Source organism: Cimex lectularius, unplaced genomic scaffold, assembly GCF_000648675.2.
Source record: "Cimex lectularius strain Harlan isolate CLEC.00 unplaced genomic scaffold, Clec_2.1 scaffold129, whole genome shotgun sequence".
NCBI lineage: Eukaryota > Metazoa > Arthropoda > Insecta > Hemiptera > Cimicidae > Cimex > Cimex lectularius.
This window is the reverse complement of record NW_019392715.1, coordinates 1260482-1321429: the sequence shown is the minus strand read 5'-3', so window position 1 is coordinate 1321429 and position 60948 is coordinate 1260482. Positions and strand designations below refer to the sequence as shown.

The 60948-nt window shown below is 36.4% G+C and overlaps 1 protein-coding gene across 13 annotated transcripts; it reads right to left on the bottom strand.

The window, feature by feature from the left end:
- Nucleotides 1–460: 460 nt before the first annotated feature.
- On the bottom strand, nucleotides 461–49916 carry LOC106665636. Of its 13 annotated transcripts, none has more exons than XM_014392204.2 (9): nucleotides 18838–19455; nucleotides 16331–16421; nucleotides 16091–16239; nucleotides 13748–13833; nucleotides 13552–13687; nucleotides 13326–13495; nucleotides 13103–13248; nucleotides 11826–11985; nucleotides 461–672 (listed from the first exon to the last, which is right to left on the bottom strand). In XM_014392204.2, the coding sequence occupies exons 6-9, from the start codon at nucleotides 13437–13439 to the stop codon at nucleotides 547–549; spliced, it is 546 nt and encodes a 181-aa protein (XP_014247690.1). In that variant the 5' UTR covers nucleotides 13440–13495; nucleotides 13552–13687; nucleotides 13748–13833; nucleotides 16091–16239; nucleotides 16331–16421; nucleotides 18838–19455; the 3' UTR covers nucleotides 461–546. The 13 variants fall into 13 exon arrangements, with proteins under 13 accessions (XP_014247690.1, XP_014247680.1, XP_014247678.1 ...); XM_014392194.2 differs by lacking the exons at nucleotides 461–672; nucleotides 18838–19455 and adding exons at nucleotides 5271–7559; nucleotides 49734–49916; XM_014392192.2 differs by lacking the exons at nucleotides 461–672; nucleotides 18838–19455 and adding exons at nucleotides 5271–7559; nucleotides 27810–28063.
- Nucleotides 49917–60948: the final 11032 nt, after the last annotated feature.

Below are 60948 nucleotides of genomic sequence, written 5' to 3'. Positions count from 1 at the left end.
ATTCGAGACATAGTAGGGAGCATTGACTATGATTCCGAGGATTAGGATTGTAAGAACTGAATTCGTTGGATATTGGTTGGTTTAGCAGTGCCCCACAATTCTAGCCCATATGTACATATTGGTTTTAATAGGGTCTTATAAAGTGTTTGTTTACTTGATAGATTTTGTGGAGTTGTAGGGTAGTGTTGGAAACGTAGTTGACAATGGTTCTGAGGACTTGGTGGAAAGACTGCATCTTTAGTTGGGTGGGTTAGTGGAATCACGTATTTCCTATCCATGTCCAAATTGGTTTTAATAATGTTTTGTAGACATGTTAAATTTCCGTCCAGGATTTGAACCCTAAAAGAGTGACGGTAGCACAACATTTCTGTCACTTATCCAGGATTTCTCACTAACCCAGGTTCAACTGTGTGTGTAATAGGCATAATAAATTATAGTAGTCTTAATAGCAATGGTGGATTTTTAAACATTTTATTATTTGTGAGATGCCCTCTTGAGGTCTGCAAGGTGATAAACCCATTGTTTAATAGTTACCTATCATCCTGATCACCTATCGTTGCTGGTTTCTGTTGGGTCCGATGGTTTCCCCATTGATGATGGCATCTGAACCAAAGAAATCAATGAGGGTAGGCGGAGCAGTATGAAGGTGACTAGCAGATTATGTTCACTTATCTGGATAGATTCAAAATAGATTAATTTAAATAGGTTGAAAATAGAAAACAATGCATTTCAATGTATTGTATGTTATCACAATGTACATACTCAATGTTGTACGTACTACATATTTATAGGTGAGTACATATGTCAAAAGGTCAAACAGGTATTAAAGCAATTAGCGATCGTGCTAGCTGTCATAGTACCAAGCCGGATGGATGGTGGATTTCACTTAAGGAGGTCAGGATTTGTCACTTATCCAGGATTTGGCCCCAAAAGAGTGATGGGACCACAACATTTCTGTCATTTATCCAGGATTTGAGCCCCAAAAGAGTGTTGGGACCACAACATTTCTGTCACTTATCCAGGATTTGAGCCCCAAAAGAGTGATGGGACCACAACATTTCTGACACTTATCCAGGATTTGAGCCCCAAAAGAGTGATGGGAACACAACATTTCTGACACTTATCCAAGATTTGAGCCCCAAAAGTGATGGGACCACAACATTTCTGTCATTTTATCCAGGATTTGAGCCCCAAAAGAGTGATGGGAACACAACATTTCTGTCATTTATCCAGGATTTGAGCCCCAAAAGTGATGGGACCACAACATTTCTGTCATTTATCCAGGATTTGAGCCCCAAAAGAGTGTTGGGACCACAACATATTTCTGTCACTTATCCAGGATTTGAGCCCCAAAAGAGTGATGGGACCACAACATTTCTGACACTTATCCAGGATTTGGCCCCAAAAGAGTGATGGGACCACAACATTTCTGACACTTATCCAGGATTTGGCCCCAAAAGAGTGTTGGGACCACAACATTTCTGTCATTTTATCCAGTATTTGAGCCCCAAAAGAGGGATGGGACCACAACATTTCTGACACTTATCCAGGATTTGGCCCCAAAAGAGTGATGGGACCACAACATTTCTGACACTTATCCAAGATTTGAGCCCCAAAAGTGATGGGACCACAACATTTCTGTCATTTTATCCAGTATTTGAGCCCCAAAAGAGTGATGGGACCACAATGTTTCTGTCACTTTACCAGGATTTCTCACTACCCCAGATTCCACTTATCCAGGTTCAACTGTACCTTCCTGATTTCTGTTGGTTCAAATGCGTTTTGCCATTGATGATGGCATCTGAACCAATGAAATCGATTGTAGGCGGACCAGGATGATCAAACAAGGGATTTTATTATTTATTATTTTTCTAAAAAATATCGGCTACATGTCATGCCGCTCAATTACATTTCTTTTTGGATAATAATTTTGATCATTGTGATTTGACAGTCATTCTGCTTCACGTTGCCCCTCACCTCAACATTTTATTTCTCAATTAATCCATTCTGCAAGGAAAAGACAAGAGAAGGGTTGAAATATTTCCAGACAGCACGTAGGGTTTTTGATGAATGGGTCGTCTGCAGATCGTAGCCTAGTTGGAGGGGTCTGGTTTCAGGTCTGGCCGTGAACGTTGTCTGTCCTTAAAAAACTCCCCAGCAATGAGTCAGTTCACCGTACTACACGGCAACGTCGATGAACAAGTCGAACGATGGACGAATTCCTCTTCTCACATGGACGCACAACATAACTCGGCCACGGGGCAGAAAACAAACCGCTTCCCGCACTTTTTTCACGGGAAATTTTGCTTATACATATATTTAAAAACCGTGTAAAGCAGTATATTTCATTTAAATTTAGTCAAAAGTAGACAACGAAAAATTATATTTTTCATAATGCTCATGCTAAAGAACCTGGGAATCACTTAACAATTTATATACGTATATATACAAAGAAAAATTGAATGCAAGGGCATGTACGCAATAATTTAAAACTACGAATTATAAAAAATTAAACACACATTGCATAGTTATGCATACATACAATTCATAGTGACGGAATCAATAGTTAGTGAGACAAAAAAAAACGTTCTGGAGCATTTGATGCTACGAGCTGGTTCTCCATTAATAATAATCCATTTATGTTTAGTAGTCATAATTGACCAATTAATTATTCTTTTTATTTAAGATCTTGGTTGAGAAGTGTCACGAGCGGGATTCGAACCCACGAAGTCAAATTGCTCAAGAGGTTAGAGCAGCGGCGTATTGCACCGAAGGTCGTGGGTTCGAATCCTGCTCGTGACACTTTTTCATCTCAACCAAGATCTTAAATAAAAAGAATAATTAATTGAAATAATTTATAATAATAATGGAGCTTTATTTAAAGGAGCCAAAATTAGTAAAGAAATACGGATCTCTTTGTGAGTCATACCATAAAACGTAAATGGAGTATGTCGGTGGCCTGGATTTAAAATGAATTTGATTCCAGTCATACACACGAACAGTCGAACTTACAAGGCTTTACAAAATAACCCGAAAGTTTTGGTTTTATTTAACTATTTTATTACAATCTGTAATTTTATGGTACAGCGAGATATTTACAACTATTTAACTATTTACATAGAGGAGAGCAAATAGGCAATATTATTCTCCAACTCACTAATTAAACTTCACTACTCACTCTTCAGAAAGGCGGTCGCTGGGCCACTTCCTCTTGAGACGCCTTATGGGATTGTAGGGATGGGTTCTGTCGGACAAGGCTTGTGGGGACATCATTATGGGTGATGGGAGAGATTATTGTGGAACGGAAAATTTTGGGCTAAATGGAATTTTAAGGTAGTGGTTGAGGGTAGTAGTATTGGAGACATAATACACATTATTTGATCTGAGGAGTTTAGATTGAAAGGTTTGGAGGCGTTGGATATTGGAAGGTTTATCGGTTCCCGAAAGTTCTTTCCGTACAAATTGGTTACAGTAACGTTTTGTAAATTGTAAGTTTATTTTTCATCGATAGCTTGAATTGTCGATTGTAGCATCTGTTTCCACGTTAAACGTCTAGGTGGAACTCAGGGTTTTGAGGATAGGAACGTTGTAGTATATTGTGAGAGGAAATTTGCTTCTCAGTGTGTGACATGGACGCACTCGCTTTCATTTATATTCATTTTCCATTGTTTACACCAATCTGCTATATACGATTGCAGATTTCCCAAGTCACGGATCGGTGTCAGCTGTGTAATAAACAATGGTAAAGGTATGTGAGAAATATAATTGCTTTTTTAGGGAGTTGTTAGAGCATTTGAGAAGTGTGGAGAACAGCCGAAAGTAGTAAGTCAGTAGACTGTCAACGACAATGTCAGAATGGTCAACTGTCAAAAATTGGTGGCTGTGTACGGGATTTACAGCAGTAAGCAGAAGTACTTAGTACCAAAGGGATATTGTCTGTCCGATTTTTTTTTCTGTCTGGTGCTAAATCCGTCCAGATACATCTTTAACTGTTCATGCGCTGTCTTGCACCTCACGTCAGCGAAGAAAAGGCTTACACCCGGGTGGCGTCAGGAGAGGAGTTGAAATACTGCCTCTTGGAGTAAAAAACAAATAACTAGGGATACAGCAATTCTTCAAGATTTTGAAAAGATTAGGTACGTAAAATGTTTGATGATACTCATTTATCAGGGAAACTGAAAGTATAAGCCGTAAGTACATGGGCATTCCCTACGCTTTGAATACTTGAAATGATCCACTTTCCATCATGATGTCGATAGTTCGATCCGAACAAAACTTACCAATGCTTCAATGCAAATCTCAGTGACCCTTGTTCGCTTCTTCGTCGGCTTCACTGAGTATTTGGTTGGTAGTCTTGCATTTGTAAGTGCTAAGTAAGAACGTTAAGTCGTGAAAGTGCTCTGTATCGTGTTATAACCTCTTGACGTTTCAATCGAGTGTGGGGATTCGACGTGAAATATTTGTCTATGTACAGTCCTAGGTACCGCATTGTGTCCGCAGTTGGGAGAGGGATTAAACTGGACAAGGGAATTTTTTTGCAGGTTATGTCGGTGGATTTTTCTGGATTGACTTATCGTTGAAGGTTGCGAGTGGAATTGACATATCAGAGTTTCTTGAGAGGATCGTTGTATCGTCTGAAAAGTTAGGGTGGTGGATTAAGGATGTGAGGTCAGCTGTGTACACCTGGAACACTAACACGAGGAACATCACCAAGGATTAGGTATTTTGAGAATACGCTAATCCTTCCAAACTCAGAAATGCCGGGAGTGATATAACTGCGAAGGTTACATCAAACCAGGGTGTCAAACTTTGATCGCGCGCTCTGTGCCTTAACATTAAATTCGGGTGTCTTGAAATTCACACCGATGAAAAAAATCGGTTCAGTTAGTGGTATTACTTGATGATGTAAGATATAGCCCCATAATTCCAGTCCGTACTCGATATTCCTGTGGCAGAGTTAAACATTTCCTTCACGCTAATAAATTACATTCATTTTAATAATTAACATAAACTCCTGATACAAACATAGAAGTCTAGTCATATTTATTCCTCCAGAGTACTTTATATTACTTGGTGTGGATTGAACTTACTTCTCGCTAATAACTTATTTTTACTCTCTAGACTTCACCCTCCCCAGAGTACTCGCTATTCCGGGGTTAAACAACTCCATCCTTCCACGCTAATAAATTAGATTCGCTACAATGAATTAACATAAACACACCACCCGGTACAAACATGGAAGTCTGGATATATATGGAATACTACTTATAAAAATAACACTGTAACTGTACGGTTTATTTACATATTACAAGATAGTACATATGTCCCTGTTATTTCTTAATAAGAAGAACATATTTCAACACATTGCGTCGACATATTTCTAGAGATGAGAGGAAAATACTAATTTCACATTTAGGACGCTGCCAGAGATGTTGAATTCGGAATATCTGTGTTGTAAAGCAGGTAAATAATTGGTCCAAGCACGCTGCCCTTTGGTACTCCAGCTCCCAAAGGACAATAGTCCTATTCCAATCAAAGAATCCTTAGATTAGGGGGTATTTGTAAGTTTATGGTTACAATTCCGATATACAATGGAGGGTGGTATATCTCGTCAAACGTAAAGTCAACTCATAATTTTTTTAAACGTCAGTTGCAGTATCGTAAGTATTTAGACGTTCATATTTGTCAACCTTGTAAATTATTTATAAACATATGACAAACATTGTAAGTTTTCACGGTTATTTCTTAAACGAAAGCATTGCATGTGCACATTGAATCGACAGATTCCTGGAGATGAGAGGAAAATACTAATTTGTGATATTTATGATATAATTAAAAATTTCTTTATAAAATAAAAAGGGAATTATTCGGGACTTCACAACACGTCCTCCATAGAGTACTGCTTTATTACGATTTGGATATTAAAATTTTTAATAATTACTGTATTTCGTAATAATTAATACAGAAAAATAGCAATTTTTAATTAATACGAGCCTTTTTTTGAAAATATTTAGTTATCTTCTTAATATATTGGATTAGCCCATTAATTAAATATTACTTCCTTTTATAATTCTTTTTGCTGGTCACGAATTACGAGCTTTTCCTATATAATTTCACACGCAAAGTGTATTTTCTGAAAAATTAATTAAATTTACAATCATTAATTTTTAATTATTTACATTATGTAATGAGATACAAGAAATTCCTCCCAACTTTAGACAAGGATTAATCCCCGATTGTATCATCACTGTTTCAGTCGACTGATGGGGTTTCAGGGGTTGTTTTTATTGGATAAGGATTGGGGTAACTTTACTGCCTTGCAAGAAGGTTCTTGAATTATTTATGTCCAATAATTCAACTAATTCCTCATTTTCAGTTTGTATTTTTGTCTAATAATCCCTATGCCATAGAAGGTCTCAGGACCTGTCAGAGGTATAGCAGCTTCTTTCCTTGCAAGGACGTCATCAGTAAAATGTTCACCCAAACTTATAGGATATCCCGTTGTTTAACTTTTTAACTAAATTGTTCATATTCGTCTTGCTCTAAGGCAACATTGGGTCATAAAAGGTTAAAGTTAGGAGTATCGTTAAGAAATATTTGATGAGGGGTTTTTCTTGGATCAAGGTACTTTTGCTTTCATATTATCCTCCAAATCCAATCGGTTATTAGCAGGACATTCCTGGAGCTTCTCTGTTGCAGGATCTGGACCAAAGGAAAGCAAAGCAATGTCTTCGGCAAAGGAGAATAGTGAATTAACCATATCCTGTAGAGCAGGTAAATGATTGGTCTAAACGCGCTGCCCTGTGGTACTCGCTCTCAGAGGGCAATAGTCGGAGTAGACATTATAGACTCGGAAGAATCCTTCGATTAGGTAGGAGCGAAGGATTAAACAGATATTCAGAAATTACAATTCTGACATGGATGTCTCGTCCAATGTAAACTCATGGCCAAAGGTAGTCTCCATCTACTTTCGGACATTTTTTCAAATCCACTTAATCTTTACCTTCATACGGATGTAAACTCAATTCATAAATTCATTAAGTAGATGTTTATGTTTATTAACCTTGGAAATTATTAGATAATAAAAGTTTAAGAAATAGCTTGATGACAGGATTTGTTAGGTTTAGGTTAGTTATTATGTTATTATAGGAAATTTGGAAGAATAAGCTTTAGCTTGTATCGGAATTGTAACCCTAAATTAAAGTTGTAACACAAATAAACAGAAGAACCGTATTAAAAAGCTACAGAGTGAACTATTAATGTAAAAAACATTAATATCAACTTAGAATCGTGCTTGCTGTGTGAAATACGTTTTGTTTGAATATTTGCAACTGCGATGTGGACATTTCTTTCAAGTCGGGTAGAAAACTAAGGAGAAACAGTCGTTTGGCCGTTGTTATATCAGTCTTTTCATATTGACTTTTAGGAAAATTCTCATCAAAAGAATTCTCTTTCTCTTTTCTTCCTCGCGGTGCCTCGTACTCGTTTATTGAAGCGGAATCATACGTCGACTGTTTTCGAAGCAACATATCCGACTTTTTTTTAGGAGAGTTTCCATGCTAAAACAAAATAAATACACATAAATTTTTGCATATAACCATGTTATGTGGGTAACTACAAAAATTTAATAAAAAAAACCGTTATTGGTGGAAAGTGCAATATTTGTGTTGTGAAAGGTAGAAACAAATGTTCTTTAAGGCCGTATTTTCCCCCGAAATTGTTATTTTCTAACTGTTCCAAGGTGAAACTTTTGGAAAACCTCTGTAACTTTTATCCACCGGAAATATTTTATTATGCGAAATGGCATAAAATACGAAGTTTACGACCGAGTCCGTTGGCCGGCGGATGAGAGAGGCGTTTGACGCCCCCCTACTTCCGTCCGTCGGGTCTCGCTGAGTCATTCAATTGCACGACCTCGGGTAAGGAGGGGCTCTACGTGGAATTTAAGCATGTCGATAAATGACAACACAGCAGGGTCGGCGGCAACAATCGCCAGGGGCTTAACCCTCGGGCGGAAAGTAAGAAAAAAGGTGTACCCAGGGCCAGATGCCATTTTCGGCACCCTAGGGACGTCGGCCAAATGCAGAATAATTGGGGCTGGTCGCTCGTCTAGAATGTTTCAATTTAAATAAACTATCGAGTCTGTAAATAAAATCAATAGATTGAACAAAGCGAATCCAGGCGGACATCTGGGACATATCAGTTCCACAAGGAAGGTGAAAACATCGAAAGCATAGTTTCAATACCGTAATATTCATTGGGCCCCGATCTCACAACATATAACGTGCATAGTAGCAGATCTCCTTTACAACACAGTTTATCTTATAATTACTGCGCTCCACATTTATGCTAGCCTAACTGCTTACTCATTGTACGTCCCGTTTATATTTTAACAAAATACTGCTAGGTCCCATGGACTGGCCTGGACCAAAAGAGATAGAGATACAAGAATAACCAGGCTTAAGTCGGGCCATAGAATGTGGGTGTACCTACTTAACATAAAACAGCGCAGTATAATCAGTGTAGGACATGCAACACCATTGAGGATTTAGATTTGTAACGGCTTGCTCTAGATATGTGGAGAAAAAATCATATAATTATGTTTCCACATTTATGCTAGCTTAATTGCTTACTCCTTGTATGTCTAGTTTTTAACAAAATACTGTTTGGTCCCATGGACTGGGTATGGACCAAAAGAGATAGTAGAGATGCAAGAATAAGGCTGCTCGTTCATTGGAACAGAACTACGACGGCCGTTCAACAGCCGAACTATTTGACTAAACGGACGACCGGCAATATAGCCGAACGCCGTCGTACACTGTAGCGATTTTCGTCAGTTCACGACACAGCCCAAATGGATGTAGATGATTTGTTGCTGCTCAAAAATTCTTAGTTTACATACAATACAATATACAAATGGAATGAAAGAAATAAACAAAAATATTGGAAGGTCCATTTCTAAAGCTATCCTTGACCACAGCTTACGCTGGACATATCTCCGATGATAGAGTGGATCACGCATGTCCCAAGAGCCTGCTCCTCAACCGCACTTACCAATTTTTCGCAATCCATCGAAATGAAAACGAAACGAAAAGGTAAGCAAAAAGCAAAGAACGGCGTTAAACAATGGTGAGCGTTTGATGTCACGTGGTTGACAGTTGAAGTCGAAGTAACCATTCGGCCGAATAGGACTGGAAAATCCAACTTTGTTTGGATCGGAAAGTGCTTCGGCCGTACACGACCGAACGAATTGGTTCTAATGGACGCGTGCTCATTCGTTTCTTCGCTTTTGCATCACCCGGCCCTATTCGCCTACCTAACCCGACTTAAATCGGGCCATAGAATGTGGATGTACCTCCATAACGTCCATAGCATAAAACAGCGCAGTATAATCAGTGTAGGACATGCAACACTACTGAGGATTTAGATTTGTAACGGCTTGCTCTAGATATGTGGAGAAAAAAAATCATATAATTATGTTTCCACATTTATGCTAGCTTAATTGCTAACTCCTTGTATGTCCCGTTTATATTTTAACAAAATACTGTTAGGTCCCATGGACAGGGTATGGACTAAAAGAGATAGTAGAGATGCAAGAAATAACCCGGCTTAAATCGGGCCATGGAATGTGGATGTACCTCCATAACGTCCATAGCATAAAATAGCTCAGTATAATCAGTGTAGGACATGCAGCACCATTGAGGATTTAGATTTGAAACGGCTTGTTCTAGATATGTGGCGAAAAATTCATATAATTACTGTTTCCACATTTATGCTAGCCTAACTGCTTACTCCTTGTATGTCCCGTTTATATTTTAGTAAAATACTGTTAGGTTCCATGGACTGGGCATGGACCAAAAGATATGTAGGGACACAATAAAAACCAGGATTAAATCGGGCCATGGAATGTGGGTGTACCTCCATAATATAAAACAGCTCAGTATAATCAATGTAGGTATCAATCTCATTTATGCTAGCTTAATTGCTTACTCCTTGTATGTCCAGTTTTTATTTTAACAAAATACTGTTAGGTTTAGACTTCTAGACTTTAGGGATAATGGTATAATAGAAGGAGATATCAGAGGGAGGATGGTATTGGGTGGTTGTTCTTGGATTGGTCGTCCCGGTTGCTGCTATCTTGTGGATGTGGTAGGTCGGGCTTCCTGTGCACGTTTAGTTCCGGATGTTGAAGAAATTTGAATTATGACGGATGATACAACTCATTAAACTAATCTGAATATTAAAACACTGGCGGAGCGCGCGAGTGCTTTTCCGATGATCCATAACGACAAACACAACTTTCAACTTGCACAAATGTACCATTACGAATCGCGGCCGTTGAACCTCAGTGGGGTTAACACATCACGCCACTAACAAGAAAAAACTTAAATTAATTCAACTTGTTTTGATTTTCTTAAGGGTAACAACCTCAGACAAGGAATCGAGGAGCATAAAATATTACATGATCCGTGCATGAATGAAGTTTCTCCTCTTGAAGCTCAAGTGCACAAAACAAGGGGTAAAACTGAAAGGCTGAAAACCGGAGAGAAAGTTTTCTTGTATACTGCCTGTACTCATTACAAGACTAGATTAATTATATTTATATACTTGTGATAATAATGTTTTTGTTTATTCTCTTTACATAACATCCAAAACACTCGATACACTCAACTTCAAACAAACCGGACACCATGTTGTTGTCCGGAAACCATGTATGTTTTTTTGGCCGTAAATCTCCTAGGCTTCTAGTAAACAACCGTCATTCGAATTCCATTATTCAGCAAGAGCTGAAGCTGTTTAATGCTTGTTGGAGGCGAACGATGTCTATCCTGACTTTTATCATATTCCATAAGAGTTCTGTGACATGAGAGATTCATGTCAGAACGTGCTGGCCAATTCATTGTGGTAATCCCTACTCACTATAAACAATGGGTGACAACTCACCTACACGAGGTCGAGCATTATCATTGACGAAGTTGTCCCCAATAAAACGACCGAATGGAACCACAGCTTCCAGAAGAACTTCCTCAATCAAAGATCCATTCTGTAAGACAACCAGTTCGGTACGGGCATGGGCGTTCCACACCATACCATAACTGTCTTTGAAAAGGCTGTAACTCACGCTTGGCACTTGAAGCAAAGCGTTCTCCACCAAATATGCACTCATCTGTAAAGAGAACAACCCTCCCATTGTTCAAAGTCGCCTTTTCTATTCGATGCCTCTTCAGTAGTAGAAAACTCTGCGGAACATCTAGAAACAAAGTTATTCTCACGAAACCTTTTGATTGATGTTTTTGAATTTACCATTACATTACGGACGGTTTGGAGTTAACTACCTAACAAGGAAGCCGTTAACGGTTCCGTAAATACAATAAAACGATCAAATCCTTCTTTTCGTACATCGTGGTCGACTACTACCTTCTCTTCGATCGAAACTTCCGGTGGCCCTAACCACGTAGACCATCACGGATGGTAGTGGTGATATCGCTATCAACTGTCCGGTTTTTTGTTTTAGTTCCTTTGAGTGAAATACATTGGTGTATTTTTCGACTCACCACACGAAAAATAATGCACCACTTGCTTAGAAAATCAAGTTATTTCTGTCAAGCCTGTGCATGCCAAATCGTCCGTTGTAGAAGTCGCAGAAAAATGACTCATTGGATAGCTGAGTCAAAGAGCCCGAAACATGTATAAATATGTATAAAATCTTAACTAGTGTTTGAATGGTAAAACAGAAAATGACGGAAGAGATATAACTAATTAAGGAAACAATTTTTCTTTCCCAAGTCGTAAGTGGGTTGGAATTTGTATAGATAATTAACTACCTTTTCTACGTTCCTCTTGTTGTGAGTAGTATTTTTCTCATGAACGGGGAAGATAGGCGGGTGGTTGTGCTGCAGCCTTGCCGTGCCAGGTACAAAAGTCGTTTTATCCGGTTCTGTTATGAACTGGGCGCGGCATAACTTCCTCGTCCTCCTCGAACACCTGGATATTTCAAAAATTTCTTTAAACTTAAATAATACAATTGAATATGTATCAAACAGATACTAGGATACGGCTGAAGTGTTTTATTGGGCCGTTTGACAAGAAAAGTCCGATTTGCACAAAACTTCCTTCGCTTTGGTGTATGATTTGACCATTGTCAATACGGTCAGAATTGCTAAAAGAAATCGTAATTTGCGTATAATCTTCTTAATCTGCGTTTAAACTCTATCGTTTTATCTGTTAAAGCGGCAGTATAAATGTCTGTTTCCCGTTCTTGACTTTTTGTAAAAATGATGGTCCTACTCACAGATTCGATCCGGATGTAAGTTGTTCAGTAATTTGTTGGATTTGTGAGTTCAAGAACGGGGTACTTTAGAAAAACACCTTTTTCATTTTTTTGCCGACGTTTCGACCTTTATTCGGGTCATCTTCAAGATGACCCGAATAAAGTGCGGTGCCAGTTCGCCCAAGGCAATGAGTTTGTGGACAGCATGGCAAGGCAAGCTGTGAAAAAATGGCAAAATTTACAATCCCCCATACCAGTTGAGGAGTTCAAAGGCAATTTGAAAAAGGAAGTATATGACAGGTGGAACAAGGAACTCCTGCTCCACTGGTAAATTTTACCGGTATATAAACCCGACGAACGTGGTTCCTTAAATTTCCAATTTCTAAAAAACAGTGCACTACAATAAATAGAATCAGGTCTAACCGCGGAATAAGTGGAACATATTTGAAGAAAATATAGACGTATGCGAAGTGAGGGAAGACCTGGAATATCTCACAATGAAAAGGAAAAAATATCATAATGAAAGAACAAAGATGTTGGACAGTCTGTACAGAATTAGAAAGCTGATCAAACCGTTTAATTAAAAATCCGTAATTAAATGATTTGGAAGTGCACAATGCAGTTTTGCATTTTCTAAGGGCTGCGGACTTAAAAATTTGATCAGAAAGGGAAACAGATTGTCTCTGAGCCAATTACGAAAGAAGCAAATGCAAAAAAAATCAACATTGATATTTCAATTATTTTTTACTAAAATAATGAACATAAAATCATATGTGAAACGGCCCAATATGAGTGGTGAATATTAAATATCTTTTCCAAAAGAAGTCATACCTCCATCTAACTCTTCCACTTCTTAAAACGTGGGATTTGCAATAACTATTTCCATTATGAAGCAAAAGATCTTTGCCGTACCGGCTCGTTACAAGTTTCAATCCGTCGTACCCTCCGTAATTTCTCTTTTCTGTTAGTTTCTTCCTCTACAGAACAAGAAACTATCAGAAACAGGTTTATAGATTTAACAGAAAGTAATAACAAAATATATACAAATACCAACGTTTTTTCTTTTCTGGTTGTGTTCAATTTCCGAATCTGTCATTACCGAGACGTCTTCTTCCTTAGACGGTGTGATTTTAACGATTTCAGCTTGAAAGTCCAGCCGTTTCGCCATGGTTTGACACTTTTCAGTGTTCGCCGAGGGTTTTGTTTTTCCTCCTACGGTCAGAACTGAAACAGTACAAAATCTGTAACAGGAAATAAATATCAACTTTAAATTGTATAACCATTATTATAGTTACGAGTCGGAAAATCGCGGTAATGCAAGTTCAAATGAGGCACAACGTCTTCTTTCAAAACCAGCAGTCTTATATCACACCCTCTTCTCAAGTATTCGGGAAAATTCACTATATCCGTAGTAAACTAGAAAATAGGATCAATATATTCAAAATTGCCTGAAAATATTAAAACACAACTACTTACGTCGAAGTGATCCTCGCAACAAAAAAGAAAATCCGGGGTGGGGTTATTTCTAATTTGAAAAAACCAATGCTTTCGCCTGTAAAATGCTACATTTGGTTGATTTTGCACAAAAGTTCGGTTGTTTTAAAATTTTATATAATTCGTACGAGATAGACATTGTGATTTAACTTGAATCAAAAACACCATTTCATTGTACACAAAATATACAGGGCGTATCAATTCCTACAGTCCACCCATTTAATTGGAAAACGAAAATTATCATTTAAAATAACAAATTTCAATTAATTAATCTTTATGTAAGGTATTGGTTGAAATGAAAAAGTTAGTGTCACGAGCGGGATTCGAACCCACGACCTTCTAAATACGCCGCTGCTCTAACCACTTGAGCTATCGTGACTTCGATCCCCTCGGACACCAACTCCCCTCCTCAACATACTTTTCGAATTTGCCCTCCTTTTTATCATTTTTCAAATGTCGTGGGCCAAGGTCGTGGGTTCGAATCCCGCTCGTGACACTAACTTTTTCATTTCAACCAATACCTTACATAAAGATTAATTAATTGAAAAAAGTTATTTGGCCAATCGTACCACGAAATATAATGCATAAAATAACAAAGTTAGTGTCATTTCCCAGCTAGATGAGAAAGTCATGCTAAATCTGTTATTAGCACGCCATTCCTAGCCAAAATTAACTTGGGGTATGTTATGTATAAGACCCTTTTTTGCTAAAGTTAGTTTCCGAATTAAATGTATGGACTATAGAAGTTGATACACCCTGTATAAACGAAAAAGTTTTGCTAAAAAGATTGAAACCTTTCAATGAAAAAAAGAAAAAAATACCATGCTACCAGCTTGGATTCATAGTAAAGCACTCAACATAGATCAGATAGACATAGAATCACTGATATTATAGTGAAAGCTCTAGAAGACAAAGATATAGGTTCAGCATTATTCCTAGATTATTCAGAAATCGTGAGATGCGGTCTGGTGTGATGTAGGTTTCAGAAAAACATTTTCTTTATTGTGCCAACGTTTCGATCTTTATTGAGATCATCTTCAGGGCTCAAAGTGTTTGTTTTCTGCGTATGCCATTCTTGCGTGTCGTGTTGAGAGTGCCCTACTATCCCCCTAATCACCACACATTAATCCTAGACGTATCGCAAGCTTTTGCCAAGGTTCGACATGAAGGTTTAATACATAAGCTAAAATAAATATTTCCCTTAAAATGTGTTGAACGTTTGACCATCTATCTTTCCGAAAGACTGTGCCAAGTTAAACGAATAGACTGATTTGTTTGAAATCAAGGCCGGCGTACTACAGGGTAGCGTCCTAGGCCTCGTGCTGTACTTAGTGTATACAACCTACCACTGATTGAAAACATAATTGTCGCACATTTTCCGATGAGATAGATGCTCTCTCGAACGAAAAGTGTCATCCACGGACCGACTGTAAACGGCAGTCAACAGCAAAAATAGGTCAAAATAAATTACCAGAAATCCGTATGTTTTCACAAATAGGAAATTAGTAACCAATTGTCTTCAGCGGTAAAGTAGTTCCTTTCTAGAATTAGTAAGTATTTTGACTTGACAGTAGATATAAAATTTAAATTGGAAAGCGTAAATCAAAAAAATAAGGAAAGCACTTGATTTCAAATACTGATAAATTTATTGGTTGCTGGAATGATTTATAATCACACATTAAAACCTATGTGCATGTATGGCATACAACTTTGGGGTGTGCCAAACGTAGCAGTGCAATCCTAATACAACGGTTCCAACATAAATTTCTACGAATTATGGTTGCTCCTTGGTATGTTTTCCAACGGGACATACACTGAGATTTAAACATTTCGCAAGGCATGCTCGCAAAATTGTCTACGTTTTCAAAGCAATCCGAACATCGTAACATGCTACAAAGTCAGTACATCGTAAGAGGACAAAGCCTTTTGGGGTTTGCAAAAAGTTATGAGGTGAACACAACTAGATAAACTATGACCTGAGAAAACTAAAATGTATTTATTACTAAATTAGCATCGATGTCTTGTTGAACTGTACTTGACGCAATTGTGTATCTTGAATATTGTACTTATTATAAACCACCAAGGGTGATGATTGAATCTTAAAATCTCGTGGAAAATAAGATTCTAAACAATTCATTTCAAAAAATATTGCTCATGGCTATAAAAAATTAAAAATAAGCTGGATTTGCATGACCACCCAAATCCAAAATATCAAAAAGTGATTTTTGGCCATAGGAAACATCTTCCTCGTTAATCAAAACCGAAACAATTAGGTTTCAGGTTCACTACCGTCTATAATAAATAAATCTGATTTTTCTCTGGTACCTTTTTTGATCAGCCTCGGGAACTCTGAAGAAGATCTTTATCGGCTTCTTGTTGATGGTGCTGGTGCAGGATGGCACAAAACACCATTTGATAAAATGCGACGAAAGATCGTCGAGTATTTCACCGTATATCGCCTGATCTTTCCTCAGCTGTTAAGGAACAACCATTTTTTGAAGATAACTATAGAATTATTTCAATTGCATTGCAGAAACAAGAGAATTTCATTTTTTTCACATTTACCTACATTGAATCTCGGAAGAGCTGTCCTGTTCAACTGGAGGACACCGCCGTTGGTTGTCCATTCTTCGTAATTTTCGCAATCAGTGGGAAACTGAAATATAAACGCCAAAACGGCCTTCTTAACACTATGGTTAATAAAATATATACAATAGATAAACTTCAGTTTAAATTAAACAATAATCTTGTGGTCTGCGGGGTGATAAACGTGTTGTTTGATAGATATCCATCGTCTTGGTCTGCTCATCCTTGCTGATTTTTGCTGGTTCAGATGCGTCTCGGCACCTCAGGATTTGGATGATTTCTGTGGTGTCTGAACCAAAAATAATAAGCGAGGATAGGCAGACCAAGATGACCGGAACTATCGAACAATAAACAAAAAGTGCAACAACTAAAGAATAGCTTATGGACAGTCCTGTCTGCCTAATCTTACTTCCGTTAATCGATTTGTTCGTTTATCCAAAGTTATAGGGTTCATAACTAAATGAAAACAAGTGATTTTTTAGCCAAAAAGAAATATCAAAAATAAAACAAATATGCAATTATATAGTAATCGAGGTATGTGCAGAAACGGAGAATGCGAACACCCCATTCTGATGCCGATTTGTGACTGCTGTGTAACCGGTGACTAAGCGAAGTTACCATTGGTTGTAGGGAATGTAATTCCGGGGGTTTTGGATTAGGGATAGGGATAGAGATAAAAGAGCACAAGGCCTTCTATACCTAGACCTATTGTGCTCCTCCAATTTTATAAATCGCTAGATAGCTTCAGGTTGTTAATCAGCCTCGCTAGCGTTGCCAGCGGCTTCTTAGTGTAGGATCTTGCGAGCGGCTTTTTTTCTCCTAGTTGCAACATTCTAAACCTACATAGACCCTCAAAAAAACATAAAACATGTTCCGTTGTCTCCTCTTCTTTCTGGCTGTATCTGCACACTGTTTCTTCTGTCTGGACCTGTCCGGTGCACGGGCCTTCTTGGACGACTGGGCTGTCATGAGTAAAACCAGAATCCTGGTTCTGTTGCGGGTATCTTCCAGTAATTCCTTTGAAGCCTGACGATGGCCCTTCTATGAATCTCTTCGTGTGCTCTATGCCTAGAGTATATCCACAAGTTTTGGACTCATTACGGATACATTTTGCATGTTTCCTGTGACAAGGTACTAGGCCACAGTAAGGAGGCATAGAATATTCACATTGGCTCTTTTTTTTTGGCCAACATGTCTGATTTTTCATTGCCTCTATGTCCCGAATGTCAACGGGCCCATACCGAGGTCAGGTCATTGGTGTCACTGATTGCTATCAGGGATTCTATACTTAAGTGCCGCCTGACTCAGAGAAAATGGCTCTCTTCCTAGACTGTGTTCCTACGATGCTCCAAAATTTCATCCACATAGCGAGTGGCCGTCAAAGACCCTCCACGAACAACAACCAACTATGTACGACTCTCCATTGAAATTCCCGCCCACACCATCACAGAGTTACGTTGAAAAGGTCGGCTCTGGGAAAAATTACAGGCTTCGTACCTTTCATTTCGCCTCCACCACACTCTTTCAGGCCCACCTAGAGATCGTAGAGCAACTATCATCTGTAAAACGTACAGCAGACCAATCGTCCAAAGAAATGGCTGTTCTCGAGGAAAAACGAGCCGTGTAACTCTGTGTGTTCTGTCAATCCTCTTAAGGGGCTATCAGGCCAATAATTAATTAATCTTCTTCGATCAGTGCGTTCAGAAATTTGGACACCTCGAACTTCCTGGAGCTGACGAATCGCTTGAACGGTAAGGTACAGGTTTCGCAAAATTCTCAAAGTCAAAAACGGTCATCCTGTGTTTCTGTTATCCGAGGACGTCCAGAACGGGACCTTCTATGGTAGGACCCAGTTACTCGAAAACGTCTCGCAGTGCTTCATTGGGAACTCCGATGGCAATGGCCGCATACCTGATGGAACGTCCATCATCAATAAGTGCCACACCATGCGCAACATCCTCATCACTAAGTGGCATTTTTAAGTTTAATTGAAATTAAGAAAAGAAAGATGAAAACTAAACGGTTTATTAGTTCAGAATTCAAATGATACTGAATAAACGTTTTAAATTATGTAAAAAGTAAACATTGAAAAATTCTGTATCCTTGTTTTGAATTAAGGATTAAGTGTGTTTACCTCTATTGATATTCTCAATTTAAAACATAGCATAAACAGATATTTATTGGTAAAAACAATGAGACAAATTAAGGGCAGAATTTTCTTTTATGGAGAAAATGAAAAAAAAAATTGGGTGGAATTTTTTGCCTGTCAGTGTGTATGTACGATACATCAGAACAGCCGGCAGAGGAACTCTTTGAGGATGCCTCTTTACGCGGCATAATTCAAATTAAATTCAAACGACCTGCGACTACGGAATTTGTGGGACCTAGGTCTACAATGCGACAGACAGTTTGCAGATTTTGCGCACTAGGGAGTGTGTCGACAGAAGGGATAATATGAAGAAAAAAATCAGAAGCAGAAGACTTACGTAAAAATGGTCCTCGCAGCAAAACAAACGGCTTTTCGGTGAACAATGCGGCCTGCCGATCTGGTACATCCATGTATGCCTCCTGGACAAATCGATTCTGGGTACGCTGACAAAAAGTTTATTTGTATTTTTGGAATTGTTGCCGCATGAGAGGACACAGCAGTATCGAATAGGCTGATCATCGCTGAACATGACTGTAAAATCACGTGTGGCGGACAAATTTTGGTTTGTCCCCGGCCACCATTCGACCTTTGGAACGCGATTTCGGTCCCCGGCCCGTTGGGTAAAACGAAAAATGGTGGGGGCGATGGGGGCGGCGGGCTGGAGGCGGTGCGCGGGGTTTGGACCGGCGGCGGCGGAGGCGGCGAACCCGGACGAGTTCTACCGAGGCCGGTTCATCTTGATCAATGCGGATCCTGCGTAACCGTGAACCGCTCGCGTATTTTTAGAAACGCGTTTTTCCAACAGCCATACACAGCATAGATCATTCTATGATGTGGGTCGGAACCTCTCATCACCCTCTCCTTACTAACGGATATTAAAAACACATCCAACCCCGCCGATTTTAAACATACAAGCTGTTCGGCTACCCGTGTTACAAACTTTGCCAGTAGATTCTACATTCAAAATGGAACCAAAAAGTCCTAATTAACTAAAGTCCGAATCTCAGCAGTTTCGGAGTTATTTCACTTTTTCAGATTTTTCAAGATTTCACGGCCTTGCTTCAAATAAACAATGATAACTCGAAAACTAAAAAGTTTTGGACAAATCCGTAGAAACCATTGAAAATTACGTTAAATTTCCAAAAGATTTGATCAATACTAAACTTGCAAGCCTGGGTGAAATAAGCATTTTTGTAGCCATAACTTTGAAAAATATATATATTTTTTTTTAAGTTAAAAAACTTACTATGGTGATTCTAAACTATTTCCAAACCTAGAAACCAGCAGATTTAAGCAAACGTACTCCATTTAATATCCTTTTTAGTAGTGTAATTGCTTTTTCAAAGATGATCAAAAGGAGAAAACAGTGGTTGAAGGATTGGTAAGATGGAAAGACTAATATAATGAAAAACAAAAAACTTAAGGAAATATTCAATTACGCAGAAAACAAACAATTTGAGTGAGTAGAAATACTTTGATTGAATATAAAAAATATTTTTTTGCATTGTATAAATTCACTTTTTTTTCACATCCTACATGTATTTGTTAAATTTAAACAATGTTCGTAAATCCTAGGCCCTGAAGATGATCTCAATAAAGATCGAAACGTTGGCACGATAAAGAAAATGTTTTTTTGAAACCTACATCACACCAGACCGTGTAATCATTCAACCACGGTTTTTTCCTTTCCTCCATCAATTTCTTCATGTTTGAAATAATTAATTAAAAAAGTAGTTACACCACTGAAAAGGATATTAAATGGAGTACGTTTGTTTAAATTTACTGGTTTCTAGGTTTGTTAATAGTTTAGAATCAAAATAGTAAGTTTTTCAACTTAGAAAAAAAAATATTTTCCAAAGTTATGGCTACTAAAATGCTTATTTCACCCAGGTTTGCAAGTATGGTATTAATCACATCTTATTGGAAATGTAACGTAGTTTTCAATGGTATCGACGGATTTGTCCAAAACCTTTTAGTTTCCGAGTTATCATTGTTTATTTGAAGAAAGACCGTGAAATCTTAAAAAATCAGAAAAAGTGGAATAACTCCGAAACTGCTGAGATTCGGTAGTTAATTAGGGCTTTATCGTCGTAACATGATAGGATTGACCAGAACACGCAGAGTTTCACGGCTCGCATTAGCTCGAGAGCACAGCCATTGGACTTTGGACGATTGGTCTGTTGTACTTTTTACAAATGAGTAGATTTGCTCTACCATCGCCATATGGGCGTGCCCGTCCACATGTCGCTCGCATAGTACCTTCAGCAGCATAATAAGTCTTAGCCTGGCCAGCCCGAACTCCAGACTTGAACCCCATCGAACGAGGGATAACCTCAAAAGACGAATAAGAGCCCGTCCATCACTTCCTGGTACATTCCACGATCTTCGTGAAGAATGGAGTAACCTCCAGCAAAGAGACATTTCCAGACTGGTAGAAAGTATGCCGAGGCGTCTTCTCGGCCTAATTAAGGCAAGAGGAGGAAATACGCAATATTGAAATGTTAATTAAAAATCTAATTAAAACAAATTTTACCTGTGTTTTTTTCTCTTTTTCCTTAATAATTTACAGTTTTTTCGACATATTCAATTATTAAGTATTAAAAAACGTGAAACACTGATTAATATATAAAAATATATACACATCAAGTTATATTAGTATTGGGTGGAATTTTTTGCCTGTCAATATGTATAAAAATGCTAATTCAGGTCGATCTACTCAATATTCGGCCCCCTCTCACACTACCCATTCACGCTAATAAATGCATTCACTCTCAACACTCGCTAATGAAACAAAACTATCGGTATTATATAAATAAATAAAGCCCTTTTCCCTCCAAGGATCGGAACAGGAGACCCAGATACTGGCTGCCTTGCTCAAACATGATTATCATTATGTCATTCCTACACGCTTTCATTATAGAGCCACAAAATCGCACCCTTCAAAAGTGATCTTTTTGATATAATTGGGAAAAAGTGAATTTAGTTCTGCTTGTATGGCAGTAAACCACCAGAAATAAATAAATATTGTATGGTAAACTAAAATTAATGTTTGATGTTGCTTTGATTTTGCGCTCGTGTTATTTAATTACAGAATTTTCATTCATTCCTCCGCTCTAAACAACGTATTAGGTCGCACAAAGCGTGTATTTTGAAAAAATTCTTAAACGTGGATTAAAAAACAGCTCTTAGATTATTACAGACGAGTGAAGGAATTTTAGTTGAAGGACTCGTTGCAGTAAGTTGTCAGCAGTTATAAGTTTTGGAGTTAAAGAACAAACCTTGGACTTTTTATTTCAACTTCAGCAAATGTGCAACCTCGATGTATGACAGGAGGGTCGTATGAGTCGGCAGTTGTTTGAGGATTGTTAATCCTCAATAATTTGTTACTGTGTTCACACATCCTGAGGGCCTCAGCGTCTGGGTTTATTTACTCGACGAATATTCAAACAAACAACATAGGAAATAATCATATTTCATAAGGTCTGTTGCGATGAATATAAATCAAAATACGTTTGTGTTGTACAATGCGTTTTCTGATGTTGATTGGGATTCGGGTTGTGGTCTTCAAACATACAATGTTATTATATCAACGCCCAAGCTTTCGACAAGTTTTATTGCCTTCTTCAGGGGATCTACAGAGACATAGGGACATAATCATTTAAATAGTTTTTTTAATTGGCCTTATGATCTTGCATATTAGCCATAGTACGAATTCTTGTGTGTTCAAATTGGGGGTTATCGGGAAAAAAGGGCCAGAGGCGACGGTGGGAATGATAATCTTAGGATAGGATTTTTTTTTTTAATTTAGTTACTAACTAAAACCGTCTTACAAAAATATCTTTCAATTAATTACGGCTTTTAGTTGAGATAAAAAAAGTCAGTGTCACAAGCGGGATTCGAACCCACGATCTTGGGGACCGCGGTAGCCGAGTGGTTAGCATGAGAGACTCTCACGCCGCGGTCGTGGGTTCGATTCCCACCGTCGCCTCTGGCCCTTTTTTCCCGATAACCCCCAATTGGAACACACAAGAATTCCTACTATGGCTAATATGCAAGATCATAAGGCCAATAAAAAAAAAAAAAAAAATTATGGTTTATATACCAGATTATGGTCCCCCATATGTTAGTTTCTGTCAAGAAAATGAGAAAAGTAGCAGATATGTTTTAGTGAAATCTTAAATTGGAAAAGGTTCCATCTATCAAATATGCTATCTAAGAGTAAGAACAATAGATCTAATGGTTCTAATCTAAGATTTAAATAGTTATAAATTACAATAATTGTACTTACAGATACAAAGTCATAACTTAAACACATTTCACGATATGTATATATACAAACTATATACCTATATAATAAATAAATAAATAAAACCTCTTCTTAATAGCCTCTTACATATATATGCATTTTTTAAAACAGTAACAATTACTTAACAATTAGTATTCTTTAAGGTACATAAATATCACAGGCGTTTGACTAGAAAATTGTGTTTATCACGTTATCAGGTGGGAGGTTCCCCACACTATCACCTACTGATAACAATCTTTTTCCACAATTTTTAAAACAAGATCTTAATTTTTAGTACATTGGTAATTCTATGTTATCACAGCCTGTTATAATAAATAAATAAATATGTATGTTACGATCTTTGGAGAGAGACCTTGTCTTTTTCTAGAATCCCACTGTAAATCACACTCAAATTATTCAAATCTGTTTTTAAATTACATGTCATGTTATCCTGATGAATAAATGTCATTTCTCTCAAAAGTCTACGTTCTGTATTTTGTTCTGAAGCCACAATTTTGACTCCATCGAAGTCAAAATTATGTTTAGTAGCATGTGTATGTTTGGATAGTGCTGTTCCCGGCCTTTCTTCATCACTGCAATCATACTTATGTTGCCGCACACGTTCCGATAAATATTGTTTCGTTTGGCCGTAATACACCGTGGGACATTGTGCACATTTGATGCGATACACTACATTAGATTTTTGTAATAGAGGTTCTTTACTTTTAAGTTTTGTGTTTACTCACTTTATTATTAAATTTGTAAACAATTTTTACATTATCTATTTTTTCTTTCAACAGTTTTTTTAACTTACTTGATGTTCCATCTACATATGTAACTGGTTGATAAAATTTTTGCTCAACAGGTATATTCTCATTCCTTGTTGCTCTTGTCCTGTTTTCCATTAATCTATTTATTAATGATCTAGGGTAATCAATATCTATTAAGATAGAGCGGACTTTTTTCCTGTTCTCACTGTGGAAACGATCGTCGCTCAATTTCAGAGCCCTATCAATGAGGTTAAAAACTATGTTAACTTTCATTTGAAAAGAATGGATGGATGAGAAATGTAGCATCCTGTCCAAGATGGTTTCAAATACCAGTTAGTTATTAATTTACCATTATCTCTAATGACAACTAAGTCAAGAAAAGGAAGTTTCCCATCTACCTCAGTTTCCTGTGTAAATTGTAGTGACGGATGGAAAGAATTGAACGCCTTCAAAATGTCCACCAGCTCACTCTTTTTTATAATCAGGAACAAATCATCAACATATTTCTTAAGAAATTTGATGTGAAATCCAAAATTAAGTCCAATCCAATCCAGCAGCTCATTCATTACAAGGTCCGCAAGCTCCGGTGAAAGAGTCCCTCCCATGGCCGATGCGTTTTCTCAAAAAAATATTTTATAAATTTAAACGTTTACAAGTGGTTGGCCGTAATGGTACAAGCTGGATTACAAATGAATCCGAAAATGTATTTAAAATTAAAATGCCGGTGAATTTGCAAAAGACAAGTAGGATAACCGACATATTTATTTACGTAATAGTGATGTTCACTTCTTGTAATATGTATAACTAGTAAGTACAACACCGCGTCCCACATTCCTTTAGACGTGATTAGACCACCTGCTATGAGTTGGCGGAAATATGTATTTATTGCAATTTTCTAAATCTTTGTTCCGTTCTTGATACTTTTCTTTTAAATGAAATTCAACAAATGTTCACACAATGCAAAAATGATTGTATGGAGACTCGTATTCTCACTCTAAGTCATAAAATTTAGAAAATAAATTTCACCCAACCAAGATTTTCATCAAACGAAAATTTCCTAACATAGAACGACGATAACTTTTTATTTGGATATTCTAACATTAGCGATTGTCATTTGTTCGGCAATATTAAAAAAAAAAAATTCACTTCCTAAAATGAAAGATTCTGGTGGTAGTTAAGGCATACCATAATATATCAATTCGACGTATGTATATACATAATTCACTAAATTTCAGTTTATTTACTTATTATTGACAGATAAATTATTAAATATTAAGCAAGAGAAGGAGAGAGAGAGAGAGAGAGAGAGTAAGTGGGTGAGTGAGAGAGAATGAGAGAATGAATATGAGTAAGCGGGNAGAGAGAGAGGAAGAGAGAGAGAGAGTGAGAGAGAGAGAGAGAGAGAGAGAGAGAGAGTGAGAGAGAGAGAGAGAGAAGGAAATACTCATATTCGATGTATCTAATAACACGCCTCGTTTATCACCAGTGGAATCGTTACTGATCATCCTGTTAAGCATTTCACCATATTCCGGTGATGGTTCATTACGGCGAAGGTCGACAGATTTCGAAATTATCAGACCGTAATGTTCTTAGTGGATCAAATTACCGATAAATGTACAAACTCGTTGCAGCTGACAAGACGATTTAACCGAAATTGTTCAAATCTGTTTGGCTCTATTATTACATTTGGGACGACTTGTCCAGTCGTTCTCATTGTACCTGGAGGCAATTCGCTATATTCAGTTATCCCAAATCATGAGATCATTAGGCGGAATAAATTATGGAAGAATAAACTGCTGACGAACGGTCAGTTGAAATTAATATTTTGACTGACTTGTCTAAAATTGTTTAATGCATTTCATATAGCCAGATGCGGTTATCTGTAATCGCTAAGTTATTGTTACCTTTTTGGTATTACGACTCTTATCTGCATCTTTCAGAATTTCATTGAAGGCAGAAAAAATCGTTCCTATAATTAAATGATTGAATGTATTTAAAATTGTTACTTCCTCTTGAAGACTGCGAAGCGATGGGACCTGTGCCTTTCCTCGTCGCATTTTTCGGTCTGTCAGTCGTTTCGTCTTGATGCATCACGCCTACAAGGATAGGTAGACCAAAACGATAGGAAACGACCGAGTTATTTAAAACTATTTAATTTAACGAATATTTAAATTGTCCTATGAATGGTCGTTATCTTTGCGGCCGTAAGTCATTACGAATTGTCATATCTATTATGGTTACCCTTTGACAGTAATTATTAAGCTATTTTATTTAAATGTGGTTTTTTTATAATAGAAAGTGTTGTGAATGGATTTTTTCGTATGGTGGCTCTGTAGGGCGATACGCATTCATTAGTTGTAATCGCTGAATAAAAAATGAGGGTCGAACTAGCATTGTTTTAAGGTCGAGGACTTGTTTGGATCGATCTATGTTGACTAGCGGGCAACGAACTCACGTCCGAGAAACATTCCTTCACTTTCGCAACTGCACCGGCCGACATTTCCTTATCTTACATCTCGGTTTTTATTTATAAATAACAAACCTTCAATCGTTCAGCTTGGGGTTTTAAAGCATTGTTTGTCTGCCGACGGGCAAACTGTCCGCTTCATTCATCCCACGGATGTTTTCGTTGACCCATTGCGGTCGTGCCATTAAAAATATTATCGATTCCATCCATAATATTATCCATTCCGGCTCACATTGACTATCTAAGTAATGTGCTAACTTGGTCACTAAACCCACTTAAAAAAGTAAAGTATGGGAAGAAGAATTCAGGAGAGCATCAGATGGTTCCAAACCACATTAGCAACCGTATCAGGCTCTTTTTTTTGTAAAAGCCCAAAACATGAGCAATCAATCTCTTAAGTACATCTTGGTCTTTCATGCTAAAATTCGTCCCATCAATGCTTGTATATTGAAAATTTTAAAAAAGGTTACACTAGCAAAAATCCTCATGAGATCGAAAAGCCAAGCATTAGTATGTCAAAAATCTCAAAAACCTGGCGGAAAGCATTAACCAGATGAAAACTACTAGGACATGAAGGAATTTTGGGTAAAAAAGTTGATACTGGCCAGAGGAGGATCTGCAAGACCATATACTTCCTTGAACCTATTCTTGGGACAACGAAAACATTACAGAGTGGATCCAAAAAGACAAAAGGAAAAGTGAATAGACACTCTCTCTCTCCCTCTGTCTCTCCCTCTCTCTCTCTATCTATCTAACCATCTATCTCTACACAATAAATGTAAAATTTCATGTTGTAAATGGATATCTACCATACTTTATGTAAAACAGACAATTTAAAGTTGTTGTTTTTTATGTGGTGAATAGTGACCGTTAATCGATAATTATTCAGAAATCTTGAGATGTAGTCTGGTGTAATGTAGGTTTCAGAAAAACATTTTCTTTATCGTGCCAACGTTTCGATCATCTTCAGGGCTCAAAATGGTTGTCTTCTGTGTAATTGTGCCATTCTTGCGTGTCGTGTTGAGAGTGTCTCTCTCTCTCTATCTCCCTCTCACTCTCTCTCTCTCCCTCGCTCCCTCCCTTTCTCTCTCTCTCACTCTTTCCCACCCTTTCTCACTCTCCTTTCCTTTCTCACTCCTCCTCCCGTTCTCTCATTCCCTCTTCCACCTTTCTCTCTCCCTCCCTCCCTCTCACTCTCTCCTTCCCTCTTCCCCCTTTCTCTCTCCCTCCCTCCCTCTCTCTCTCTAAATTTCTCTCTCCCTCCCACCCTCCCTCTCTCCACACCATAAACTTATGCTAAAACAAGCCGTCAATATGATGATAGCCAATGGCAACGGTATCATACGATTGAATGACACACTAAGTTGAATAGTTCATACTTCAGCTATAATGGGATGACCTATTGCTTGATTTTCTTCAATGTCCACTTCAACCTGGGGGTCAGGAGGACGCCGATTTATACTCATTAACCACCTCTATTGGGGCTATGTGGGTGCAGATTTTTGCAGCTAGAAGTGGAAAAGCCTAGTAAGATCCTACACTAAGTAGCCGCTGGCAAAGCTATGAAGGATGACTAACAACTTGAAGTTACATAGTGATTTATAAAACTGGAAGAGCCCAATAGGTCTAGGTGCGGACGGCCTTGTGCTCTTTTATCTCTATCCCTATCCATAACCACCTCTATTCTTTCCGGCTCGAGGACTTAAGTCTACAACTTCTTCTGAACACGATAACTTCAATCATAATTATTCGCAAAACCGACAACTGAATATAAAAACTAGATGTACCTTATATTTTTTTCCTACTAGGCATGTTTGTTACTAGGCACACCGAGGTAATGTTTCTACATTGTGTACTGAACGTTAATTGTAAAAAATACAATGTACAAGTTACGTTCGAAACAGGTTTTTGTTCCGACCTCGATTACCAATTCACTGATTAGATAACGCTATCGCAAAGTCTGTTAAGGATAAGTGTTGTGGTCAATGTAATCAGATAATGTTCAGCAGAAAACAAAAATAATAAACTTTATAAAAAAGTTGAAATTGTAGAAAAAAATATTCAAAGTTCAACCCACTACCTCGGGCTGGGTACGAATCTCGCTCGTGACACTAACTTTTTCATTTAAACCAATAACTTACATAAAAAGATAAATAAATTGAAAGAAGTTATTTGGTCAACGGGAACACCAAAATAATGGAGTTATTAGCATTAAAATATTATGGTATAAAATTATAGGCTTTAAATTTCGTGTGGTCAGTGCCATCGCGTTATAGACGCTCTTGAGCTAAAGCAATACTGCTGTAATGTATACTATTGTATATATTGTGTACGTATAATCTGAAGCAAACCAACTATCGTATATGGCACTCGGGGCCGTAAAAGAGAATCCTACTTTTACCTACTACCTGATTCTAAAATCCTACCCATCCGACAGATAGTTTCAAGTCATCAGTGGACCCTCTTTATCGGCTGGCTATCGCACAGATTCAGGGGTACCACAAGGACGTATCTTAAGACCCATCATTTACACTTAGATATTTCCTTCCTGAAACGATCCTCACCACCTGCGCGATGACACCGGTCCTTTATTCTCATAAGATCCTGTCATCGGCAAACGCACGACACTTGTGCAGGGTTCAAGCTGTGGAAGATGGCAATAAACATACAAAAATGGTTTTCTTTCATCAGGTTGTCTCCAATCTGTTCCTTCCTTTTCATAGTATAAGCTACAAACGAGGTCATCATCAATGATGAGATATTTTCTCAGTTGCCAATGACCGGTGTGTAGTCCTACCAGTCCTCTGAGTTTAGACCTTATTTGCGGCAACTTTTGAATAAAATTATTACATATTTTCTTGAGTTGTTTGATACAAGAATGTAGAAGATATTCATGAGAATATGAAGAAAGTCTTTGATTATGGAGTGTAACTCGGAAATTTAAAAGATAAAGTGACATATGACAATCGATTCTATTATTTATTAATTTATACATAAACCAAAATCATAATAAACACGACGAGATTCTAATGAAGATAAGTAAGAAGCAATTGGAGATAAGGAATATTATGTGAATTTTGTTCTAAAGATTGTTTCTGGCATAGAAGATAACGAGACCAGGCAGGAGAAGAGAATTCAAGATTAAAACAGACAAGGAAACAATAAAGTTGTTTAAAGGCTATGATATTATTGAAATTATGAGTATTGCGAGATATGACGCCTAGAAACATAAAAGGATTTATTTACTCTCGATGAAATATGTAGTGAAAAGGACAGATTGGGCTGAAACGTGACTCCTAAATCTATAACATAATTGACGATTACAGTCAAAGCATTTTTATGAATCTAACGAATTATTTCTGAGAGAGACTTTTATTAGACAATTATGTCCTCTGACCACTCGAAATTTCACGATAAATTTTAAGATCATGTGGAAAAAGAATAAAACGCCAGAAGAAATGGAAGAATTAATATCGTTGATAAATAAAATCAATAATTGAATAGTGCGGGAAGAATTATAAAAATTTATAACTATAAATACATACATAATTATAATTAATTAAGGTTTTCAGTTGAGATAAAAAAAGTCAATGGCACGAGCGGGATTCGAACCCACGATCGTCGGCTTGATACGCCGCTGCTCTACCACTTGAGCTATTGTGACCTCGATCCACTCGGACGCTAACTTCCCATCTCAACCACACCTTTTGAATTTTGAACCTTAATTAATTGTAAGATATTAATTGGTCAAGCGGACCACAAAACTAGTGAATTTAATAAGTTTAAAAATGAAGTATACTTCACGAAAGCTCTCCATGGCCATTTCATTTGTCGCCGAGAATCAAATTGATTGCACGACATTTGAAAAATGGCAAAAAGGAGGGAAAATTCAAAAGGTGGGGTTGAGATGGGAAGTTGTGTCCGAGTGGATCGAGGTCACGATAGCTCAAGTGGTAGAGCAGCGGCGTATCAAGCCGACGATCGTGGGTACGAATCCCGCTCGTGCCATTGACTTTTTTATCTCAACTGAAAACCTTAATTAATTGTAAGATATTAATTGGTCAAGCGGACCACGAAACTAGTGAATACATAATTATTTTATTTTTTATGAAAAGTACTGTTGAGTTGAAAAATGTCACGAGTGGGGCTCGAACCCACGACCTCCATTTCATTACCCTGGCGCTTGAGCTATCGTGACTTCTGTCCTCGAGACAATAACTAAGAAACTTACTAATATGAATATTGGCAAAAAAGAGGGAAAGGCAAAAAAAGTTGTAAATTGAGATGATTAGTTGGTGGTAGTTGAAGCAACTCAACCATACATTGCTTTAAGATGCATTAATTTTGAAACCATGTAGGAAGAACATCAGGCCAATGTTTTCAGAAAGTTGCTGTTTCTAATCTCTTTTGATGTTGTATGGATCCTAACAAAAACCCTACCGTGAAAAAAGGGCCAAGTTCCAGACCCCCCTCCAAAAAAATTAGCCAATGTGGTCAAGTCCGTTCTTTTTTTAGTACAAAACCTGGGAGTCAACCAAAAAAGTCAGCTTATCTAAGTTCTGAATTAGGGTTAAAATATCAGGACGTTTGCTCACACAGGAGAAGTAGGTGAAGGGAACTCATAAGAAAATAAAAAGTTCCACACTCCGTATTGATCATTCAGAAACTGGCCAAGTGTTAAACAAAAAAAATTGTTGCTTATGAGAGTAGAAGTGAAGTGAGGTTGGCCACAGTGTAAATATCCCCACTTTGATAGGCTACTTTTTCCTAGGGAGTCTGGAACTTTTCTTTTTTCTTTTGAGTTCTCCCAGGTTTTGGACTAAAAAAAATTTTTTTGGAGGGGGGTCTGGAATTTGGCCCTTTTTTCACGGTTAGATTTTGTTGGGATATCGCACTTTTTTGTTTCCTTCAGCTTCGTGGACGTCTTGGTAGAGACAACTAAAATCAAGAGAACAAGTTATCGCAGTTCGAACTAAGGTCGTGACTAAACTGAGGTCTGTTTACTAAATTTTAAATTAGGCCTTAGCCAGTGTTGTCAAGTTAGACCTTTCACACCGGTTTTGTATGTCCAGATGTATTTCGAGCAAAATTTACGTGTATATCCATATACTTTATGTACATACTTTAGGGATATGTATGGTTTTTGTTAATAGCAGTTTATAATAAAGAGGAATTTTAAATTATTGATTTTATTGGGAAATTTATGGTTTTTAGAGTACTAATTAGGTAGAAATATTAATGGCAAAAAAATTGAATTCTTTCGTCCCAAAAGGGAGGATGAAAAAGGAAAAAGGTGGCAGTAGACGAGGGCGGTGAAACTGAGATTTACCGGATGGAGGGAGTGAGCGCCAGCCTCCGAGTGAGACTAGGATGGGAGGAATGGGAGGTCGGCCGTTCTGCCCCGCTTGGTAGTGGGAGGGCGAGTAGTGAGAGGGCGAGAGAGAGAAGGTCCTTGATGTGGGTCATCCCAAGGTCAAGGGCACCCTAGAAATACGTGTCAAAAATGAATGAAATAATGACGCACGTCCCGTCCCATCCTGGAACGTCCACAGGCGTCCGGTCCCACCTCATCGGCACGGTGGAATCGCAGATATTCGCCTTTAACGTCACGAAGGCGAGACACTGATCATATCTTATATCTTTTCAAAGACTTCAAAGAAAGTAAGTCACAACAAACCAACACTTCCGACGCAAGACAAACAACAAAGCTCGAACTTAAATGAAACGAGTGAAAAAGTGTTGTCACCAGTTTTACTGATAGTATACTGAATAATAGTATTATTTAGATATCGTCAGATGCAGTCTGACGTAGAGATAAGCATAAGATGTAGAAAAACATTTTCTCCATCTGCCAACGTTTCGATCTTTACTGAGATCATCTTCAGGGCTCAAAGTGTTTGTTTTCTGTGTACATTTGTAATTGAGAGGTTAGTGAGATATTAATGTTTTTTTTATACATGTTTGATTTTGAAAGTTTTTATTTTTATTTATGTTTTTAACTAAGTATCCAGCCCTGAAGAAGGTTTAATAAAAAGCCGAAAGCTTGGCAAAAGGTGTGTCGTGTTGATAGTGCACACAACAATGTCAAAACAAACGCTTTGAGCCCTGAAGATGATCTCAATAAAGATCGAAACGTTGTCACTACAAAGTCATCTACTAACGGTTAATTCGCTAATCACCACACACTTTTTTTCAAAAATTATTTACGTCGCCATCAAATTGCTCAAAATTTCCGCTCCTTTACTAATTTATTGTACTCTTAATCTTAATTAAGGACGATTATTGTTAAATTTAATGTGTTTTGTGTATCCAATTTTTTTTACTCACGAATAATCCTGGATCTAGTAAGACTGTCACTAAACACCACACATTCTTTTTATGTAAGGTCTTGGTTGAGACGAAAAAGTTTGTGCCACGAGCGGGATTCGAATAGAAATTTTAGGTTTAGTCAAAGTATTTGTACTCTCTCAAATTGTGTGTTTTCTGTGTAGATCTGTTATTGTTGTGTGTCGTGACACATCTACCCAGTAAACACCCACTTTGAGTAAGTACAAATATTTTGACTAAGCCTAAAATTTCTATATTGTATACATCATTGTACAAAGTCATATCATATATGTATTTGTATAATATCTCGGAAAATCGCACAGAGAATTATCGACCAGCGAAGATTAACAAATTGTTGGTTGGGAGCAGGGATGTGGTCCAAAATGAAGTTATAGTATCTTTTTTGCAAAGGTTTTCACTAACCCTTCCACAGGGTTGGATGCTTAGTTAATAAAAAACGTAAATAAAATTAAAACGAGTGTGGTGATTAGTGACCATTAATCGATATTTATTTAGAAATCATGAGATGCGGTCTGGTGTGATGTAGGTTTCAGAAAAACATTTTCTTTATCGTGCCAACGTTTCGATTTTATCGAGATCATCTTCAGAAATACTTTGATTGAATATATAAAAAATATATTTTGCACTGTAGAAATTCACTTTTCCACATCCAAAATGTAATTGTTATATGTAAACAATGTTTGTAAATCCCAGGCCCTGAAGATGATCTCAATAAAGATCGAAACGTGGCACGATAAAGAAAATGTTTTTCTGAAACCTACATCACACCAGACCGAGGCTCACGATTTCTAAATAAAAATAAAAACATTCAAAATCAACATATATAAATAAAAAACATTAATATCTCTTTAACATTCTCAACACGACACACAAGAGTTACAAATCCACACAGAAAACACACTTTGATTGAGTACAAATACTTTGATTAAACCAAAAATTTCTATATTGTGTACAACACTGTATAAATTCATTTTCACATCTTATACGTATCTGTATAATTTAAACAATGTTTATAAATCCCAGGCCCTGAAGATGATCTCAATAAAGATCGAAACGTGCACTACAAAGAAAATGTTTTTCTAAAAATACACCAGACCGCATTTCACGATCTCTAAATAAATAATCATTATTTAACTGTTACTAAATACCACACATACTGAATAGTATATACACTGAAGACCCCCATAGCCAGATAGAGAGAATATACGGATGGATCAACCTAGTTCTACTTCCGTAAAATTTGTCGTAGACAACAAATATCTTGAAATATTATCGTTTACTTCCTCCCCTTAAGGTTTTTTTAAATTATATGATTAGTGACGGTTAATCGATAATTATTCAGAAATTAATTTTTTCAAACATGAAGAAATTGATGGAGGAAAGGAAAAAACCGTGCTTGAATGATTTTCGGAAATCGTGAGATGCGGTCTGGTGTGATGTAGGTTTCAGAAAAACATTTTCTTTATCGTGCTACGTTTCGATCTTTATTGAGATCATCTTCAGGGCTCAAAGTGTTTGTCTTCTGTGTAATTGTGCCATTCTTGGCACGATAAAGAAAATGTTTTTCTGAAACCTACATCACACCAGGCCGCATCTCATAATTTCTGACTGTTATATATTCTATATTGATAGATTCTGACAATTATATAATTAAAATACCAGTACACTATCAGTGGATTCAAGGGTAGAAATCGAGTATAATAATTTATGGTACAAGAGATGTATTTATGTACTGTATGATACTAATTTTAACAAATTTTCCATATAACTTTTTTTTCACCAATTTTATTACACTAATACCTAATTTGGAGAAAAAACAGATACAAATTGGTACTAATTTCCTAATAGAAAAGAAACCTATACTGGGTGTCCTTTTTAAACGGCCCGGCTGAATTTCTCTTGAACCAATGACGCTATCAAAAAATGTTTTAATATTTTTAGTCTAGTTTCAAATGTTTACCTTTTTTTGAGAAAAAATTATACAGTACCTCAGACCCCGTTCAACCTCAAAATTTCAAATACGATCGTATACATCCTGATATATCATTTTAATGGATTTTTTAAGCTGAAAACAATGATACTATCGGATTTTAAATTGATAAAAAAATGACAAAGTTATGACAAAAAGTTTGGAGAAAAAAAACGCATTTCGTTTTTTTCCTTGTTAAATCCAATAATTTGATTCTTCACTAAGGTAAACATTGATTGTTTTTTGTTGTTTATTCTTTATTGTTTACATTCTGTCATTGTCTGTCAAACTCCCGTTATGAGAGCAAATTTTAATTCCTGTAAGAAAATAAATTTTACAATGGTACCTATTCGCCTATTCAATATGAACCAAAGAGCACATTTTTCCGATTTTTTTTTTTTTTTTTTTTTTTTTTTTTTTTTTTTTTTTTTTTTTTTTTTTTTTTTTTTTAAAGTGGTGGTATTGTCGAACAGTCGAGTTGTCGTCTCTGAAATTTCCTGATCGGCCCAGAGCAAACCACAAAACGTTTATTCGTGTTGCTCGCAATATCGAAACCGGGAGGGTGATTTCGACGAGTTGAATATTTTACTGTATGTTCGCGAAAATCTGAATTCCTCTTTTCGAAATGTTGAAAGGGCTTTAGGTTTTTTCAAAAAATAAAATTAGATATGTACTCCGGACATAGAATTTTAAGCCGTATCGCTGTCATCTTGTCCAGGGACTTCGGGACTCTATGTCAGGTGTCTAACGTTCCTTGCACAAATTCTGAAGAAAACGTTCTTCCATGCATCCTATGAACTGATGATTCCAAGTTCACCTCTAATGGCATACTATACCGTTGGAATTTTCGAGCGTGGGTAGAGAAAAATCCGAAAATTTTGTACTCTTGTCATCATCAGGTAGTTCATAGTTTCAACGTTTGGTGTGGACTTCTACGAAAATAATTTAAATGGTGCTTAGTTCCTCAATTTTTTGAGGGAGGTTTTCCAACACTATTAGTTGATGTTGCAAAAACGGAAAAGAAGATTCTCTAGCTTGATGGATACCCCGGAAACAATTTTTTGCAAGTGAGGCGTTATTTGAATTGTCAGTTCCTGTGTAGAATCATGGGTCTGTTGACCTCCTCGGTCACCCGATTTAACTCCATTTGACTATTTTCTGGGGCCATTTAAAAAAAAAATGTCTACGCCAATCATAACTCAGCAACCTCAGTTGAAGAACTGCGGCAAAGGGTAGAAAATACTTGTCAATCCATCTCCCCTGACTATCACTCTGAGCACCTGTGAACAGTGGTTAAAAAGATAAAATTTTTGCATCTTTGCGCAAGTCAGGCAGTTCAAACATGAAATGTGATTAATAAATAATAAATAAAATGATTTAAAAAATTTTTTTTTCAAACTTTTTGCCATAACTATCACTTTTTGGCCAATTTAAAATCCGATTGCACCATTATTTTCAGCGTAAAAAAATCCCTTAAAATGATATGACAGGATGTATTGGGTCGTATTTAAAATTGTGAATTTGAATTGGGCCTCAGGTACACTCTACAATGTATCTAAAAAAAATTAATAATTTGAAAATAAACTTAAAAATATTAAACGCGTATTTTTTTTATAGCGTCATTGATTCAAAAGAAATTCAGCCGTGCCATTAAGGACACCTGTACTTTTTCTGCTTAAGCACACTGCCAATGGACTCAAGGGTCTAAATCGAGTATATTAATTAATGATAAATCTGACCGTGAATACATTACATATACAACCAACAAACACAAGATGTGTATTTTTGTATATTTGATACAAATTTTAACATATTGTCCACAGAACATTTTTTTCATCATCTTTATTAGGCTAATAAATAATACAAAAAAACGATACAATTGGTACTAATTTCCTAGTACAGAAGAAAACTATTTATAACAACATTTATATAACAAAAGTTGGTGCTGAAGGCACCCTTGAGGTAGATCCTGTTTAATGGCTGCCAGCATTACAATGGTAAAAAAAGGGTTGAGGGGAAAACTAGTAAATGGGGAAAATAACATTATGATACGTAGGGAGAAAAAACAAATAGTAATAATGACAATTATAAATTGTAAAGATTAAACAAACTAAGACAAATGAATTTTTCTGCTTTGGTAGTTCGCTATGTTTATGGTCTCTTTGTTATTTGTTTTGCTTCATTTTTCTTTATTTTTTAATTACAATTAATTAAGGTTTTTAGTTGAGATAAAAAAGTCAATGACACGAGCGGGATTCGAACCCACGATCTTTGGCTAGATACGCAGCTGCTCTACCACTTGAACTATGTGACCTTGATCCACTCGGACACTAACTTCCTATCTCAACCCCACCTTCCTTTTTGCCATTTTTCAGTGGTAGAGCAGCGGCGTATCTAGCCGAAGATCGTGGGTTCGAATCCCGCTCATGTCATTGACTTTTTTATCTCAACTAAAAACCTTAATTAATTGTATTATATTAATTGGTCAAGCGGACCACGAAATTAGTGAATTTTTTAAAAAAATTTTTTGGGATTATAATCTCCAAAGAATGAATAGTTCAAGAAAAAAAGAAACCCGAAACCGTTCAAAAACTGCTAAATTTAAAATTTGTAAATAAATAAATTTGCAACCACGCTGGAAAAATTCACAGAGCTTGGCAAATTTCATAACAACTGCATCAACCAATAAACCTTTTTGGCGGCACACCCTTTTCTTTAATTACATCGAACCAAAATGCAGAAATTTTATGCTAAATGGAGAAAAAATGTGGTGACGGCTGTAAAAAAAAAAAAATGGGGGTTAATCCAGTATTTCAACTTTTTGTCCTGGGCAAAATATACGTCCCAATTTTAATTTAGTAAAAAAGCACATAAAGATTGTCTCTTTTTTGTTTTATTTCATTTAACAAAGTCAATTCAGGATAGCAAAATTCTACGCACTTTTTCTATTTTAGTTGTTCACTGGGTATTTCTTTTTTAGTTGAATTTTTCTTCTTTTTGCGCTTATTTTATTGGGTTAAAGTTGGGTTTTACAACTTCTGTATCATTGTTCTTTTTTATCTATGTTTAGTCTAGATATTTTGTCAGATGTAGATATTTTGCTCTGGTTGTTCGCATTGTTTATTGTTTTTTTTTTAATATGTTTTGTAAAAATGCTCCAGGACTTGGTAATGAATAAAAACGCCAAGTTTCATTCAGCTACTTACAACTTCAAGATATTTAGAAACGGACTTTTCGGTTTGGTCGCCAGATATGGAAAAGATATCCATGAATATAGTATATTCTTTGCAACAGATTTCGATCGATTTTTTTTTTTCAAATGTTCAGGACACGGTAATGAACAAAAACACTAAGTTTCATTCCATACAGTTTTTCGTAAGTGAGATATTTCCAGGGTGGATGTCAGTTATGGAAAAAGCCAAAATATGCCTATGAACTACTTTCTACCAAATTTTGTACAAATATTCGATACTTCCAATATATGAAAGTTATGTAATAGCAGTTTATTGTGAAATAAACCAAATGGATGCATGACTAAAAATAATATATCTGATCTATTTATTTTAAAGTATATATATATNTATATATATTATATCACGAATAATAAAGAATTGATAATTATTAAATCGTTTGAATGTTTTAAGCTTCTAATTTTCATTAGAGTTGGTTCTATTGACTATTAATTCTATATTGAAAGATAAGATATCGATGAAAAAAACTAAATAGATACTCAATTGATTAGATAAAGTTTTCTTAATAGTGTTGAAACAAACATTTCTCAATCCGAATGAGCAGTTTTAGATTAAAACGTATATTTTTAAAATTGTTTTAAGATTAATTGTTTATATAAAAAGTGTAAGAGTTTATTTTTATGGCTATTTTTATTGTCTTCGTGGCAAAACTCAAGGAAAGTGGTTTTCAGAGCGTTTCCAAGGAAAAGCCAATAAGCGGGTTTTCAGAGCCCTTTTTAACAAGGTTACCTACACTCCCATTCCAAAGATATCTCTAATAACAGTATATTTAACTTCATTAAATTCACTAATTTCGTGGTCCGCTTGACCAATTAATATATTACAATTAATTCAGGTTTTTAGTTGAGATAAAAAAACCAATGGCACGAGCGAGATTCGAACCCACGATCTTCAGCTAGATACGCCGCTGCTCTACCACTTGAGCTATCGCGACCTCGATCCACTCGGACACTAACTTCCCATCTCAACCCCACCTTTTGAATTTTCCCTCCTTTTTGCCATTTTTCAAATGTCGTGTAATCAGATTGGATTTTCGACGACAAATGAAATGGCCACGGAGAGCTTTAGTGAAGTATACTTGAGAATCTCAAGTGGATGTAGGACACGATAGCTCAAGTGGTAGAGCAGCGGCGTATCTAGCCGAAGATCGTGGTTTCGAATCCCGCTCGTGCCATTGACTTTTTTATCTCAACTAAAAACCTTAATTAATTGTACTATATTTAACGTTTATTTTAGATTGTGTCGGTACAAATTACTCGAAGGATCGGATCGGAAAAAAAGCATTTTTATCTATCGGAAGACGCTAAGATATCGGCTTAAAGATTTGTAATATTTACGTATAATTATGAAGGAATAACGTTTGAAAACGACCATTACCTTTTCTAATTTATTATTCTGCACAGGGGGCTTGAAACTGAGTAGTGGTTTTTCTGCTTCCCCTGCCTTGGGCTTACCATTCGGTACCTGAGGTATAATGCATTCTTCACGTGCCATTTGTATTTTCCGGGAGGGCTTTTCGAAATATATTAACTCGGCGTTGCCAGTTCCTTTAAAATGAGAAAACCGTTAGCGTGTAGGTTAAAAGGAGGACTTTCCAGCCAAGGCTCTCAAAAACTGGCAGTAAGTTTTTCCTTTTTCTAAATCATGAATTTACTCGTGGACGGGATAACGAACTCAATTATGAATATATATAAAAATGAACCCACTCCATTCTCGCTAATAAATTACTTTTACAGTCCAGACGTCACCCTCCCGAGAGTACACGATATTCATCAGAGCGGGATTAAACAAACCCTTCCTTTCACGCTAATAAATTACATCCATTTTAATAGATTAATATAAACACAATACCCGATGCAAACAGAAGTCTGGTCACATACTCCCCAGAGTAGTCGATATTATCCAGTGTGGGTTGAACCTAAACCATTCTCGCTAATAATTTACTTTTACTCTCCAGACGTCACCCTCCCGAGTACACGATATTCATCAGAGCAGGGTTAACCAAACTTCCTCTCACGCTAATAAATTACATTTATTACAATAAATTGACATAAACACAACACCCGATACAAACATAGAAGTATGGTTATATTCTCTGTGTACCACTGCCGGAGTATTCAATATTCCTGGGATGGAATCATTAAAAACAATATATTTTGAACATATTTATTTACGAGGGCGGCTCGCAATAATAAGAGAGAGGAAAATCAATAGGGTGGAGTTCTGTTTTTGTGTCCCACAAATACAGCACAAGCTCATTCCGAGAATAAATCCATATATAACATATACGACATATTACAATTACCTAAAACATTCAATTTTCATGCTATTAAACATCATATATAAATTTAGGAATTAATTTTGGTGTGTTGCATAGTACATTATAGTAAACAAATATCATTTTAAAAAAATCAGGATTTTGAGTTTAATAGATTTCTTAATTTTAATCTTTTCGAGTTTATAAAAGCAAGCCCTTACAGTATTTCAGAGAGGAATTTGAAGGTAAAAACAAGCGACACTATTTTTATTTGCTTTTCTTGCCGCTATCATAAATATTTGAAACATTGTAGTTTCAGTAAGCGGCTGGATTCGACCAGTGCTATTTTAAGTCTAGGATAACAAGTTATAAATAAGAACGTTTTATATTTATTTCATCTCGAAACTACATGCAGACCTCCTGTCAGACCCCTTCGCGGATATGAAACGGAACTTCGTTCTTAAGAAGAGTATTCCGAGAGAATTGACTCACAGTAAATTGAAAACCTATTTAGTCAAATTTCACAAGGGGGAGATAGACCGAACGCCAAGTGCACCAAGGTGTTTTGATTCTGAACCGAGTTCAACTCAAAAATTGACTTTTTTAATTTGTCTTGAGCCACGGTCAAACGAAGATCCGGGTTAAACGTGACTTACCTTAGGGCCCTTTGCACCAGCTTGGTTTAGGGCCCTTAGCACCAACTTGGTTTAAACTCAAATTAGTTCTGAACCGGGTTCAACTTAAGAATTGCCGTTTTTCATTTTATCTTGAACCTTGTTCAAATGATGATCCTGATTCATCGTGACGTTCCTTAAGGCCATTTTGCACGAACTTGGTTTAAACTCACAATAAGATTAGTACTAAACCTAGTTCAATTTAAGAATTCCGTATTTCATTTTATCTTGAACTTAGTTCAAACGATGATCGTGGTTCAACTACCTTAGGGCCCTCAGCACCAACTTGGTATAAGCTCAAATTAGTACTGAACCGAGTTCAACTTAAAAATTACCGAGAATCAAATAGATTACACGACATTTGAAAAATGGCTAAAAGGAGGGAAATTCAAAAGATGGGGTTGAGATGGGAAGTTAGTGCCTTGGATCGAAGTCACGATAGCTCAAGTGGTAGAGAAGCGGCGTATCTAGCCGAAGGTCGTGGGTTCGAATCCCGCTCGTGTCACTGACTTTTTTATCTCAACTAAAAATTAATTAATTGAATGATATTAATTGGTCAAGCAGACCACGAAAACTAGTGAATTTAAGAATTACCGTTTTTCGTTATATCTTGAACGTAGTTCAAACGATGATCCTGGTTCAACGTGACGTTCCTTAAGGCCCTCAGAACCAACTTGGTTCAAACTCAAATTAAGACTGAACCGAGTTCCAATTAAGAATTGAAGTTTTTCATTTTATCTTGAATCTAGTTCAAGCGATGATCCTGGTTCATCGTGACGTCGCTTAGGGCCCTTTGCACCCACTTGGTTTAAACTCAAATTAGTACTGAACCGAGTTCAACTTAAGAATTGACGTTTTTCTTTTTATCTTGAACCTTGTTCAAACGATGATGCTGGTTCATCGTGACTTCCCTTAGGTCCCTTAGCACCAACTTTCAATTCAAATTAGTACTGAACCGAGTTCAACTTAAGAATTGACATTTTTCTTTTTATCTTGAACCTTGTTCAAACGATGATGCTGGTTCATCGTGACTTCCCTTAGGTCCGTTAGCACCAACTTGGTTTCAACTCAAATTAGTACTGAACCGAGTTCAACTTAAGAATTGACGTTTTTCATTTTATCTTGAACCTGGTTCAAACGATGATCCTGGTTCGACGTGACGTCCTTTACGGCCCTTTGCACACACTTGGTTTAAACTCACAGTCAGTTTAGTACTGAACCGAGTTCAACTAAAAAGTAAGCATTTTCCTATTTGTCCTAAACCAAGTTCAAACGGTGATCCTTGTTCAAGGTTCAGGGTACACTCAGTTCTACAAATTTGTTGTTACACTTTGGATCGGTTGAACTGTTATCCATAGAGCTAATACAACGCTTCCGTCTTTGAACTTGGTTCAACTTATTAGCGACGTTCCAGTGAATCCGGCCTTAACTGTGACTGGTGCTGAGCCCTAAAAGACTATTTTTTGTCCAGCAAAAGTTTCTTTTACTACTATATGTTATGTTTCTGGTGTGGAGACGAAGATATATTATTGAAACCGGGTTAATCAAATTTCTCCTGCTACTGACTAAACCAAGATTTGTTTCAATAGACTCCTGGTCTAATACATTATTAGACATTTATACACCAGACTTCGTTCACTCCCCCCAGAGTACTCGATATTCCTCGAGGTAATCTGGGACAGTCCGTAATACGATTCGTTTCGAGGATAAAATCACCTTTGATTCATAGCTACTTTAAAATGTTTGGAAGCCTTGCACCATCCAAATATTTACACGTGGAAGACGGCATGGGAGGGAAGGAACCCAAATCTATAAACGTAGCGGCTCGCTTTAAAATCTGGCACAAGAGAGGATAACGAACTCCTAAATCCATTCACTCCAATCGCTTCAATAATTTAAAAAAATTCGAATTTTGGTTATTGTAACATTTGTTTTTTTGGTTGAATCGAGTTTTTGAAAGTAAGAAAATCGCACACCACCTGAAAAAATTTTCCACGCGTGAATACACAACTTCTCTCATGCTTTTAACGAGCTTCACTTCCTAATTATTTCAAGAGAATTAAAAGTTTTAAAACCAGTTCGTCTTTCGCTAATTAACTAATTCACTTTGTAGGAATTCGTCGGGAGAAAAATTTTAATTAGTTTATTGTTACGGGCGGAGATTTCCATCTCATTCTCTCTGGTGTTGTTAAGAAACGAAAATCAGTTCCGTTAAAGATCGAGCTGAATTATTAAAGAGCGCCGTTGCACAATTAGAGTGAACGGAAAAATATTTCTATAACGTTAGTTTTTTAATAATTTCTCCATCGGTAAAACGTAGGCCACATTCATCCTTGCATGTCCGGTATCGTACTGGAGTGCTCGGTTTTATAACTCTACTCAGTTTAACCCAAATACCAAAAATCTATTCAAATAGAAAGGTTTTACGGCTGCGCTAACGGATTAATATAAATCCCTTTGTCTTTAGGACACGGATTTATTATAAACAATTGTTGCTTACCCCCAATTTACCCCGAGGAATATCGAGTCTCTGGAGAAGTGTAAACCAAGTATGGGGTGTTCCTGTAATTTATTAGCGTGAATGGAGTGACATATCCCCAAATACCCTCGTAAGTATATCGTGTACTCAGAGGTAGTGTGAATGATAACAGACTATCACGTTTTTTCCTTTTTAAAAAGATAGTTCCTACTCACAGTAAGTTGTTTTGCAACTATCCGGATTTCGACCTCATCATCAGGTTGAAGGATTTCTACAGCCTGATGAGCTAAAGGGCTCGAAATCCCGATCTTTGCAAAACAACTTACTGTGAGCAGGAACTATTTTTTTAAAAAGGATTGAACCCCAGACTCACTCTATCATTCATTTATTTCTATCACGTTTTTGTCTGAATCCATTCTACGTTATTTTTCTTACAACAGCATACTTGTTAACGGGTTCAACAAACTATATATTATGTAGAAATATAATAAAATTGTTTATTTTATAGTTATATTTTACAATTCCTACAAGTTTTCACGAATTCCGACTCTTAAGAATATATGTATATTTGATATTCCAACATTAGCTGTTTTATTTTCATTCAAGCAGGAATGACAGTTGGCAAGAAATAAAACAATTTTATAAATCTTTCCTGCAATACAACCAAAGAAATTGTGTAAAACAGGCCATTTGGCTCAATCGCATAAATGTATTTAATATTATTTAATGTATTTTACGGAATTAATCCAATTTACAAAAAATGATGAAATATAGAAATAGACAATACAAAAACTATAATATAAAAGCAAAAATATGAAAACAAAGGAAAAAATTACTTAAGTATTATTATTATTGTTATTAACTGGTTATTAAATAATATCTAAGGTAAGAAAAAAAGCTTAAAAGAACGTTTCATATGAATATACCTAAAAAAGATCACATTTATCATTGTTATTTTAAATGTTTAATTGTCATTGTAAAATAATATAACATATATTGAACTATTATATAAATAATATTAGAAAACAATTACATAAAAATATGTTGATTAAGTAATTAAAACGTTTAGTATATTTTACGGAATCATCATCATTCTATCAATAGGAGTATTTTTACTATAGTGTAGAGTGGTAGAAAATAGGAAAAAGTCTATTTTGCTTGGTCAAATAGCTCGGTACAGAAAAAGTTAATTTGACTAAGTAAAAATGTATTGTCGATATAATAGTTAATTGTTTTGAAAAGAGTAAGTAAAAGTAATAATGCATATGATAGAGTAGTAAATATTAACCTTTTAATATTTAAAAAAATAAAAATGAGAATTTCAATCGAGCTCACGTCAGATAACTAAAGTAGGTCTTAATCAGAAAACGTTTCAGAACTTCCATCACGAGAAATTATAAAATATTATCTCATGTCACTCCCATGTTGTTATTGTTGTTCCTACGCCTATTTCCGTTGAATGTAAATATCGTAGTTAAAATGAAAGTTTAAAAAATTTGAATCTAATGATTTTTTTATCGATTTCTAAAACTATGTCGTAAATGGGAAAGTTAACACACTTTTAATAATATTTAAAGAAATTGCTCATAGGAATAGACAAGGTTACAACATAATGTCAGATTTTATTTTAAAAAAACATCTCCAGATTTCTCTTTATGTAACGCTGGTATAAAAGAAAACGAAAGAAGGTGAAAATTATTCCGAAAGGAAAAATACGGACTTGAGGAACTACAGAAATGAGAAACCAGTGGAATTCACTCATTGAATATAAACAATACAAAAACCTTCTCGCAAATTTTAGAATGAAAGAAATATACCATCAAAGGAAGCAGGAAAAAACTTCGAATCCTGACAGGATGACAGGTCAGCATCTGAAGAAGATTGGTATATCCCTACGTGGCGCAGATTCTGCAAAAAAGCAGAAGAAACACCAACACATACTAACAAACAGTGGCCAATTTGCCCGCAGGAGGAAGTGTTTTGGGATGTACAACTACAATAACTGTAGAAGAAATTCGACCACTGAACTAGGCCAACTAATCAAGTTCCTTGAACTCACCGGTGTGCTGTAAGTATCGAACGGGGGAAAAAATAGCGCTCAAAGGAAGCAGCATATCTACGAAAATCTACATCAACAAATGTAGCATTTTCCAGTGAATAAAATTTTTTTCCAAGCAAATGAAACCTTTTGTCCAAGCAAATGAAGCCTTTTTCAAAACAATTGAAACTTTTTTCCAAGAAAATCAAAACTTTTTCCAATCAATTAAAACTTTTTTCCAGACAAATGAAACCTTTTTTCAAACAATTGAAACTTTTTTCCAAACAAATGAAACATTTTTCAAACAATTTAAACTTTTTTCTAAGCAAATCAAAACTTTTTCCAATCAATTAAAACTTTTTTCCAGACAAATGAAACCTTTTTTTCAAACAATTTAAACTTTTTTCCAGGCAATTGAAACATTTTTGCTTGGAAATGAAACCTTTTTTAAAACAACTGAAACTTTTTTCCAAGCAATTGAAACATTTTTTCAAGCAAATGAAACCTTTTTTAAAACAATTGAAACTTTTTTCCAAGCAATTGAAACTTTTTTCCAAGCAAATGAAACCTTTTTCCAATCAATTAAAACTTTTTTCCAAGCAAATGAAACCTTTTTCAAACAACTGGAACTTTTTTCCAGGCAAATGAAACTTTTTCAAACAACTGAAACTTTTTTCCAAGAAAATGAAACCTTTTTCCAAACAAATGAAACCTTTTCCCAAGCAAATGAACCTAACGTCTAATGATAATAACTAAGTAGAGGAATAAATTGTAGTACTAACAATAATTTTATGATAGGGGCGTCGGTGGCCGCAACGGTTTAGGTGTTGACATTCGCTCATCACTATAAGGTAAAGGTCCCGGGTTCGAATGCAAGGCCGCTGGATTCGAACCCGATATACTTATAAATGGGCTTTTTTTTAAAAAAACACCAGCACCCCGAGGGTTTATATAACCTCTGCTGTTGCGAACCGTCGTAAAAAAATAAAATAATAATATTAATAATAATAATAATTTTATGATGGTTGAATATTATTATTCCCACCATCTGGTGATACACCAACAGGTCATTGATGTCAGTCGTGCAACAGCGTTCGGTTCCGTGAATTATTAACAGAATTATGTACAAAACTTGACGAAACGTTCCTTCAATGTTTATTTCTAATAACGGACAACGCTACGATTCATGACACCGGAGGTAATTCAGAAGTAGAGCACTACTCACACACGATAAAATACTTACCGCCATACTCATCGATGTTAAACCCGGTTGAACATGCCTTTTCAAAAATTAAAACAAATGCGAGAAGGATGTTAACAGATTCGACCTACATCGCAAGTGATCTTAAAGAGATCATCAGCTGCAGTGTCAACTCATTTACAAGGACTGACTGCACCAATTACGTTTTGCAGTTAATGTTAAAACTACCGGCAGCTGTTGCAGGAAGATCTGTACATTAATTTTCATATTTGAATTATAATATTTAAATACATTTTTGTGGCAATAAAAATGTATAAATTACCAATATTTTAATTACTTTTGCCTTTTAATAAAACACCCTAAAATTTGGATTTCATCTGCTTGAAGTAAGGTTTCATCTGCTTGAAAAAAAGTTTCATTTGCTTGGAAAACGTTTCAATTGTTTAAAAAAATGTTTTATTTGACTGGAAAATGCCATGTACGAACTTATTTACGATACAATGACAGTATCAATGTTGACGATATTGACTATGTGAAACGACTAAAGGCGTAGAAAACAAAAGGAAAGAAAGTTAGGGATCTGCCTAAGTTAAAAGAACTTAGAAATACGTATTGGAGTATGCATATCTATGATATGACAAATTAATCGTCACAAACCCATCACAAAACTATCAAGAAAATAACACACCAAATAAAAATAAAACTCAAAAATAGAAAAACAAACATATTGGGATCGGAAGATACTTCAGAAACCCTGAAAATGAAGAAGTTCTAAATTGAACAACAATGTAGGGAAAACCTAAAGATGAAAAATAGGATAGATTGATCATTTCTGGTATCGTCAAAGTATTTCTAAAAACCAAAATTCTTTTGGTTTTAGCCAAATTAATATTTGCTACAGTGTGAAAAATATTTTGACCTTCCATATCGGGAGTCGAATACCAACAAAATTATTTATATTTTTGTTTGTTCTGCTCGACGTTAAACATGTCCCGACTTGATATAATATCAAATTTATGAATACCACACGTAGAAAAACACCCAGTTCGGTGGGTCGGCCAGGTTTGCCGGTTGGTAGCTGGGGGCTGGTGGTGTTGAAGTAGGGAACGAGCAGGGGGTTGGGGCGGAGGGTGAGTTCTAAATCTACCCGAGGATCGATACCCAGCTTAAAGGGGATAGCCCGACCCGCTCTTGTAACGGGTTTAAACGGATGTGCCAGTCCTCACTTTCCATTATTTCGTGTTTTGGTTTAAAACAAGACTCAAACGTGCATTTTATAATCAAAATACACTCAATAGATCCTTTGGGTCATTAAGAAAATAACGTACGCAATCTACCTTGAGTTTTGAAATGTGCCATTTTTTCCTGTAATACTATTTATAATTCTGCAATTTAACACAATTTTATAAACTATAAAAATTATAGTTGATAGAAAGACATAAAATATGATAAAACCGTAATAATAGAGTATTACTAAATTATTTGATACGTGAAACAATATTTCAGGCCATCAGGCATTACAATAATATTTTAACGTCCACAAATTCATACTGAACTAATTTTACTTTTATTGAATAATTATATAATATTAGGTAAAGTTCTTAACGAGAACAAAGTATGGCGTTGTCATCCCATAGATGGTGAGATCGTTTGACGAAGGAAATGCCTATGACGTATACTGTGTAAAGGATGGGTCCTAAGATACTTCCTTGTGGTACCCCTGCATCTGTGCGATAGCAGGACGGTAAAGAGGGCCCACTGATGACTTGAAAGTAAATGTCGGATAGGTAATATTTTAGAATCAGGTAGTAGGTAAAAAGGAGGATTCTCTTAAGCTTCCGGCCCCGAGTGCCATACCGATCGAAGGCTTTTTCGCATCTAAGAATACACCGGAGTGTCACTTTGTTTTGCTCAAGAGAGACAGCGATGATATCTACAACGCGAAGACACTGAGCACACGATAAAATTTAAAGTATATAATTTTATGCCACAATAACTTAATGGTAATAATAAAGTTTACAAATGCACATAAGATATATTTGAATTTTTAATTATCTATACTGCCTATGTTCCCTCTTGTTACATGACTTGAAAAACAAAGGACCGCTGTCATAGCTAGTGAGGATCTTTTTAGGAAGGGTAAGGATGTCAGAGGGACAGCGGTGTATACTGTATAGAGATGAGTCTTAAGATTCTTCCTTGTAGTACCCCTGCATCTGTGCGACGTCCGACCGATAAAGAGTGGCCACTAGGACTTGAAACTATCTGTCGGATAGATAGAATTTTAGATAGGTGGATCTTTACCGGACGATAAAGCGGAGCTACTATCAGATAGGTGATTTTATGATCAGGTAGAAGGTGCTTGCTTCACATCTGGGAATATATCTACAACTCGATGGAACTGAGCAACGATGAAATTTAAAGTGTATAATTTTATATCGTAATATTTCAATGGTTAATTGCACAGGTATTGAGGATATTTTCAAGAAGGGTAAGGATGTCAGCGGGACAGCGGTGTATACTGTATAAAGGATGAGTCCTAAGATATTTCCTTGTGTTACCCCTGCATCTGCGCGATGTCCGGACGATAAAGCGGAGCTACTATCAGATAGGTGTGCATTTTATGATCAGGTAGAAGGTGCTTGCTTCATATCTGGGAATATGTCTACAACGCGATGGCACGGTTTTATTGTGAGAGTTTGAAGAAAAATTAAATTGATTTTACATATCCAACAGTATTTGCAATCGTGTAATCGTACTCAATGATTAATTGAGATTAATCTGTTAATTCCTTGATAAATTCTTTAGTTTTAGATTTTAAAAGTCTTATATTTTATTTTTATATTTTAATGTGTATAAAATATTTTACCGCTGAGGAATGAGTTGTAGTACGGAATTAATTTACTCTTTATTGTTTTAGTTTTTCTATCAAAATTTGTTGTTTCCAAGCTACCTACATCATCCAAGAAAACGTTGAGGTTATAGAAGATTGGTGCAAAATGTGGAGGACAAGACTAATGAAGAAAAGAAGAAAAATGTGCTCAGTGTACTTTCACATTGATAAAACCAGCCTTGCCCTGAACTGTACATCAACAATAAAGAGAAACCGACTTCCATTCAAGCCAAATACTAAGGACTATACCTACGCAGCAGACGAGGAATCATAATACTTAACAAATAACAAATTAACATAAGACTTAGAGAAATACGAACACTTCGAGGATCGAAATCGGTCTTGACCGTGAACTCTGAACTAACCTTGTGTGAGAATACTGTGAATAATTTGGACACATGCAGTGGAACTGAAAGGTTTTACCAAAGCCATCCAAACATCCAAGCATCTAACTAAGTCCTCAGACAAATCGTCAAAGGTCCATACTTCGTCGCAACCTCACTATTCACAACGACCGAAACATTCATTTTGCCATCTATCAAGGATCAAGATCCGTTCCCTATTCTAATTGTTTCATACCAATCTCTAGAGCAATCCTCACCATAATGCTGTAGCTCTCTCTTTACATTCTCATCCGAAGAATCCTCCATGTAATCGGCGATGGCCTCGAGGCCTCCTAATCCTTACACTGAGTGTCAGCATTGGCTGGTTTCTCATGGCATGTGTGCTCTAGGTGCAGCGCTGGCATAAGTGTTAGTGCTGTAACCGCGTGGGAAAAAAATCACATTTGTAATATGTACAAGTATGTATATGGTAAAAATAAATAAAAATAAAATATTTGCACGACGGGAAGTTTGGTACTAAACTACATTGCGGTTGTTCGGAGTAGAGCTCAGAATTGACGGTACGGCCTTTTCTAAGGAGTGATTTATTGAGATCGACGTAATGGAGGTTCGCAGAGTCCCGCTGATGGTCGTTCAGACCTGGGCTCCCTTTGCACGATTATATCACAGCTAACAGTGGATCTCGCTCCTTCAAAATTAAAAAAAAAACACACAGAAAGCAAGACATTTTCCCGGTAGAATTCATCCTCCCCGATGAGTTGGTGAATCCATATTTTTCGCACATGTGACATTTCCTTTGAAGAAACGTATTGAGGAGATGTTTGGTGAACTCCTCCGCACGCCCTTTTCACATATAACTTGTGTAAATGGCGATTTACACTTGTATGCGATAAACCGAGCCCATTTGACAGTCGACGGGTCCTTTTTTTTGTATGGCCTCAATAGCGGCTCGTCGAGTCCTACGGTGCTGAACAAATCAAGGTAGATTGGAATTTTTCAAACCACCTCCGCATTTCAGTCCTCCTCAACAAATTTGTTAATCAAACACCTGGTCTCCAATAAAGTCACGATATTATCAAATAAAAGATGCACGTGCACGACCCTGAATATGCACAAAAATTTGACGAAATTAACAACTTTACAATTTTTTATTTATTTTAGTACTGTGTAATAAATTGATTTTAACAAATTTCTTTTATATCGCCCAGGACTGCCACGGGAATCGAGTGAATCGGTGAAGACAGAGATCGCCTTTTCTCAACACAACCCATGGGAAGGTACAAAAAATTAATTAATTTTATTTATAAATTATAAAGGTCTTAGAACAATATTAATTTCATTCAAAATTACATTAAACCCAGAAGTGTATTTCTCAGACAACGTTATTATTTTTGTGGCTGGTTGTATTTTAACCAAAAGGTGAATGGACTTTGCCTCATTCCTTTCTATCTATTTTCATACATTATAAAATCTCTCGACAATATTGCAAATCCAGTTCCTCTTCGAAAGATTACCGTTAGAATTTGTCCCGCTCTCTAACAAGTTAAGAAATGTGCATAAATTAACGGTAACGATGTCAAAATAACCATCAGATTTATAATAACCTATTAATCTAAACTTTATTTTTATAAGCGAAGTTATCATATACGGATTTACTGTCTGTACTGTAATACCCTGTAACCAAGTCCATGAATGTCAAGGAGATAGCAGTGACACTTTGCATGTATATACAGAGAGCTTTAACAACGCAACTATACCACACTAAATAAAGCAATTAAAAACAGGGGAGTTTCGAAAAAGGTCTGCCCAATGGGTGGGAGACGGCCTAAGGAAAAGGATAATTATATCCAACCTGGCGTCACAACCACCCATTCTAGAACAGCGAGAGGATGCCCATAAGGACGCCTTCAACATTATTGAGGACGACACCGGTAGACCAACTACAAATACTGGAACAAGAGTAGTGGTAAAATGCCGCCATGCAGAGGTCTTGATGGATCGTGTAAAACGAGCCAACAACCTAGCGGAAAGCTTTTAAACGGGAAGAAATCTATCAACCCTCACAAAACTTAAATGGTTCCGTTCACAATGAATGGGTGATGGCAAGCCTATCATTCCAAACCTAAGCGGGACACCGATTCCATTGAACAAAGAAGCCAAATATATTAGGGTCATACAAAAAGCCAAAATTGCCTGGGGAAGGTGCAGAAGGTTCGGTGCTAAAAGCTGTGGGTTAAACCCCAAAATGACTATATGGTTCTACACTTGCGAGGAACATAGAGACTGGCAAGTCTACGGAGGTTGATTAATAACCTGAAACTATCCAGTGATTGATAAAATTAGAGGAGCACAATAGATTACTCAGGTGAGGTTGCAGAAGGTCTTGTGGCTACCTCTTTTATACCTAGTCCTACCCTACAATATGCACTTCTTAGTTTGTTCATATCGTATCATATAACTTAAAGTCCTACCTTGCGGAACGTTAACTTCTAGGTAACATACGGTTCTTTACATTCACCCATCCGTCCAGCCCGGGCAGGAGTCCCACAAAGCAGTGGTTCTTGGTCCAATCTTTTACCTAATATATATTGCTGACATCCCTGTCTACATTTCCAGATCACACTGCAATCCACTCACGATGAACCTGTCCTTGCCGTTCATTCCCTACAGTCTCAACTTACCTTCCTTGATCCTTGGCAATAGAAGTGGAGGATAAAAATAGATATCAGTACATTAATTTGACATTAAGGCGAGCAATCTTTCTTCACGTATACCTCAACTTAGTTCCTATACAACAAACCGTGTTCGCTACTTAGGACTACGACAAACGCTTGTCGCGGAAACCCGGAATCAGACTTCTCTCTCGACAAATGACTAAAGTATTCCCTTAACAATAAAAGACTAATCTACAGCATACTACTCAAACGGACATGAACTATATGGAAATATCAGTCAAGACATCCAATTCCTATCGGAACCAATCCTTCCAGTCCTAAACCCTCCTTTCTTTTGCAAATGCTTCTATCTATTTGTCCAATTCTTCATTATGACCTCAACATCCCTTATGTTTCCGACGCCATCAAATGTGATACCACTCCTCCCTCATTGGTCATCCCTATTTCTTAGTAATCAACCTTTCCTCGACCACATATCCCGATACTGCACATCGCTTACTGAAACGGCAATGGTCTCGTGATTTCAATTCGATTAAATAGTAAACCTAAGCTTTTATTTCTATCGAAGTGTCACTCAGTAGTGACTTCTCCGCTGAATTATAATCTCTATCACCAATGTACTTGTGTACTTGTAATTAACTCTACAGTAGTAAATTTCAAATAAATTTAAAAAAATAAAGTAATCTAATTTTTAAAAATTGATTATTCAACACGAAAATGTTAAATATAATAAAACCTTAATAATTACTTAAAAAGAACGTCGTTCTAATATTTTATATAAATTATTGTTATTTACTTAAATTGATTTGTAATTTTTATGTAAATAGGGGTTGAGATGAAAAATTATTGTCACGAGCGACTCGAACCCACGACCACCAGGTTAGCCCGCCGGGGTATAGGTCGTATGTTCGACTCCAGCTCGTGACAATAATTTTTCATCTCAATCACACATTACATCAAAATTGTAAATCAATTTGAATAATCATTAATTATTCAGAAATCGTGAGATGCGGTATGGTGTGATGTAGGTTTCAGAAAAACATTTTCTTTATCGTGCCAACGTTTCGATCTTTACTGAGATCATCTTCAGGGCCTGGGATTTACAAATATTGTTTACATTTAACTATATATATATATAATTTTTTTTTTAATTCAATCAAAGTATTTCTACTCACTCAAAGTGTTTGTCTTCTGTGTAATTGTGCCATTCTTGCGTGTCGTGTTGAGAGTCCCAGTGAGATTTTGCTGTTTTATGTTTATATACGTTGGATTTTGTAGGGGTGGGGAAGGAAGTCGATATAGAAAGACATTTTTGTATAAGGAGTCGGCTTCTTGAAACCTACATCACACCAGACCGCATCTCACGATTTCTGAATAATCATCCACAAACGGTCACTAATCACCACACATTTTCTTTATCGTGGCAACGTTTCGATCTTTATTGAGATCATCTTCAGGGTCTGGGATTTACAACCCCCTACATCCTACATTGTTTAAATTTGTTAAATTTAAACAATGTTTGCGTTCGTTCTACACGAGAACGAATAATCATTTTTGTTCACTGGGACCAACTAAAACTTATATTACTATTTAAATATCATTATCTATATATTTTTTTTTTTTTTTTTATGCAAAATGTGAAACAATTATGATCTTTATAATTGTAAATGGAACTGATTTTGTTGTATTTGCGTTATTGTTAACTACTTTTGGGTTAGAATTGTTCATATTTTATTTTTTAGGCATCAGATGAAAATTGAAGTTGAAAAATTAAAATTAAAACAGTTTTTTCAAAATCTTTGATTTGTTTTATATATTTATACATAGTTGTAACATACAATGCTTAAACAGGATAATTAACAACAAAACGATATAGAAAGGGAGAAAGGAGGGTAAAAGCAATAACGGTAAATCTGCGCAATAAAACGGCTATTGTTATTGTACCCAAGGGTCAAAATCTCTTAGGGCAGGTAATGGACAATTCCAGATATCAGACCTTTCGAAAATTTGGAGATTAAATTGAAAGTTCAGTTCTACCCGAGAGTTTGCCACTGCCACAACGTGACATTACCAAAATAGATGGAGCCTATGGATTGTGAAGAACAGGTGAATCCCGCTTCTATTGAAGACTTGAAAGAGCCTAAACCCAATTCTAGAAAACGGAGAAAAAGTGATTCGATACCCCTTGAAGGTGAGTGTTGTACGAATATTGATTAGATTTACAAAAAACTGCATAGAAATTGAATTTGAAGACAACCTAGTACAATAAATACACCGTTATAAAAATCACTGATACAGTAAAAAACTTAATTTTAATAAAACACAAGAAGGTGAACATACAATAATTGGTACAGTATATGAACTAACAGGAAATTATGCCAATGCCGGGATACGAACCCAGAACCGCTAGGAAAATACAATAATCGGAAGCAATTATTACTGCAGTGTTGTTTATTATTCTACATAATTGAGATTCCAGACTGTTATGGCAATCAGGAGAAAACAAAACCACGAAAGCCATTACAGACACCGTTCTCTAGACTTTTTGTTTTTGGAAGTTTTCTGGCCCTGCTTATGCTGTTGCTTTCACTAATAAAACTTTTTTCTATGTACAATAATACAACACAAGGCAAGTTTTTCTTCCGTTGCCGTAAATATGTCAGAAAATAGATGTGGGAATTGTTCCACAGTAGCCACATTCGAATAAACCTCGAGGAGCATAACATGCGAACTGTGCATGTAGAGAAGAAATCTTCGTTTCTGGGATGAAATTTTGCTGGTTCATATAGGCAAGCAGGTTCGAAGATGCCTAATCTCGTCCTATAACTTTCCTTTCACCTGGAAACTAAATAACGGGAGGAAACCTACACACAACCGAATGCGATAAACGGAAACACGTTTGTCTCCGGATCTGCAAGGTTAAAAGTGGAAAGATGGTAAATTTTGATTAGAAAACTCTGACAGCGATGAAACATCCCGATTATTCTGGCAGCAGAAGATTTCTAACAGTCAAGTTATGACAGAATTTGCCCTGTCAATCCAGTTAATTAATAGATAGCCGGGTTATATGTTATACCACCGGCATAGCATTGTATCTATTCATATTAGAACTTGTACCCTTATACTTGACATCTGCGGGCTCGAAAAAAGTTTCAAAGTATGAGTTTCGATTGAATCTGTCATAACGGAGTGTTGTAAATTATTTAAAAAAATCCAATTGAGACATCATACATCCCAAGCAATAGTAAAATAGTTTCAAACTCCAGTGATAGTACAAGATTATCATTAAAACTACTTAGCCGGGGTGAAATTTTCCATTCGTTAAATAATTGTGACCTAATAGTAATCTTTAGCGCTTAATTAAGAATTTGTCAAATTTCAATTAATTATTCTTTTTAAGGTCTTAGTTGAGATGAAACGTTAGTGTCACGAGCGGAGTTCGAACCCACGACCTTCTGCTTCGAATCCCGCTCGTGACATTAACTTTTTCATCTCAACCAAGACCTTACATAAAAAGAATAATTAATGGACATTAAATAATTTGGTCAATTAGAATTATTATTAATTAATTTGTAAAATGTTGCAAAAAAAAATCCATCCTTGCTTAATAAAATGTGCCTAAAATACATCCAAGAGCGCGCATAGGAATACCAGCCGATATGGGAATTGTACTTGAGCACGTCAGCAAGTATCCCTTGTAACTATTCTTTAAGGAAAAAGGGTTTTATTGTATATAATATTGATAGTTTTTGTTCCTAATGTGCGTTGGGTAAGAATGTATTTATTAGCGTGAATGTAAGGTAAGAGGGTTGATGGTGGAATATTGAATACTCCACCACCGTAACCGAGTGAATGGCATTTAAATAGGAGAAAATGTATTTAAGAGTGAGTGAGAATATGGAATGGGATAGTGATTACATTGGGCATGAATTAACCTAGTTGTCGATACCCCTGGAGTCCAAATCTCGGCGGTTCGCTGGATGAGACCAAGATCTGACCCCGGAGAGACAACACCCAAGGTGGGCGATTGTCGAGTCCTGTTGATAATTTATTATAAATTACATAAAAAGCTACAATTACCGGTAGACTGAGAGAAGTGATAGGCTCAACTCTGTGCATGTGTATAGTATAAACATGCCCAGATTTGAGCTTGTATGAATAGTAGAAAAAAATGTTTACATCGTGGATTATACAAACGTTTTAAGATTTGATGTCCTATCGTCAGCAAAACAAAATGGTTCAACGGATTGAGCTGGAAGAGAGATTTAGCATTGAGAAACGATCAAGTATAATTGTTCTGCCGTCAAAGTAACGATCCTCGTATTGCCAAATAAAACACGATTGTTAAATTTACAATATATAAAGTATGTATAGCATCTTCCTCTCGGGACGGGCTGTCAATTTCATTAATTTTTCACTCATGACGGTCACTCAATAAGTGACACGATATACAGTTCGAAGGGCCCTTCACTCGGGAGAGAACAAGTGTAAAATTTATGTGTAAAAATTGTCTAATAAAATCACATCTTTATTAAAAATGTTAACGACATTAACCAACGTGGTTGTACAAAATATAAACCAACCAAATTTACTTGAATTTCAAAATGACTTAGATGCGTTTACTAATAGGAATCAGGTTGATTTTTCTTCACCGTCTTTACTAAAGCGTACTATAAAGTCTATCCCTGTGAATGGCAGGAGTGTTCGGGATCATCCGGTCCGAACCCAAGGAAAATACACCAGTATCTTCCAGGCTGAAGTTCATCCAATTGAGAGATGTACCCAGAACGTACAAGGGGTACAAAAGAATGTTTTTTGTCATTAGCTCAAAGATGGTGATGAATTGCAAATCTAAACTAAATAGATTACGTATACAAAATAAAGTCACCCTCTGATGGGTCCCAGGACATGTGGGACCAAAGGGCAACGAAGAACGGACGCTTTTGAAAAAGAAAGGGTCTACCTACCGCTGATAGGTCCTGAACCCTTCTGCAGTATAGGGATTCACGCTATTAGTAAGTATCGTAGAGAAAAAGACAAAATGAAAATGAAGATCCATGAGGAATACATGAAAACATTTCAAGAACCTTCTAGCAAGTTTTGCATAAAAAAGAATGCATCACAAGACTCTGGAAAAAAACTTCTATTCCTGAGAGGATTTGTAACAGGACCCTATAGACAGAATGGGCATCTCAAGAAGATTGTTATAGCATAACAAGGCAAGTGCAGATTCTGCAAAGAAGCAGAGGAGAACACGTCTGCTAACAAACTCAGGCGCCACATTTGCACTCAGAAGGAAGTGTTTTGGGTTATACCACTTAGCCGTAGAAAAAATTAAACCACCGAAACCGGGCCAAAAAGTTCATCGATGAACTTTCACCGGTGTGCTGAAAGTATGGAACGGGAGATGCAATAATTATAGAAGGACGCAGTATAAATCGCACTCCCCCGAAGATTACATCTACATCCCTATGAATAAAAACAATTAAATCGGAATTTGACAACGGTTTCTTGAATGGATCGAGAAGCTAGCCCAAGAATTCAGATAATTAAAGTCTCTAATGTACAGTCCAAACCTATTCGTGTTACATCTGGTGTTCCTCAGGGCGGTCATTTGTCTCCTCTGTTATTTAATATATTTACAAATAGTACAGTTTGTTTTGAGTTCTACAAGTTTAAAATATTTGCTGATATTAAATTTTAAACATAAATAAATTCAACTCAAGATTATATGAAAGTTCAAATCGACATCAATATTCTAATAAAACATTGCAATTATAATTTTATGAACCTAAATGTAAATATTGTTAAAAACCCTGTTGTCTTTAATTATAAAATTGTAAATAATGTTTTGTCACCACTGAATGCCATTAAGGATCTCGGTGTTTTATTTGACTCTAGTTAAGATAAGATAAAGGTTTTATCGTCCATTATTCTTTACACTGTTTTAAATTCTACCATATATTGACATTTTTGTTTTATTTTTAATTTATTTAATGTTTATTTTTAGATTGGACCATGCAAGATAGCATATGCTGGTTCCTTGTATGTGTGTCTAATATGTACATATATTTTTCCTTCTTTTTGTCCTATTGAGTTTAACTTTTAAATACCATATCGACATACCATAATGGAATAGGCACATAACAATAAAACGAAACGAACTAAACACTTTCACTTCGCTACAAAAAGTTTCCACCGTGGTTCTTCAACCTATGTGGAATTCGGTTCGAACTCTGGGGGTCAAGTAAGCATTCCAACTCCAAACGTATGCACATATAACAGTCAAAAGTCCTAAGAAAAATTGTTGATCCTCTTTTTTTATGCATCAAATCTCACTATACACCGGGATTTTCCGTTGACCCAGAAGCAGCGAAAGCCTATTACAAAAAAATTCCATCAATTTCCGCCCTTTCCAGTGCCTTGGTCCGCCAGCTCAGTTCCATAACTATCCCAGGTAATCCCTCCCGTCGGCTGAAACGCTGAAGGCCACGTTGATGTCGAGTAACTGCAAAAAACAATCTTGTAGGTAGAACTACCTATTAAATTTAAAACTTTGAATCGTGCCTGCTCCAAATTCAATTATTTGAATTTGACCTCTTCAATTGTTCGATCAGATTACATACACTTTTTCATAGTAACCTGGATTTTCAAGCCTTCAAATAATTTTTTTTTAACGAGGGTTCGCAGCAGCAGAGATTAAATCAACCCTCGGGGTGCCAGTGTTTTTGAGAAAAAGCCCATTTTTAAGTATGTCGGGTTCGAACCCGGGACCTTTACTTTACAGTGATGAGCGCCGTGTCAACGCCTAAACCGTTGCGGCCACCGACGCCCCCTCAAATAATCATTGTCAGACTAAATCAGATCTAAAAGTAAGTTTTCCAACGTACATTGTAGACTATGTATTTGTTGTGTCACAGTTTAACATTTATATCGGAAAATATATTTGTAGATTTTACTTTCTTTATCTAAGTCAGTAAGATCTTTATCTAGATCAGTAAGGTATCTGTTCTTCTCGTTTACCCTTGGAAACATCTATAGGCATGTTCATATTTCGACTCTCCTCTCCAAGATTGGCTCTCAGCATGGGGAAGATTGCTTATTACGGGTTCAAACATCTACACACTTTCCTCTTTAAAGGAATTAGTTTGATTTCCATGTTTGTTTTCCAGAAGACTAATTTTGACGTTAAATAAGATGGGCTTTTAAGCTGAGATGTGAGGACTGACATGTAAATTGAACGGTATGGAATAGAAGTAGCTTTGGTGTATGCTCCCTATGCAATTCTCGTCCCGTCGAGACTGTGTTTCACTTTTTGTCAGAGTGCTCGATTTGAGGGATTCCCGGTTGGACCATTAGTGAGTAGAAAAAGGGGCTCGAACGTAGTGTCCTCTTGGACTTCTTATCTTTGACCCCGTTGAAACAAAACACAAAACCTCCGTAATCTTGTGAATGACAGTCTAACTCAGTGCCAATGATTGCGCTAAAGCTAACCCACATCATTTATGGCCGATGCACCAGTATAAGTGATGGAATTCGCTATGTTCTCACAAATTACATAGAAGAGGATTGAGCTTTGCCTCACAAAAATGGGCTTGAACCCTACCGAATATGAACTACTAATGTTGCGGAATCATTTCATGAAAACTACAACCGTCAATTCTACGACTGTTCATATTGTAATCACTGTTATGAAACAAATCCAAACTGAATCAAATTTGAAATTCATAAGCATTTAAACTAAGGCTATGAAAACCCTTGAAGTGAGCGATTCTTTGAACACAATCAGGAGTAAGTTTTAAGGAAACAGCAGACAGCAAAGTGATGAAGTCCTCGGTAAACTTTCAGAATGTCAGCTGAACACTGACGAAGACGAGTGAATTATTGTTATGAAGAATAATTCATTATGTCATAACGCAGGATGCGTGGCTGAATAAAACGTAGTTTTAGTCTTACATTCATTAAAAAATTATTAAATTTATTGTTGTCAGTAGCCTGAAAACTGAGTTGTCATTTGACTTATAACTTAGTTTTCATATGCTGTTGGGTCCAAACGGGTTCAGTAATCATCCCATTCGATGGTCCAACCGGGCCACAAATATTGGTCGAACGGGGTCGCGTTTCAACCGAGGCATATCCTCCTCCATTTTGGATGAGATTCGGCTCTTATACCTCGGTTGTTTTATTCCCTCAAGAAGAGAGCTTTGCGGTCTTGAATGGCTCAAATTCTCGGTGCTTGATACGGTATGCTAAACATGCTTGGAACTACAGATACGAATTCATTCAAGAATTTAATTTTGAAGTTTCGTTCTTTCATTGTTCTAGCTAGCAAAAATTTGGGTATAGACCTCATTTCTACGCTCGTTTATTTTCATTGTATTTTTTTTTTTAGTAGTTTTTTTCTTTTCTTTTCTTTTCTTTTCTTTCTCTTTTCTAAAACTTATTTTATATATACAGGTTAGTCTAGCTTAAATCTGAAAAAAATTGGCTTAAAGTGCATCCTAAATAGAGTAAAATTCCACCGACCGAGTGCATTCCTATTTCTAGGCCTTTCCTCCCAAAGAAAATTTAGCCGTTTTTGTAGCTTTCTCTCCTCTTCCCCAACCCGAACGAGGCTAGGAATGAATAATAATTTTAAATAATAATATTTATTAACGGCCAATTTGATATACAAAACAACAACAACAATAATGACAATAATTGCTTTATTAAAACAAAATTAAAATCAACGGGAGCGTACCTTCTCATCTGATTCATTAGCCCTACAACTACAGCATTTATTCTTGAGCATAAACAT

Coding starts and splice junctions, on each gene's coding strand:
- LOC106665636 (XM_014392194.2), bottom strand. CDS start 13,439: ATGGCGAAACGGCTGGACTTTCAAGCTGAAATCGTTAAAATCACACCG. Junction 11,986..13,102: donor AGTGGAAGAGTTAGATGGAG/GTATGACTTCTT, acceptor TGAAATATCCAG/GTGTTCGAGGAGGACGAGGA. Junction 7,560..11,825: donor ACAAGAGGAACGTAGAAAAG/GTAGTTAATTAT, acceptor ATTTTGTTTTAG/CATGGAAACTCTCCTAAAAA.